Below are 72089 nucleotides of genomic sequence, written 5' to 3' on the forward strand. Positions count from 1 at the left end.
GATTTATTTTTATATTCATATCTACCATTCCCCCATACAATATATGATCAAATTGAATGACAAGAAAGAACATGGGGTGTAATCTACTAGGATACTTTCTTCGGATTAGCTGCGCTTGTGTTTTATTAGATTAGAGTATGAATTGTTAACATTCAATACGTTGACTGTTTATATGTAAGTACCAATAATACATGAACATTTTAAATAATTTAGTTTTTAAGAATTAGTTAAAGAATTATTTTTATTTGCAGGAAATGGAAAATCTTCGCAACAAGTTTGCTTATCAATATATTATTTTGTTTCTTTATTTTTTTCATCATTTCACCTCAGTGAACTAACAACGCACGTAAGATGTATTGAGAACAAAATTATTTTGAAAATTATGTTTTTTTCATATTTTTGTTTTCTTTCTAAATTTTAGCCCACAAGAATCTACAAAGATCTGCATTTCTATATAAGGCACTTTGTGTTTTTTTTTCAGTTTTAGATGAACTTGAAAAAACACTATCAGAATCCTGAAGGAACCTGAACGGGTATTCTGCGTGGGCGGATGAAATATGTATGAAAGGCGAATCGAGGGCGGGCCAAGGCGGTTGGGGCTTTTTGGGCGGATGAACTTTATATAGGGGGCGGATCGGGGGCGAGCCGCTGGCGGACCAACCTATAGGGGCGGCTGAACCGTATATGAGAGGCGCAACAAGGGCGAGCCAAGGTGGTTGGGGCTTTTTGGGCGGATGAACTTTATATGGGGAGCGTATCAAGGGCGGCTGAACCGTATATGAAAGGCGCAACAAGGGCGAGCCAAGGCGGTTGGGGCTTTTTGGGCGGATGAACTTTATATGGGGAGCGTATCAAGGGCGACCCGCTGGCGAACCAACCTACAGGGGCGGCTGAACCGTATATGAGAGGCGCAACAAGGGCGAGCCAAGGTGGTTGGGGCTTTTTGGGCGGATGAACTTTATATGGGGAGCGTATCAAGGGCGACCCGCTGGCGAACCAACCTACAGGGGCGGCTGAACCGTATATGAGAGGCGCATCAAGGGCGAGCCAAGGCGGTTGGGGCTTTTTGGGCGGATGAACTTTATATGGGAGGCGTATCATGGGCGACCCGCTGGCGAACCAACCTACAGGGGCGGCTGAACCGTATATGAGAGGCGCATCAAGGGCGAGCCAAGGCGGTTGGGGCTTTTTGGGCGGATGAATTTTATATGGGGGGCGTATCAAGGGCGACCCGCTGGCGGACCATCTTACAGGGGCGGACGAACCGTATATGAAAGGCGGGTCGAGGGCGAGCCACGGCGGTTGGGGCTTTTTAGGCGGATGAACTTTCTATGGGAGGCGTATCGAGGGCGTCCCAATGTGGGACGATAAAAGGGCAGATAAGCATTTTGACAGCATGAACAATTTTGCAAATTCCGAGCCAACAGGTAACTTTTTCACAAAAATCGAAATGTAAATCAATAGCTGGCCTTCCCAGCTACCATTTAACACGGCGAGTTTTGTTAAATAGTTTACTTTTGGCTCAGAATTAGCAAAATAGTGCTGGCTGTCAAATTGCTTATGCGCCCTTTTCAAATGTTGCTCCAGATTTATTATTTTTCACAAATCCCACCTTACGTTACGAACTGTGATATTGCATCAAACAATGAAAAGCAACAATTTGAACTAACCAATTGAATTTATTTCCGAGTGGGCTTTCCTGTTTTCCGTTGCTTCTAGCAGCTGTTGAAACAAAGCCGGACTGTTTTTGTTTTCCTGTTCCAAGTTTGTTTCAAAAAACCTGTTTGCGCCACTCTTTAGAAAATGCTTTTCAAGCATAAAGTGTGGACAATTCATAGCTGTGAAAAAGTAGCTGGTCCGTCGTCGATGGCGCTCACAAAATCTGCATCACAGCTCTCCCGTTCGGACACGGTCCAACCTGTGGAACGCAACATCCGGAAGATTTTTTTTTCTTTCTTGTCGACAATGAGTTTTGGTATTCAACACGTTTTTTTTTTGTTCTTTTGTTAAACCGTTGTTTTGATCAATGTTTCAATGCTTTTTTTCTCTGTACATAATCGAACAATGCTTGTGTGTGTATAAATGTATAATTTTAATTGCTTTTAAAAATAATCATATCATACAGTAATGATACAAGCAAGCTCCTCAATAAATAGAAATAATATCAAATTATTTATAACAATAATGATCGATAGGACAATATAAACAATGGTATATGTTTACAACTTAATCGTTTAAAAATTCTCTGCAATAATAAGTTGCTTTCATCATTTAGTGTTCTGCCTATACCTTTCCTGCAAATCTAACTCTACAGTTCTAATTAAATATTTTTCGTTTTTGTTTTTTACGTTGATTAGTATTTTTATCATTATATTGCATGCTACTCTAGTTTTGTTGTTGCTTGTTTGTTCTTTACGTTATTATTCAACTTACTTTTGTTAATGCTGCAAAGGATTCAAAACCCACAGTAACAAAGTGAAAAGTAACAGTAACGCTTACAAATGGGTCAAGGGAAAAATTCTAGTTTCGCTTGGTTAAGTTTACGCTTATCGATTATTCTGTGTACTGCACGGTTATGTTTCTGGTTTCTTAATTGTTTTTTTTTTGTGTTTGTTTGTTTTTTAGTGTTTAACATCTAGTGTTGCTTACCCTTCTAGAGTTTGTAAACTTTTAATTCTTAATTGTTTTGTATGCTTTTGTTACACAATCATGTTTGTTTTGGTGTGCCCTTGTCTAAATGTGTATGTTTATGCAATTTCTCTTTATCTATAGATCAATGTTCTTCTTCTTTCTGGCTTAGAGTAAGGTATTAAATTATGAAGCCCGCGCTTCAAACAGAGCGCGCCCGCGCAGGAGATGCAAATTCACTTTAGCTATGAGATATTGATACTGATTGTTTGCTGTCGTCGTCATCGCCGGCTGCGCGCCGGTGCGCGCCTTAATCCGGCGGAAGGTACGAAAACAGCCTAAACTTTTCGCGAATGTGCGGCCGCACGTCCTCTCTCTATGAAAAGAAAAATTGAAATTGATTTAGTTTTACGTCCAAATGTGATGCAGCGTCGGGGACATTCTTACCATTTCCGCTAATCGCTCCAAGAATGGCAATATCTTCATCAGCTCGGAATCGTTCTGATCCATGAACCAGCTCTCGATGGGAATTCCATTTTCCAGCTGATATCTGTTGAGCAAAGCGATTGTTACAAATAGTTTCATGCTCATACCTAGTTCAAACTTACCCAAATGCTTGCGGCGAGTTGTCAATGATGATGGTTTTGGACAAATCTCGCCCCAGAATGGTCAAATCTTTGATATAATTGCCATTGACTAGCACACAATGCTCGCGAAAGAGACGATACCTGCAAATGTTACATTCACGGTTAGCGTTTGAACTCCAATCAGCGTCCCAACTCAACAACTTACTTTATTAGCCGCCGCTCGGGATCGAGCAGGTTGAGCAGCTTGTCCGCGTACACCCGCTTGGAGGCGGTAAACAGAATCACCTCGAAGATTTGCGAAACCTTTTCGAGAAACTCGCGGAAGAAGGGCCGCGTGCGCACAAACACCGTATACTGACACTCCTGGAATAGCACCGGAAACTTGAAGCTCGCATCGGACAGCTCCTGCAGGCTGCAGTGCACGAGCGTTTCGTCCAGGTCGAGCACGAGGCTAAACTCCGGACTGGAGCGCGTCTTGAGCGGCAGCGCCGGACACTTGGACCGCATCTCGCACGTCAGCGGCGGCAGGTGCTTGATGAACACGTACGGATCGAACGTTTCCCACGCGACGTGCTCGTGCTGGGCGTCGTTCGATTCCTCAATCTCCATGCACTCGTCCGACTCCAAATGCATCGCGCCGCCGGCGTCCCCCTCGTCAGCCCTGCCGCACAGCGCAATCGTTTCGGTGCACTCAATGTTGTGGATCAACGATTCCGACTCCGTCCCGACCAGCTCCTGGCCCAAATACGCCCCGCTCGAGCTTGGCCCGGCCATCGTTTCTTCCAGGGTGGCGGCGGCCGCAGTCGCTGCCACCGTTTGAAAATTCGTCAACGCCTTCAAGTTCTCAATGGCCGTCGGATTGATCGAGGAAAGAAAGCCACCCGAATCGTTCCCGGTCCCCGTCGCCATGTTGTCGCAGTTGAGATTGAGGCTAGAGACGTCGCCACAGCTGAGCAGCGCCTGCGTGAGTAGCGTGTTGTACGGCAGAAAGTCCGTGTACTGAAAATCCCCCGCGTTCTTGTAGTGCTCATCGTCGAACATCGAAATCAGATCCGCCGTCGCCGAAGTCGCATTTGGGGAGTAGCTGCTCGAGGCGGGTTGTTCTTCCGGACCGGTCACCGACGAGCAGCTGCTGTAGCTGGCCGGTTGAAAAGTGGAGGACAACGATGACGACGAAGAAGACGTTGACGATGACGACGAGGACGAGGCCGAAGCCGGATGAAACGAGGGAACTATGCTGGTGACTGGTTCCAGCTCGTTCGTCGTGTCCGGAATCGTATCGGTAGTGGAATCAACCTCCGGAACCACCACATCCAACGGCGGTGGCGACGGTAACAAAGGACGTCGATTGCAGAACCCGGACGTCGAGGGATAGCTAACGTCGCAGTCAATCTCCGTCGTGCTGTCACACTCGGTGACACATTTCGATTTAAGTGGTTCAACCGGCTGCTGAGAGATCGAAGTTTTACTCCCCCCATCGAACGAGATCACCCCAAACTGGTTCAGACAATCGTCCGGCGAACCAATCTCATCCGTCGCCTTCCTCGCATACAAACTGGTCGCACCCTCGTACGAGCTCTTCACCCCTACGCCCGAGTCAAACAGCGTGAGATCGTTGCTGTCCTGCCAGCAGTTTTCCTTGCATTCCTCCGGAATCTCATTCTCTCCTCCCCCACCACCACCATCACCACCAACTCCGTCGTCCGACGGCGGCTTATCGCTTCTTCGCCCACCGCCTCCCGACCGTCGCGGACTGGTTCGGACCACCGGACGACTGCGGCCACCGGGCGTCGTCACCGTTGGAAGTGGGCCCCGTTTGGTCGCGGGTTTTGAGGGGTGAAATTTTGCGTGCTTTTTATTCTTGACCGTGACGCGGGAACTGCTCGAGCGCAGCCGCCGGTCGCGCGTTTCGCTCCGTAACCACATGGTTGCTGGAATGAGAGGAAAGAAATTTGTCAGATGGGCTTTGAAAAGGCGTGCGCAATGTTCGCACCTTCTTCCTATTTCTACACCGGAGGTGGGAATCGCCGGGCAAATTAACCATAAGTACCGTAAACTGGGGTGAATCGGGACACATGGGGCGAATTGGGACAGCATTTTTAACCATGTTGGAGCACAATATTTTGATTTTTCTGGTTGGATTCGGTTAGAACAGACTCAGGCCAACAAAATGTGTACATCCATTTCCAAATTTAAAAGCTTTAAGTGCTCTAAAAACTGCTGTCCCTTTTCAGACTGTAGTCCCGATTCACCCCAGATTACGGTACTGATTTCCATTCATACGTGTCAAGTCAGTTGGACTTGGAGATAACCCCGGCTCGATTCAAAAATAAGTGGGGCAAGAGGAAAATGGCACGGGCAATTCTAGCACCAGGGGCAAGGAAAGGGATTCGGAAGACGGGAAGTGTTGATGCTCCACTTTTTTTATGGAGACAAGGGAAAATCTCCACGGTGTCTCCAGGTTCATTTCGCTTGGGGTTGGAGGGTTTTTGGAAGGTGAAAAAACAATAGTTTATAGGACCTTTTAAGAAACTCAAGAATTGTTCCTCTTGTCCCTTATGGTAGTCTTGTCCCACTTTACCTCAACTGTGTCAATTTTGAGCAAAATCAGTTAACCTTTTGGAAGTCGCGTATTTCAGCGATTCTTACAAGTATCCTTACAAAGTTTGTACACGTACGCGACATCCGGTGGGTTAAGGTTTAGGTGGTCGCCAGGCCCGTAGCCAGGGGGGCGGGCTTCGGGCTCAAGCTCCCCCACCCCGAATTTTTTGGAAGACATATGAGAGGGAGAGGGAAAAAGAAGAAAATATCTTCTTCCAGCCCCCGAACCAAAATTCTGGCTACACTCCTGGTGGTCGCTATTGATCGTAGAAGCACAGACAAACATACGTAAATCTCTATTTTAATTCCATCAATCACAAATATAACGACTGGTTTGAATTGAAATTAAGTTCTCGGCTCTTCCACCAGAAATGATGGCACCACAGCAGGGATGCCACATGATTTTTTAAAATGTCTGTGAAAAAGTCTGTGTATGTCTGTGTCTTTGTCTAAAATTCAAATAAATCAATTTACAGTCATAGAAATCTATCAAAAATTGTGTTTTTAAGCATTTGAAGACTAACGAAATAAGTTTCAATTGTTATTTTAACAAAATAACAATTTAATGAAGTTTTTAAAAAGTCTGTTTACCTAAAAAAATGTCTGACACGAGCTCAAATGTCTGTGAACACAGACAAATCTGTGTATCTGGCATCCCTGCACCACAGTCAAGGCCCATTTCACATCGACATTTAAGCTAGCGCGCCGAAATATTTTTTTTATTCATAACTTATTTTTATTAGGTCCTTTTAGGTGCTACGACCAGGTTGGGACCGAGGATCGGTTTATAATCTAATATGTAATATTCGCAATTCGCCATTTTCAGTGTAAGAACGGGCCTTGGCCGATCTTATGCACTAGGTTCCCGACGAACACGCACTGCCCTTACACCTACATCTCACCTTTGCTCTGAGTCAGTACGAGCAACACGCTAGAACACGCTTTGAGTGTTCGTGCCAGGCATGCACACTAGAGATCCTAAAAAGGGAGACTGGACGAAGTGAATTGGACGTACCCAAACAGACGCGAGTTTGACGTGTTTGAAAAAAGGGTGAAGATTGAAAACAAAAAACAACAAAAAATGAGAAGCGAGATGTATTAGATGTAAAATTAGACAATAGTTAATAAATAGAGATGGGTAATTCTCTACCAACTCACACGAAATCGGGAAGAGTTGCCCCGACCCCTCTTCGATTTGCGTGAAACTTTGTCCTAAGGGGTAACTTTTGTCCCTGATCACGAATCCGAGGTCCGTTTTTTGATATCTCGTGACGGAGGGGCGGTACGACCCCTTCCATTTTTGAACATGCGAAAAAAGAGGTGTTTTTCAATAATTTGCAGCCTGAAACGGTGATGAGATAGAAATTTGGTGTCAAAGGGACTTTTATGTAAAATTAGACGCCCGATTTGATGGCGTACTCAGAATTCCGAAAAAACGTATTTTTCATCGAAAAAAGCACTAAAAAAGTTTTAAAAATTCTCCCATTTTCCGTTACTCGACTGTAAAAAATTTTGGAACATGTCATTTTATGGGAAATTTAATGTACTTTTCGAATCTACATTGTCCCAGAAGGGTCATTTTTTCATTTAGAACAAAATTTTTCATTTTAAAATTTCGTGTTTTTTCTAACTTTGCAGGGTTATTTTTTAGAGTGTAACAATGTTCTACAAAGTTGTAGAACAGACAATTACAAAAATTTTGATATATAGACATAAGGGGTTTGCTTATAAACATCACAAGTTATCGCGATTTTACGAAAAAAAGTTTTGAAAAAGTTACTTTTTGCGTTTCTCTTTGTTTCGTCGTCCGTGTCTGTCGCGGGTGACCATGAACGGCCATGATCGATGACGACCAACTTTTTTAAAACTTTTTTTCGTAAAATCGTGATAACTTGTGATGTTTATAAGCAAACCCCTTATGTATATATATCAAAATTTTTGTAATTGTCTGCTCTACAACTTTGTAGAACACTGTTACACTCTAAAAAATAACCCTGCAAAGTTAGAAAAAACACGAAATTTTAAAATGAAAAATTTTGTTCTAAATGAAAAAATGACCCTTCTGGGACAATGTAGATTCGAAAAGTACATTAAATTTCCCATAAAATGACATGTTCCAAAAATTTTTACAGTCGAGTAACGGAAAATGGGAGAATTTTTAACACTTTTTTAGTGTTTTTTTCGATGAAAAATACGTTTTTTCGGAATTCTGAGTACGCCATCAAATCGGGCGTCTAATTTTACATAAAAGTTCCTTTGACACCAAATTTCTATCTCATCACCGTTTCAGGCTGCAAATTATTGAAAAACACCTCTTTTTTCGCATGTGCAAAAATGGAAGGGGTCGTACCGCCCCTCCGTCACGAGATATCAAAAAATGGACCTCGGATTCGTGATCAGGGACAAAAGTTACCCCTTAGGACAAAGTTTCACGCAAATCGAAGAGGGGTCGGGGCAACTGCTGTGTGAGTTGGCGGAGAATTACCCAGATACAAAACAAGCTTAGATTATAGTAATGATAATTTATAGGACAGATAAAGAATTATTCAAATAAATAAATTCGCAATAAAATCAAAAAAGATTAGGCGAATGATAAATAGACTTGATATTACTAGTACATTAAGGAAAAGTATATTTTTAAGGAAAAAGAAAAACAAAACAAAGTTTGTTACAGCAGTATCAATTGATAGAAAAGAGTGGAAAAGGTTTGAGAGATAAGAGAATTAAAAGTAAGTAAAATTAACCCTCTAACGCCCAGAGCTGTTTGCTTATCGTAAAAATAGTAAATGGCTTAATTTTGGTACAATAATGCAGGAAATACTTTACTTTGACCCACACACATCGAATTGGGGCAAAAAAGAAGAATTTGAAGTGGTGCACCAGAGCACCATCAGGAAGATGAGCAACTTTTTTTTAAACCACAAAATCTAGTTTTCTTCAAATCTATTGGTTCATTTGTTTGAAAACGCTTCGAAATGTGTTAAAAACTACTTATTCTTTGCTGTAAAACCATATTTTTGAAGCATTAACTACAAATTCTAAAATCTCTGCATTTTCAGGTTTCTCATTCAAAACCCACGAACAACCCTTTTCATGAAAAATGAGGAAAATAATAAAACTATCGGTCTAATAACAATGTTTTGTCTTGTTTATGAATAGTCAAAACGATTATAAACTTTTGTTTTGATAAAAATAAGCTTTTTCTGTAATTTAGAAAAATGTGCTCCTGAATATTTAGTTGCTCATATGCCTAGGTGGTGCTCTGGTGCACCAATTGAAAAAGGTTGAAAAACACTTAAAACCGGTCCAAACTCACAATGTTATTCACAGGGGTTCTTGTCCAAGGTTCAAATGATAGCAAAACATTTTTTGTTTCATAAAATTTTGTGTTTGGTAATTTTTACGGGCTTTCGAAAACAGGTCTTATTTATTTCCCTAAAATTGGCCCATTTTTGTTTACATTTTACACTGTAACTTTGCTTGTACTTAATCAAATTTGATGAAATCTGGGGAGATGTTAGTATACATCCTACATGAACACCTGCAACTTAAAGCACCATGAAAAGTTGTGTCAGTTCCGAGATATTTGAGTTCAAAGTTTTGGTGCTCTGGAGTAACCATGGGCGGGAGAGGGTTAAAATCAAATGTTGGATATTAAATAAAAGAATCAGTGAAGAATTGGGAATCAGAAGAGCAAAATAAAAATAGGAGATAGATGGTAGCTGAGAAAGATGAGAAGAGAAACCCCGTTGTGCGATGTTTCAGGTACATCCACAGTAGTTGACTCAACATACTGCGAATCAAAACAATACCGTCTACAATCAAACATCACTTCCCTTTCCCACATTGTCGCGCCCCTTTCATTCAGCCGTCTCGACTCTGACCCGCGGTTGTCAAAGGTTTACGATCTGTTTCCACAGGCCACCAGCTAGGTCATCATGAAAACCAAGCCAACGTGGAGGTAAGAAAATAGGACATTTGCAAGGAACCAGAGCTATACTGTTCTGATCAAGATAATTCAGATGATCTAACAGAACTACGGATGTAGTTAGTTGCGCTCCTTCCAGGATGTTCCTTACCTGGACGTCAACCGAAGAGCAAGCAACAAGATCAGTACCATTGCATGCTCTTAGGTATCAATCCTTGCCCTGTCAAAACATGTCTGTAAAGGCGTCCCACATATTCGAAACACCCACAAATTCAGAACACTTTTGTGATAATTTGTAAATAGCACGCCAAATGCATCTTTTCTGTCGACCCTACTATTTTTAGAATCTTTATTTGGGCACTCTCTTGCTATGGGGCGTGGGTTCGATTCCCGCCTTATCCTCCTGGCCTTCTATCGGATGGGGAAGTAAAATGGTCGGTCCATTTGCGTAAAGAGGTTTTGGGTGACTCACCACCAAGGGGTTGGAAACTCTTAGAGCTTTAATTATTATTTTAACCAGTATATCAAAATATATGTTAGTATACTTATTATTTCCTTTACATATCGCCAGTATACTTACCAATATACTGAGAATATCTTAATATACTAAAAGTTTATTGCTTTTCGGTTAGTATACTAACAAGTATACTGGAATACTAACGGTACTCAGTATTCCTAAGTAATATTAGAGTTTCCATTTCGTAATTGAAAGACGCAACTTTTGGTACCCAGACATGTATACCAAAGACTGTCTGTGTGTATACTGTCGTTCAACGCATAATTGTCCCATGTTCAAAAAAGTGCAACTGAGCAAAAAGCCCTTGAAACTTTTCGACCGTTTTTTGTGTTTCTACGCATAATTGTCCCGTGGGTCAGAAGGGAGCGGTCGTGGCTGAATGGTTACGATGTTCGCTTTATAAGCGAATGATTCTGGGTTCGACACCCATCTGCTCCCAACGAGAAAGTTCTGGACTCATGGAATTTGGAATTTCTGGAATTTGGAATTAATGAAAAAAACTTCAAGCTCACGGCGGGGTTCGATCCCCTGTCCTTAGGATTGGCAAGCAAAATGCCTTTCCACTTAACCGTAGAGCCATTGGTAGCTTGATGAGGAATTAGACTGGTATATACTTGAATCCAAGAATCGGACAAAGAATTGAATGCAAGCTGAACATCAGAACTCAAAACAAGATTGCATGCAAGATTGCAAGCGCAGTTGAAATTGAATTTTAAAATACCTCGCTATAAATAGCCTGGGCGACTGATACAATTCATCCAATAAGAGATGAGAAGAATTGAAAGCATTCCCATTAGAAATGAGAACACACGAAGAATTCGAACAACAATGCCAGAGGTCGTTACCACTCGCCTAGGGTGGCTCCTCAGACCATTCACCTTCCCAAAAACCGTCCAACTCCAAGCGAAACTTACTTGAGGATACCGTGGAGATTTTCCCTTAATACTCTTGAAAAAGTGGAGCATCAACACTTCCCGTCTTCCAATTCCCTTTCCTTGTCCCTGGTGCGCGGTGGAGATGGGAGCGGCCGGCAATGGACGGCTGCCATGGTGGTGAGAATCTGGTTCAGGTGGAATTGGTTCTATTCCCAATTATCGATTCCTAGGCAACTTGGGCTTAGACAATCATCACATCACATGGCGAAAATCCAGTCTGCAATCCGCTAAAATCACCGTCTCCTAGCGAAGCGAAGCGATAATTGTCCCGTGGGTTCCTATTCACCCCATATGTCCAATTATAAGTCCCTGATAGCCCCAGTTAGCAGTTTATTACTCTTACTTGTTATTCTCTTGCTTTACAAAAGGTAAACAAGACACAATGCTTTGTAAAACTAATGATTCAGCGAAGGAAAATACTTCGTGGGACAATTATGCGTAGAAGTACAACGATGGGACAAACAGACTTGGTGTTGTTTCTGATGAGTTTTCTAACAAAGTACAAGATTTTATGTGATTTTCGAGAAGAAAACGTCAAACTAAACCTAAAAATTACAAAGGTCAGAATCGACCAAAAATTACATGGGACAATTATGCGTAGAACGGCAGTATAGGTCATCGGCCAAATTTTAAAGTTATCGCAGTTTTAGTGGAAACAGTTGTTTTTTTTTTTGCCGACTTTGCCGAATATGTGGGATGACTGTACTGTTCTATCCGGGAATACACGCAGGGCGATATTATTTGCGGAAGACAACTTGAAATCTCGTAAACAGAGTTCAACCAATTTTTGAAGGAACACAAAGTTTTGATTCATGCCATAATTTGAGATCATGTCGGTATTTAACAGTTGGTAGCCCTAATCTATGTCAAACATTGACCAGTTAAAACGTTAAAACAAATTAGACAAACTAAACGGGATGACATCACTACTTGATAAGAGCTATTGAAAATGTAGGTAAATAGGTTTTCATTACTCAACTAAACAGCATAGCTCAAACAAACTATTTTGTCAAGTATTTTATTTTGAAAATAAAAAGGGTGTGTCTGCAATCTTTAGTTCAAAATACTTTTTATTCAATGTATTTCATATTATCATTTCTTTGGCGAGAAACGCAAACAAAATCACGTAGGCGAAAGTAAGAAGAGAAAATGGTGCAAAAGAGAGATACACAACACTGTTTTTATCACAAAATGCTTTTGCGGCGGCATCACGCCAGAAGAAAAGTATGTAGACGACAAACAACAAACAAAATGTGTTTAATTATAAACCAAGCCATCCCCAAAAAGAAACAAAAAATAAACATTCAAAATCAGCACTGGCCCAAGCCATCTTTTTCCCGAAGAAAAAAGAATTTCACGAACAACCCTGAATCTGTGCGGTGCAGGATGATGACTCAATCCGACCGGAGGATCCTCGCTCACCTGTGACGGAGGTGCTTTTCGTCGTTCGGACGGCCTGCTGAAGCATATCGCAAGGTAGCAAAAGGAGAGAAAAAAAAATCTCACGCCAGACGCCTCCGACCGAAACTGTTCCGTCCGAAAACGGTCCCAAATCGAACCCCACCGCGGTCCATTCCGTACTCACCTGCACAAGCGGTCGAATCCCATCCGATTAGAACATTTTCCAGCTACTTTCACGCTTGATTCACGCACGAAAAAGTCACTTTCCGCACTCGCGCTCTTATGCACCGAAATTTTCAATCTGTTTTGATTTTCTAAAATGGCTACGCTTTTTGACATCAACACAAACACCAGCACGCAGCGCATTTTTTTGCATCTTGCCCACGCGCGCCCCACCATGCGGTCGAACCGAGAACCAAAATGGTTGGTGTGACGGTTGTGACGTTGGCCTTTGCAGAGGGGTTTATAATATATTTGGAAGGTGTGGTTGAAGGTTTAAGGCCAATACGCACCATGGTCATGGATTCGCAATTTAAAAAAAAAATCTTGCAAAACAACAGGTCTACAGTCATCCCCCGGTGGTTGGTCACTTTTTCGTTTGACACACTTTTAGTTTGTATACCCCGTTTGTTGGTCAAAGTCAAGCTAAAAATTTACCCCGTTCGTTTGACAACAGTACCGCAGAATTGGGTACTAAAGCCCTATGTCAATTTTTATGTACAACGGTAAAAAACACGATCAAAAACCATTTCTGATTACAGATTGTCGAGGGAGACAGATTGGCCGATGCAAAATAAATCGGCACTGGCAACGTATGTTTTGCGCTTGCAACACTGCCAGTTTTGCTGGGCGTAAAGGGCGGTTGGTGTCCAGCACGTTTGGTGTCCAGAAACATTGGCCAATCTGTATTTCTGATCACTTTTAATGCAAAAAAATATTGACAAGACAACATTTTTTCAATGGATCAACTATGGTTCCCTTGGAACGAGCTGTCAAGTAGGAGCTTTTCTGTCAAGAAGGACCGCGAGGTTAATTTTTCAAAATTGATTTAAAAATCCATTTTAAGCTCTTTATGGTCGTACAAAGGGTCATTGTACTCAGAAAAATAAGCTTTATCGCTGTGAACAATAATATCAGCAATCTAAGCTTCATTTTAGGACCCAATTTGACAGCGATGTCAATTTTGTGCCTTTCTTTAATTATCTATTTGAATAATTTCTCATCTTTCCTGTAAGTTGCCCTCAATACAATCTAAGCTTGTTTGTTACCTCTATTTATTCACTATTGTTAATTTCTTTATCTACTTTATAAATCACTATCTTTATTTTATTATTGATTCTTTACATAGTATATTTCCTTCACTGTCCATTATTTTGAAACATCACCTTTTTCTTAGGTAAGTGAGATTCGAGCCCTTACGCAATTTATGGAATGATTAAAGGATTAACACAAATATTACTATTGTGACCGTGAGGTTACGTTTTTACTTAGTTTTTGTGTGTGTGCGCGCTGGAGTGAAGAGTAGCTCCCGACCGTTCCGCCGGAATTCGTCGAAAAACCCGCGGTGCCGTAGTGTCCCACGTCGCGAAGTGGCCGTATTTACCGTCGGAACACTGAGTGATCCAGACGCCGGTGAAATCCGTGCTCGCCGGTCGTTAATTTGGCTGCAATTAGTGCGCGAATTTGTGATCGGCCACGGGCCAAAGCAAGGGCCAAAGCCAACAGCAGAAGAAAAAAAAAACAATACACGCAGCCGGGCGCCTTTGAAAGAACGTCGTCGTCGTCGTCCCTCGACCACGTTGATCGTGGTGTACGGCAGTAGTGTAGTGTAGTAGAAAACGAACACAAGTGCGCGGCACGGAAAACGCGGAGTGTGCAAAATTTGTTTTTGAAAACGGAGAAAAGTTTTAAAATTTTTTTTTGAGTTTTATTTTGAATTAAAAAGTGAAGTGCCCCCCCCCCCTCCTCCGCCGCAACCAAGAACCCCCCCCCCTCCAAGAGCGTCTGTTCCCCAGGTTAGGGGCGGCTCGAATCAAGAGGAGTTCGAGTGTTCGCAAGCTGTTAGCGTCTGTATCCCAGGTCAGGGGCGGCTGACAGCAGCGGGTGTTGGACCCCCCCCCCCTCTTCGAGCGTCTGTTCCCCAGGTTAGGGGCGGCTCAAGGAAACCGGTGTCCTACTCCATCGTCGAGGTAAGCGTCTGTTCTCCAGGTTAGGGGCGGCTTACAACAGGTAGAGTTAGGACCCCCCCCCCCCCTCGAGCGTCTGTTTCCCAGGTTAGGGGCGGCTCGAAACAGCGTCTGTTCCCCAGGTTAGGGGCGGCTGATTGAAAGTCCCTGTGTCGGCGTGGGACTCTAAACAGTACCGGCACGACGGTCCTCCGGCGAGACAGGGGGTTGGTGATGGCTACACGCACCCGCCGTAAAACCGTAGTGCAGAGAGCTCCAGATGCGAGCCGATCCAATCGCCGACCCGATTTTCGGGGATCCAGGGATTGGAAACTCGGGACGTGGAACTGCAGGTCTCTCAACTTCGATGGGAGCGACCGCATTCTTCACAACGAATTGCGGGTCCGCGGTCTCGAAGTCGTGGCGCTGCAGGAGGTGTGCTGGACGGGGAAGGACCACCGAGAATTCGGTGGGTATACTATGTATTGGAGCGGCGGCGATTCACACGAGCTGGGGACAGCTTTTATCGTGCTGGGCGAAATGGCGAAGCGCGTGATTGGGTGGTGGCCAGTCAACGACAGAATGTGCCGGTTGAGAATCAAGGGCCGATTCTTCAACCTGAGCATTATCAACGTGCACAGCCCGCACATGGGAAGCGACGCCGATGACAAGGACGCTTTCTACGAGCTTCTTGACCGCGAGTACAGGAAGTGTCCAAAACACGACGTCAAGATTGTCATCGGCGACTTAAACGCTCAAGTCGGCCAGGAGGAGGAGTTTAGACCGGTTATTGGGAGGTTTAGCGCCCACCAGCAGACGAACAAGAACGGCCTACGAATCTTCGATTTCGCTAAATCCCGAAACATGGCTATAAGTATTACTTTTTTCCAGTACAGCCTCCTCTACAAGTAAACCTGGAGATCACCAAACGACACGGAGACGCAAATCGACCATGTTCTCATCGATGGTCGGCACTTCTCGGACATAATCGACGTCAGAACCTACCGTGGCGCGGACATCGACTCGGACCACTACCTGGTGGTGGCAAAGCTGCGCCAACGCCTGTCTGAGGTCAACAAGATCCGGTACCGTCGCCCGCAGCGGTATAATCTGGAGCGGCTCAAGGATCCTGAGGTCGCTACCCAGTACGCGCGGGAACTCGAAGCTGCGTTGCCTGACGAGGGTGAGCTTGCCGAAGCCCCTCTGGAGGCCTGCTGGAGCCATATGGAAGCAGCCATCAACGCAGCGGCATCGAGCGCCATCGGGTACGTGGACCGAGTTCGACGGAACGGCTGGTTCGACGAGGAATGTCAGGCGATTTGGGACGAGAAGAAAGCAGCGCGGGACAAGTGGCTGCTGCACAACACCCGTGGGAACAAGGAGTCGTACAAACAGTTGCGAAGACAGCAAACCCATCTCTTTCGGGACAAGAAGCGCCGCCTGGAAGAGTTGGAGTGCCAGGACATGGAACAGCTGTATCGCTCCAACGAAACGCGTAAGTTCTACAAGAAACTCAGTCAATCCCGGACTGGCTTCATGCCGCGAGCCGAAATGTGCCGGGACAAGGACGGAGGCATCTTGACGGACGAGCGTGAGGTGATCGAAAGGTGGAAGCAGCACTTCGACGAGCACCTGAACGGCCCAGAGACGGAGTACCAGGGCGACGGGGGAAACGACGTCAGCGCTATGGTGGACGGCGAGGACGAGCCAGCACCCACGATGAGGGAAGTTAAGGATGCCATCAAGAAGCTGAAGAACAACAAAGCAGCGGGTAAGGATGGTATCGGTGCTGAACTCATCAAGATGGGCCCGGACAAGCTGGCGGCCTGTCTACACCGGCTGATAGTCAAGGTCTGGGACACAGAACAGCTACCGGAGGAGTGGAAAGAGGGAGTAATATGCCCGATCTACAAGAAGGGGGACAAGTTGGAATGTGAGAACTATCGAGCCATCACTATTCTCAACGCGGCCTACAAAGTGCTGTCTCAGATCATCTTCTGTCGTCTGTCGGAGCGAGCAAAGGATTTCGTTGGGACGTACCAAGCCGGTTTCGTGGAGGGGAAATCGACGACGGACCAAATCTTTTTGCTACGCCAAATCCTCCAAAAATGTCGCGAGTACCAGATCCCAACGCACCACCTGTTCATCGATTTCAAAGCCGCGTACGACTCGGTCGATCGCGAAGAGCTATGGAAGATCATGTACGAGAACGGCTTTCCCGGGAAGCTGATCAGACTGGTGAAATCGACGATGGACGGGGCACGGTGCAGCGTGAAGATTTCGGGAGCGATGTCCGACCCGATCGAATCGCGCAAGGGACTGCGACAAGGCGACGGTATCTCCGGCCTCTGTTTCAACATTGGGCTTGAAGGTGTAATGAGGCGGGCGGGCTTCAACATGCGGGGCACGATCATCAACCGGTCCAACCAGTTCATCTGCTACGCCGACGACATGGACATTGTCGGCAGAACGTTCGAGGATGTGGCCAGGCGGTACACCGAATTGAAGCGGGAAGCGGATAAGGTTGGATTGAAGGTGAATGTGGCGAAGACGAAATATCTGCTGGCAGGAGGAACCGAGTCCCTTAGGACTCGCATAGGACCGAGCGTGACGATCGACGGCGACGAGTTCGAGGTTGTGGAGGAGTTTGTGTACCTCGGATCGTTTGTGACGTCGGACAACAACTGCAGCAGAGAAATTCGGAGGCGTATCATCACCGGTAGTCGTGCCTACTACGGACTCCACAAGACCTTACGGTCTGGTCACCTTTCCCGGCGTACAAAGTGTACCATGTACGAAACGCTGATAAGACCCGTCGTCCTCTACGGGCACGAGACGTGGACGATGCTCGAGGAGGACCTGCAAGCGCTTGAAGTTTTCGAACGGCGAGTGCTTAGGACGATCTTTGGCGGCGTGCGTGTGAACACTGTATGGAGGAGAAGGATGAACCACGAGCTGGCGCAACTCTACGGCAAGCCAAGTATTCGGAAGGTCGCCAAGGCTGGCCGAATCCGGTGGGCCGGACACGTCGCAAGAATGCCGGACGCGCTGGATGCGCGCCAACCGAACCAGACTATCAATCCGGTGAAGTTGGTGTTTAATTCGGAGCCGGTTGGAACGCGGCGGAGGGGGGCGCAACGTGCGAGGTGGTTAGACCAAGTGGAGGAAGATCTGAGAAGTGTGGGAGTTCCGAGTCGGAATTGGAGAGTAGCAGCCCAAGACCGAGTTCAGTGGCAGCGCATCTGGAGACAGCTCATGACCCGGAGGTTGTACGAGCAGTAAAAGTAAAGTAAGTAAGGACCAAAATATTGTAACAAAACACCGCGACAAAAGAAATAGCAACAGATAAACACGACTCAACACTAGGAAAGATTTCAGGAGAAAACAAAACACAGTAAAAAAAACAACTAGTTTTTAAATTCAAACTAAAAATAAAACATTTTTTGCTTTAATGAAAGTTGATAGGCACACTATAGATGGTTAGGCGCTTATACTTACATCAAACCCTACGTAATGTACCACCCCCGGCCGAGTTAAAATGCGTAACCGGAAAAGAAGGTGTGCATGCCTGGCACGAACATCAGGGTAGGTAAACCATCACCATCGCACTATCATTGATGCATATTTCGGTGCGTTCCTCGTCTCTTAAAACTTCTCTTCTCTTTCGCAGCCGAGTGATGGTCGGCTTGCTATCGCGAATATCGAAAGCCCATCACATCGACGAGAAATACCCTATCGCTGGCTCCGATGGAACTATCGTTCCAACCGGAGAGACACGCACACGAAATTGCTGTATACATACACTGGAGCTCACGCACACAAATGAACTCATTTCTACAGGGCTTACGGGCGAGAGAATTTCACGATTGCTCTTTCTCTTGCTTTTTGAGCGAGGGGACTGGCTGTGTGAGAGATTTTTTTCCGTCTTACGCATCGGTATGTTCGTTGCTCGCTATTTCATCGGCGTCGTTTTCGCTTCGCTCTCTTGATGCAGTTTTGGGAGAACGACGTAAATTTGAAGATTTGAGCGAGGGACGATATCTAAAAGCCCTCGACCATCGGCGAGGAAATGAGAAAATACCATCCCTGACGAACATTCAAAGCGTGTTGCTCGTACTGACTCAGAGCAAGGGTGAGATGTAGGTGTAAGGGCAGTGCGTGTTCGTCGGGAACATGGTGCATAAGATCGGTCAAGGCCCGTTCTTACACTGAAAATTGCGAATTACCGTGACCGTGAGGTTACGTGTTTCACATTATAAACGGAACGTGATGGACATGGGTTCGATTCCTGTCTGGTTCGGCAAAGTCAGAATCCCATGCATCAAAGAGTCGAAATTCTCACTGGGAATCCTGACCTGTAGGGGATGGGTATCGACTTGCGACGTTCTGGGGTTTCAAATCCAGAAGTCGTGGGGTCGATTCAAGTCCCATTAAGAGGCAGTATTTGTAGATTCTGCTCGGTTTGTTCTAGAGGTCGTATCGAGTTGCTCCGATTTGGATGAAACTTTCAGCGTTTGTTTGTCTATGCATGAGATGAACTCATGCCAAATATGAGCCCTCTATGACAAAGGGAAGTGGGGTAAAACGGGCATTGAAGTTTGAGGTCCAAAACACATGAAAATTCTTAAAATTGCTCGCATTTCCGTAAAACTTCATCAATTCCAACTCTCTTAGATGCATTCGAAAGGTCTTTTAAAGCCCTTCAAAATGTGCTATAGACATCTAGGATTGGTTTGACTTTTTCTCATAGCTTTTGCAAATTACTGTTAAAAATTGATTTTTTTAAAACCTTAATAACTTTTGGAAACAGCCTCCAACACCCATTCTCCCATAGGAGCAATTCTCTACGAAATCGGTCTTTTTTCTTCAATTTTAATTTTTGTATTTTTTAATCCGGCTGAAACTTTTTTGGTGCCTTCGGTATGCCCAAAGAAGCCATTTTGCATCATTAGTTTGTCCATATAATTTTCCATACAAATTCGGCAGCTGTCCATACAAAAATGATGTATGAAAATTCAAAAATCTGTATCTTTTGAAGGAATTTTTTGATCGATTTGGTGTCTTCGGCAAAGTTGTAGGTATGGATACGGACTACACTGGAAAAAATAATACACGGTAAAAAAAAATTTGGTGATTTTTTTATTTAACTTTTTATCACTAAAACTTGATTTACAAAAAAACACTATTTTTAATTTTTTTTATTTTTTGATATGTTTTAGAAGACATAAAATGCCAACTTTTCAGAAATTTCCAGGTTGTGCAAAAAATCACTGACCGAGTTATGAATTTTTTAATCAATACTGATTTTTTCAAAAAATCGAAATTTTGGTCGTAAAAATTTTTCAACTTCATTTTTCGATGTAAAATCAAATTTGCAATCAAAAAGTACTTTACTGAAATTTTGATAAAGTGCACCGTTTTCAAGTTATAGCCATATTTAAGTGACTTTTTTGAAAATAGTCGCAGTTTTTCATTTTTTTAAATTAGTGCACATGTTTGCCCAGTTTTGAAAAAAATATTTTTGAAAAGCTGAGAAAATTCTCTATATTTTGCTTATTCGGACTATGTTGATACGACCTTTAGTTGCTGAGATATTGCAATGCAAAGGTTTAAAAACAGGAAAATTGATGTTTTCTAAGTTTCACCCAAACAACCCACCATTTTCTATCGTCAATATCTCAGCAACTAATGGTCCGATTTTCAATGTTAATATATGAAACAATTGTGAAATTTTCCGATCTTTTCGAAAAAAATATTTTTGGAATTTTCAAATCAAGACAAACATTTTAAAAGGGCGTAATATTGAATGTTTGGCCTTTGTGAAATGTTAGTCTTGATTTGAAAATTCCAAAAATATTTTTTTCGAAGAGATCGGAAAATTTCACAAATGTTTCATATATTAACATTGAAAATCGGACCATTAGTTGCTGAGATATTGACGATAGAAAATGGTGGGTTGTTTGGGTGAAACTTAGAAAACATCAATTTTCCTGTTTTTAAACCTTTGCATTGCAATATCTCAGCAACTAAAGGTCGTATCAACAAAGTCCAAATAAGCAAAATATAGAGAATTTTCTCAGCTTTTCAAAAATATTTTTTTCAAAACTGGGCAAACATGTGCACTAATTTAAAAAAATGAAAAACTGCGACTATTTTCAAAAAAGTCACTTAAATATGGCTATAACTTGAAAACGGTGCACTTTATCAAAATTTCAGTAAAGTACTTTTTGATTGCAAATTTGATTTTACATCGAAAAATGAAGTTGAAAAATTTTTACGACCAAAATTTCGATTTTTTGAAAAAATCAGTATTGATTAAAAAATTCATAACTCGGTCAGTGATTTTTTGCACAACCTGGAAATTTCTGAAAAGTTGGCATTTTATGCCTTCTAAAACATATCAAAAAATAAAAAAAATTAAAAATAGTGTTTTTTTGTAAATCAAGTTTTAGTGATAAAAAGTTAAATAAAAAAATCACCAAATTTTTTTTACCGTGTATTTTTTTTTCCAGTGTAGTCCGTATCCATACCTACAACTTTGCCGAAGACACCAAATCGATCAAAAAATTCCTTCAAAAGATACAGATTTTTGAATTTTCATACATCATTTTTGTATGGACAGCTGCCGAATTTGTATGGAAAATTATATGGACAAACTAATGATGCAAAATGGCTTCTTTGGGCATACCGAAGGCACCAAAAAAGTTTCAGTCGGATTAAAAAATACAAAAAAAATCGAATGACCGAAATCCTAGAGAACTGCTCATAGGTCAAAAGTTAGGGAATTTCATGGACTATAAGCCTACGGTATTAACTTTTTGGCCAATCGCAGTTTTTCTCATAGTTTTTCGATTTTTCTAGAACAAACATTTTACAACGTTAGTTTTTGCTCTGTAGGCCTCCATAGCGGCACTTTTTGGTCTCAATTTTGACATACTCGGAATCCTCAGAAAATTTTACATTAGATTGAGGTGTTGGAATTTTGAATTTGATTGGAAAAAATGCCATTTAGAATTAATTAAAATATTATTTAGAATTTTGTCGGATTAGGGGTAAACAAGTTTTCGCCTACTTGATACAACATTTGACGTATTGATTATAGGGTAAATAAGATCTATTTCTTTTTTCAAAAATGTTTTATTTAATTATTTTTTAAATCAAAATTACAACTCCAATACTTCTAACTTACGTGAAATTGACCGAGGATTCCGAATATGACAAAATTGAGACCAAAAAGTGCCGTCTTCTTGGCCTACAGGGCAAAAACTAACGTTGTAAAATGTTTGTTCTAGAAAAATCGAAAAACTATGAGAAAAACTGCGATTGGCCAAAAAGTTAATACCGTAGGCTTATAGTCCATGAAATTCCCTAACTTTTGACCTATGGGAGAATGGGTGTTGGAGGCTGTTTCCAAAAGTTATTAAGGTTTTAAAAAAATCAATTTTTAACAGTAATTTGCAAAAGCTATGAGAAAAAGTCAAACCAATCCTGGATGTCTATGGCACATTTTGAAGGGCTTCAAAAGACCTTTCGAATGCATCTAAGAGAGTTGGAATTGATGAAGTTTTACGGAAATGCGAGCAATTTTAAGATTTTTCATGTGTTTTGGACCTCAAACTTCAATGCCCGTTTTACCCCACTTCCCTTTGTCGTAGAGGGCTCATATTTGGCATGAGTTCATCTCATGCATAGACAAACAAACGCTGAAAGTTTCATCCAAATCGGAGCACCTCGATACGACCTGTTTCACATCGGTGAAAAACTCGCTCTTAAATTGTAAATCCCAATTAAACATTTTAACGGAATTTTCTCACAACACTTTAAAACCCATTGGTGAAACTAAATATTTTAATAACTAGCGTCTTACAAGATTTAAAATTAAATTCAGGTCTTTGATAACGATACTACAACGACAATCTTCGGCATCCGTGACAATCACACGTTCATCATTCCCTCGAGAAACATGAGCGTATCGACGGATTCGATCGTCATGTCGACGTCCCGCTTTGCGATCGTTTTCTTCTTGCCGGCCGCCGTATGCGTGTACGCTTCCTTGGCCAAATTCTGCACAAAAAGTTCGGCGGCCCGGGTCACCAGGAAGATGGCTTCCGCCGACACGATGTTCACGTCCGGGTCGAGCTTCATGATCTGCTTGATTTTGCTGAGCGGCAACTGGACTAGACGCGGCTCGGTCGGTTCTACAAATTTGATCGTCAGCAAATGTGAAATTATTAGTTTAAATTTATTAGGTTTGAAGTTACCTTTCCTAGCGGATGTTGCCTCTTTTGTAGGCTGGTCATCTGGTTGCTCGGCTGAGTCCGCTTCTAGTTCCGTATCTTCGATTAACTCTTCTTCGGGTGCTTCTTCCGTTTCAACGTCGTTCTCTCCTTCAGCTTCCGTTTCCCCTTGATCGGGTTGGATTTCATCGCTCTCTTTCTCCTGTTCCGTTACCGTCTGAACTGGGAATGTGTCATCGCCGAAATCGATCTCCTCGGACTCGGGTATAACAGGATTTTCAACGATTGTTTCCGGCTGATTTCCTGAAGTGGTGCCTTCCGATTCCATGATTAGTTTGTTTTTAGGAGAATTTGGCGCAAATTTTCATAAACATCACACGCGTTACGCGTTACGTTTTTGTTGTGTTATTGCTGTCAAACGTCAAATACCGGAAAGTAAATAAAACAGAAAAGTTCCAAAATAAAAACAAACATTGTGCAAGATTAAAATTTAAATCTGGAAAAAGATCACTAATTTAAAGAGTTTAGCAGTTGATATGTCTCAAATTATCTTTCTACAATCATTGTCCAAACTGCGCCACACGTAAGTACCAATCTAGTTCAAGAAAAAAGTTTTTCTCAAGATTGTGCAATGCTCATAGAATTTAACCCTCGCAGTACCAGATACTGAAATATTTTTTTATGGTATTCTTTGCACAGAACCCGGCTTTTGTCACGACAAACGATTTCACGATGCTTGGCCACACAAACCCCAAAGGTCAACCCAAATGAACCAAAACCCGTAAACGACAAACCGTTGCAGTACTTCAACAGCCCGGCCTCTCGGTGGAGGGCCGAGCACACCCGAAGTGGCCAGGACAACGAGGACATGCCTTGGTACCAGCCGTACGTGGTGATCGCCAGCATGGCCGTGTTTATGCTTTACTTTTGCGTGCTGCGTGAGGAGAACGATATCGACCGGAGCCTGGAAAAGTCCCTGTACGAGCACATACCCGGTCTGGAGGAGAAACAGCTGGTGGTGAGCTACCACTACAACAAGGAGCACGGTCTGCCGACGATCGAAATCGAGCAGCGAATGAAGGCACTTGGGCTGGAGTACTAGGCGCAAGCTGTGATGTAAGCAAATAAAGTTAGAACAAATGCAGCGACAGTTGGTGTTAAACATTTTGTTGATGACTGCTTAAAGATTTTTGCTCGGGAATAACATGTAAGAAACCAAACGGCATTTTCCACCGTTCTTGTCGATGCTTTCAAAACACTTTGAACTTGCAAGCAAAATGTGCACTTCCCTAGCGCCAACGTGAACTTCAAGGGCTTAAAATGCATTATGTTCTTCACTTAAAAAACACTTCCCAAACCCAACATGACCCAAAGAAATCCTCCTTTTTTTTTAAATTAAATATTCTATATTGAATCTTTGTTATAATAATTACATTTGATTTACATAATAAGTGGTCAGCTGTAACTCTTCAGCTTTAGTTTGCTATTCGTGATTTAAACACTGTTCATTCTTATAATTTTAAAAGTATATGATTTATCAATTTTGTAACACTATCACTGAAAATACGCCACCCTTTTTTTCCAAGTGCCCAAACACTTGAATGATTCAATTAAACCGCATCTTAGATCTAATTTGTTTGTGTTTCAATTTCAATCCAATCCATTATTAAATTCAAGTGTTTTGGCGATTGACTTTTTGGTATTTTTTGACACCTTATTTTCATTCGTGTGGCTCAAAAATTTCAAGTGTTTTGCTCATGAATTTGCCCCACTGTGTTGAACTATTCAAAGTGATGAGGAAAACACTTGAAATTGATCTTGTTTTGATTTGAAATGCAGTTTAGCGACAGCTTCATGAGACTTTGCTTTGTTTCCTCATTTGAAAGTTTTGGCCGTCCGGTGTGTTCGTTTTTCGCAGACCGCGGGAATTCGCTGCCGCCATGTTCCAGTTCAGTAAATTGCCTGCCCGGTTTGTAACCGCGAAGATGAGCATCGCCACAAGACTGCGTCCTCGGGCTCGAGCTCCGTATGGCCAGCGGAAGGGCTTGGTCTCCCGGATTCCCGGATAGAAGCCAACTTTTGTGATAAAGTTCCTTTCCGGACCCATTTGGTGAGTGGGGAGAGAATTTTTGTTGTGGGGTTTTGTTTTGATTTTTGGATGTATTTTGTATGATTCACAGGAAGGATGCGAAAGAGCTGCAGATGCCGAACCAGGAAGCGGTGCCAGTGAGAAGCAAGATTCGGATGCAGGGGCCAAGCTATGCGTCATTCGGATGGTCAAGGCACAGTTTGAGTCGATGGAACCACCGCGGTTCCACCAAAGAGAATTCCGCATCAACAAGAAGATTCTCCAGTGGCCTCTATCTCCGCCGGCACCGGTGTTTCACTCGCCGACGCTGAGGAACCTCCCAGGAAGCAGGCACGAAAAAAATTACAGAATTTTTACACACCAAGTTGTTTTTGAAGTTGTTAGAAAATAAAAGCAGCCAAAAAAATTAATTGCGCAACATCTTCTTTATTTAAAAAAAAATCGAAATCCATTTCTTTTACATGCAAACATGCATTGATTATAGAAAGAAAAGCTATTTAAAATCAATAAATATAATATAGTATTTCATGTGACGCAACACGTCAAATTCAAGTGTTTTGCTATTGAAATGACAGTATATTTTGGTGCCCAAAATTCAAGTGTTTTGCGATTGATATTTGAGTGCTCTGTACAGCAGGGTCAGATCATGTGTAGAACACTTCGATAAGCCGTGGGATTTTTGCTCAGTGTAGGTACAATGAGAATTTTTTTTAAGGAGACATAACCTAACCTAAAACTAACATAAACTTACCATAAACTAAACCAATCCTTAGGTCTATTCCCGTACCTGCAGAATTGCAGAATTTCTGCAGCTTCTGCAGAATTCTGCAGCCAGCATAAGTCACTTTTTTGCAGCACGTTCCCGTACTTTTCAGTTCACTCTCTTCATCTCTCTCTTTTGCAGAAGTTCTGCAAGGAGAGAAACCGCAAAACTTTTGCCTGGGTAGCGCGTTCCAGTACTTTTTCTGCAATATTGTACACAGTTGAGCGGATTTACTTAAATTGGGTATTAAAGTTTTTTTTCAACATATTAAAAAAATGGTTCACAGAAAAGTAATTGAAAGAAATTTACCTCTATAACGTGAATTTTATTTTTTATGCAGTACAACGTTTTATTTAAAAATCAAGGATGTATTATTTTTTTAGTAACTGAAATAATTATTTTACAAATTAGGTTTTATATAGAAGGGAACAAAACCACATGTTTTAATTGCAGAATGTTTGAAAGATTATTCATAATAACGTAAATAATTATGACTGGATGTCACATGAAAGAACAACGCAGCAAAATTGACAAATTTGAAAAAATGAATCAATAACTCAAATTTTTTGAAAAACTTAAATTAGGAAACCTGGAAATTAAGAAATCCATAATTAAAAATATAAAAAAAAAACTAATATTTTCAAATTGAGAAACTTTCAAAAAACATAAATCAGATATTTGAGAAATTTAAAAATGCAATTAATTTTATCAGAAAAATATAAAAAAGAGTAATAAATCACAAATTCAAAGCTTAAAAATTCAAACAATTGTAAACTAAATATTTCAAAATGTTTAAAATTTCAAAAGAATCTTAATTTTGAAATTTCAAAATAAAAAAATAAAGGTTGAAAAAAAAATCGAAATAAAAAAACAAAAGTTTGAATATTTATGAGTTCAGAATACCAAAAATTCAAAAGCAACAGTTAAAAATAATAAGAATGAAAATTAAAGAAATAATAATTTCAAAAATAAGTAAAACTAAAAAATTCTGTTAACCAAAAATTTTAAAACTCAAACATAAATAAAATAGATACAGTCCAAATTTCCAATCTGTAAATTGCCAATTGGCAAAATGTAATTTGTCAATTAAATTTACCTATTATTTTAACACTACTAAATATATACTGAATTCAAAATCAATTTAAGATCAATAGTTATTCCTAAACAAATATTTATTTGAAATTATTAAACTCAAAAGAAATATGTCTTTTAAAAGTTTTTAAAACAATTTGTTTTTATAGTACATTTTGTTTTGTTGAAGTACTAGCCGTTTTTATCAGGTAAAAAAACACTAAAAAATCGCTTTATCATTTACATGAATGAACTAAGCCTGAAATCGTTTTCAATAAAACCAGACATAAAAAAAAACTACCCCAAAATCATTTATTATTACAACTAATAATAAAATGCTTGATTTCACCCAACTTGCAAATTTTATGTAAGCGTGTACTCAACATCCATCACACCAAATTGCAGTAACTTTTCAACAAGAAAGAGAAGAGAGAGCTTGCAGAAAAGTACGGGAACGGTTTCGCTGCAACTTCTACCTCTCTCACTGCAGAAGTTCTACCTGAGAGAAAAGTTACTTTTGTTGCAGAAAAGTACGGGAACGTTCTGCTGCCGTTTTTGTGCAGAATTGCAGAATTCTGCAGTACGGGAATAGACCTCTTGAATCAAGGGGTATTCAGAAATAGCACATTTTTCCCTGAATTTCAAACATTTTTCTTGAATCTTCTGATCCAACATATCGACGTCGTCGTGCTATCTTGTCGCACCCGCCATTTTGACGTTCCGAGAAAAACGCGTTTTAATGTTTGACCTTGAATATTCAAAAACGAGAGCACGCAATGTAAACAATAACAAACAAGTTTTGTTTGGCTGACCATTCTGTGCATTGTTCCAAAGTTTGGTTGAAGTTGGTTGCTGGAGTCCCGAGTTATAATTACAAATGTTTACGGTAGTCTAACTTGTACGTGCGTCAAACGCATCCTGACTTTCCTGGCCTGAAATCCCTTTGGCCTTTTGTCGCACTTACATAAATTTTCATGGAGTGACAAGATAGCACGACAAGATTGAAACTACTTTCATATGTAAAGTGACAAAAATGCACGGAGTTTTTTCGGTTTTTGTTGAATATCTCAGGATTGAAATCGAATTTTGGCGATCTGTGAAGGTCAAAAGGTGAGGCATTGTGAGCTGCACAAAATGGCGTTCTTAACTCAATTTGGCCCAAAATGTACGTACGACAAGTTAGCACGATGGCGACGATATCTCGCGTGAGTTTTCAAAATGCTGTAAGAACCACCGTGACCTCTGACACTAATTTTCGTTTTTCTCGAAAATGAAACAAAATTTCATTTATTTTAAGTTTGGGGCACTTGAAGGACGTGTAGATGAACAATCTCGAACATTTTTGATATTGGTTTTTCGTAAGTAGGTCGAATACCGATGCAAAAAGGACTTTGTTTACCAATGGCTCTTACGGTTTTTTGAAAACTAATCCGAGATATGAGTCATGGGTTTCCTATGCAGATAAGACCTTTTGAAAATTTAATCTAGAAATCAAGTATTCAGAGAAAAACACTTTTTTTGTGTTCATCACCAATTCTTCTCCACGGCAGTTTCAAATGGGAATGGGACATTAGGCGTTTGGTTACTCACGATGTCCGATTCATTTATTTATTTCATACGTGAAAATAGCTCTTTGAGAAAAAAAAGATTTTTCCCATATAAAGCATGGGAGGAGGCGCATGGTGACTCAGGCCCAAAAGGTATCAATAAACATTGTTTTGGTTTGACCTGATGACGGTATACAAAGGTTTCAAAAGATTCAGTATTTGTGCAATTCGAGTGCAGGGACCCCATATTAGTCAAATAGGAGTGATTGATTGCATTACCAAATGCATTTCCTAAATTTTTCATCATTTTCGCCTTTTTTATTACGAATTCCCAGATCAATTTGGAACATTTGAGCTGATCGACATAGAAAATGTGAATGGATGGTGATATCTTTTGTGAATTGAGGAACCCTCCAGTATGCTCGCATACAAAAATAATCTTTTATTTTCATTCATCAGTTTTAGAACTCTTACCATCTATGCGGGGTTCAAGTAATAGTCTCGTGCACTACCCTATGACGTGTGAATGATTTTGTTCTGTTCTGCTTTCCTCTCAAATAACATCTACTAATTACAGGAGCTATCTTCTTCATTATCAGCATCATTTCTTCCTTTCAGTTCAGTTTTCAGCTGTGCTGTTTATTTGACCTTTTGTGTGTTGTTTTTTTATTTATTCATGAATATCCTCGCATCAAATGTAACATGTATTCACGGGTTTTGTGAAAGTTCCTCGCGCCACCAGGTCAACTTTATGCAACGAAAGCAATCAACTTCTAAACATCGTTAACGCAACCCCGTTGGTCTCCAGCAGTTTGAACAAAACGGTGTTCGTCTCTTTTGCTATGCTCTGCTCGTGGTTAAACAATGTAATAATGCTGCTACCATTATCTGATTTCACGGTTAAAGGAAAACGTCATTACTCTATAAATTATTGTTAATAAGAATTGATTTAGGAAAAAGAAAAGCAACTGCCGTTTTTGCTGTTTGCTTTCTTCTAGACTTTCAAAGGTGCTTCTTATTATAATAAATAAAATGTTTTGAAAAGTGATTTTAAATCTGCCCTTTTCTTTGTTTTGTGATTTGTGAAACATAAAGAAAGCGGTTGCAAATTCTCAAATTCACGCTTTCTGTCTTCCATCAGATGGTGTCGATGAGTTTGCAATGGATAGTTTTTTGAAGACAAAAAATCTCAACTCGATCCTTTAAACAACCGTTCCCTGACTCAAATGTAATAGAATATATCTCCGTTTTTCTTTTTGATAGACTGTCCTTACCCTACCGAATTTGTTTGTTTTTCATAAAAATAGCAAAATATAACAGCTTGATTTTTTTCTTCTTATAGAAATCGAATGAAACAAAACAAGTTTTTATCACGAGGTTTCAAAGTGTGATGATTTCGTGACACGTCCCTCAGATCAACCGAATGACCCTCGGGCAGTGGCCTGGCCAGAAGTTTCCGTCCATCCATCCAATGAGGCCCGATGTCTCCACCAAACACGTGGCACGCGCCGTGGAATACGCGCAGTGCGAATCCGCCGAAAACGAAAAGAAAGGGTGTGGGCCAAGAATACATTCCCATTTTTGCTGCTGGCGGGCTCTTGACCCATTCGTTTTCGATTGCTCCTCACTGCGGGCGCGGCTTCCCTCCGCGAAGGTGGTTGTGATGGTGGGCGAAGATAATCGATTAAAATTACTTCAGCTTCATTGTCTGGAATGAGAGAGAAAGGGAGAGGAAAACGGAGAAATTAGTTAAAATTCTTTAGCATTTAATTGAGGTTGTTTTTATAGCTCGCAATGAATTTTATTAAAAGCCAAAACAGCAATGCTCTACGAAATCGGCCGATTTTCGTTCATTTTTTTTTTGTATTTTCTATTTAGCTCATAACTTTGAGCAAACCAACTTCGAAAATTCTTTTGAAACATGAAGTCTATTTGAATGACACAGAGAATAACCAAGTTTTATCAATTTCATTCTCTGTAATGCTGTATCTCAGTAATTTTCCGCAAGTGCAATTGTTCGACTTTGAAGTTCGTTAGCGAATTTTCTCAGCTAAAAATATCGAATTATTTTAAGGAATACATACAGATGCAGATGGATACATTTTTAAAGAATCATGAATATTCCTATAACATGAAAATGATGCATTTCAAAAAATCGGGAGTTCTTTTTAATAGCAAATTTCATTTTTCAGCTATACTCGCAAGCAATGCTTGAAAAGGGATCTGTCACTGAATGGGGCTGTTCGATATTTGAAAGAATTTTCTGTCAGCGATCATTTCCGAAAACAAAATTTGATCACTGCCATACAGCGCCTATCATCATCGTCATTGCTTGACGTCGGTTGCTCAAGCAGCCGACCGAACGAGACATCGTGCTCTCTCTTTTTCTCTTGTTTCTTTCTCTCTCTTCCTTGTGTTTGCTGCGTGGTGACAGGAGTCATTTGAATGCGATCATGAGAGAGATGATCGGAATCTCGGTAGATATCAAACGGCTGTTCTCTGAGGAGCAATTCCCTACGAAATCGGTCTTTTTTTATTTTAATTTTTGTATTTTTTAATCCGGCTGAAACTGTTGTGGTGCTTTCGATATGCCTAAAGAAGCCATTTTGCATTAGTTTGTCCATATAATTTTCCTTACAAATTTGGCAGCTGTCCATACAAAAATGATGTATGAAAGTTCAAAAATCTGAATCTTTTGAAGGAATTTTTTGATCGATTTGGTGTCTTCGGCAAAGTTGTAGGTATGGATAAGGACTACACTGAATAAAATGACACACGGTAAAAAAATGGTGATTTTTTATTTGACTTTTTGTCACTTAAACTTGATTTGCAAAAAAAACACAATTTTAATTTTTTTTTAAATTTTGATATGTTTTAGGGGACATCAAATGCTAACTTTTCAGAAATTTCCATCCAAAATTGCAATCAAAAAGAACGCAAGTTAGGCAGCTGTGCATACAAAAATGATATATGAAAGTTCAAAAATCTGTATCTTTTGAAGGATTTTTTTCATCGATTTGGTGTCTTCGGCAATGTTGTAGGTATGGTTAGGGACTACACTGAAAAAAATGACACACGGTAAAAAAAATGGTGATTTTTTATTTGAATTTTTGTCACTTAAACTTGATTTGCAAAAAAAACACCATTTTAATTTTTTTTTTTAATTTTTTGATATGTTTTAGGAGACATCAAATGCTAACTTTTCCGAAATTTCCATCCAAAATTGCAATCAAAAAGTACGCAAGTTAGGCAGCTGTGCATACAAAAATGATATATGAAAGTTCAAAAATCTGTATCTTTTGAAGGATTTTTTTCATCGATTTGTTGTCTTCGGCAAAGTTGTAGGTATGGATAAGGACTACACTGAAAAAAATGACACACGGTAAAAAAATTGGTGATTTTTTATTTGAATTTTTGTCTCTTAAACTTGATTTGCAAAAAAAAACAACATTTTAATTTTTTTAAAAAATTTTGATATGTTTTAGGGGACATCAAATGCTAACTTTTCAGAAATTTCCATCCAAAATTGCAATCAAAAAGTACGCAAGTGAATTTTGATAAAGGGCACCGTTTTCAAGTTATAGCCATTTTAGGTAACTTTTTGGAAAATAGTCGCAGTTTTGTTTTTTTAAGTACTGCACATGTTTGGCCACCTTTGAAAAAATTCTCTATATTTTGATTTTTTCAACTTTGTACATACGACCCCTAGTTGCTGAGATATTGCCATGCAAGTGATTAAAAACATGAAAATTGATGTTTTCTAAGTCTCACCCAAACAAACCGCAGTTTTCTAATGTCGATATCTCGGCATCTAATGGTTCGATTTTCAATTTTAAAATGTGAATCATTTGTGAAATTATCCAATCTTTTTGAATACAAAATTAAAAAAAAAAAAACAAATAAATCAAGACTTACATTTCAAAAGTGCCAAAAATTCAATAATACGCCCTTTTAAAATGTTAGTCCTGGTTTAAATTTCTTTTTAAATATTTTTTCGAATGGATCGGAAAATTTCACGAATGTTTCATATTTTAACATTATAAATCAGACCATTAGTTGCTGAGATACCGACATTTGAAAATGGTGGTTTGTTTGGGTGAGACTTAAAAACATCAATTTTCCTGTTTTTAAACACTTGCATGGAAATATCTCAGCAATGGGGGTTGTTTCATCAAAGTTCAAAAAAGCAAAATATAGAGAATTTTCTCAGCTTTTCAATTTTCTTTTTCAAAAATGGGCAAACATATGCACTAATTAAAAAAATCAAAAACTTCGACTATTTTTCAAAAAGTGGCTATAACTTGAAAACAGTGCCCTTTATCAAAATTTCACTACAGTACTTTTAATTGCAAATTTGATTTTACATCAAAAAATGAAGTTGAAAAATTTTTGCGACCAATATTCCGATTTTTTGAAAAAAAAAATAGTAGTGATTAAAAAATTCATAATTTGGTCAAAGATTTTTTGCACAACCTGGAAATTTCTAAAAATTTGGCATTTGATGTCCCCTAAAACATTTAAGAAAAAAACAAAAATAGTGCAAATCAAGTTTTAGTGACAAAAAGTTAATTAAAAAATCACCAATTTTTTACCCTGTATCATTTTTTTTCAGTGTAGTCCTTATCCTTATACCTACAACTTTGCCGAAGACACCAAATCGATCAAAAAAATCCTTCAAAAGATACAGATTTTTCATAGATCATTTTTGTATGGACAGCTGCCAAATTTATATGGAAAATTATATGGACAAACTATTGATGCAAAATGGCTTCTTTGGGCATACCGAAGGCACCAAAAAAGTTTCCGTCGAATTGAAATATACAAAAAAACGAATGACCGAAATCTGAGAGAACTGCTCTGAGCGAACATTTTTTTCCTTCCTCACCTTTCATTTGTACATATCGACTCAGAATCACAAGCTGAGCAAATGTCTGTGTGTTTGGCGTTTAAACGTTTAAAAGTTTACGAAATGTCAAGTTTGCTTATCGTTCTAAGTGTTTTCACGAACACTTTTCCAGAGTTTTTTTTATTGAAAAGGTCCTATAATATGTGAACACAACAGTTTATAGGAATGTATATTTGGTAAGGAATTTCTAATAAGAACAATTCTAGAGTTTTTTTATGATCCTATCAACATATGAAAGACAATAGTACACAAACTCTAGAATTATTGATAATCAAGTTTGAATTGAGGAAACCCCCGAAAACTCTCCCTTTTTAAATCAAACTCACAGAAAAATAAAAATTTCTTGTTAACAAAAGCTTCGACCAAATCAAAAAAGCAATTCAATGATTAAAAAGTTGTTAAAATTCCGTACAAATCCGTATTATGCGTAAAATTCCCTACAAAAATTCCGGCCTGTTAAAAATCCGCGAAGAGGTTCAAAAATCCGTATGATAGAAAAAATCCGTACAGTTGGTAGCCTTAGTATTGGCCTCATTCAATTCGTCTTGGGGTCCCATAAATCCCTTTTGAAATTTATACGATTTGGAAAAGCACATCAAAAGTTATGTTAAAAATAACTGCTGCATATAAATTTCATAATTTGCAAAAAGGGTGGTTTTTGCAAGAAAACCTGCCGTATTATATATTTTCAGAAAGGTTCAGAAAGGTTCTGAAATAACCTTTCTTGTAGATTGAGAATTTTCCAGATCTGACTAACCTATCTAAAATTACGAGCAGTTCAAAAAATGGTCTGAATTGACATAACCTCAATCTTTTTCCCAACAGGTTTTTTAATTGGGGTTTGTTTGCTTAAATTCGATTGTAAAGGGTGATTCAGTTCAATATACGAAAAATTCCTGTCGATGGTCGACGAATCTGGCTGTACCGTTTGGTTCAATCCAAGCATAACATTATAGACGGGTCAAAAACGTAGTACACTCAAACCCCGATGGTTTGACACCAACTGTTGTCAAACGAACGGGGTCACTTTTTAGTTTGACACCCCTTTTACACGAAGTTCACACACACTACCAAACGTTTGTTTTGATAGTGTGCGTGAGCGCCGTGTAAAAAATGACAGTTCGTCACATTTTAGTTTGACTTTGACCAACCAACGGGGTACAAACTAAAAAAGTTTCAAACGAACAAGTGACCAACCACCGGGGGTTGAGTGTACAAGCAAGCACTGCTTCCTGTTTATTCTAAATCATTCCTAATGGAAGCTTAAACTGACGTAAACAGGATAAACTGTTAGTTATCATTTCAAGAATCGATGTTATTGTTGACATGATATCGAATTGGGTCCTGGTGAAAAAACATTTCTGATCCCGAGTCCCGGTTATTTATACTACCTATAAATGAGAGGAAGGCACCAACCACCTAAAGGTGGATTAAGTAACGTTTTTCTAGAGTGAGGGCTTTGCGTAGCACTCATTCGTTTGTGTGCACACCAATTTCTCATTACTGAATTCAGTTAAATTTACTGAAATCTGCACTACTGAACTGTTCAGTAAATGAAAACATGCTGAAATTTCAGCAAACTTTGACAGCTCCATACAAATTTTAACTGAAGTTCAGCGAAAAACTAACTGAAAATTTCAGTAGTGCAGTTTTCAGTAAATATTAACTGAAAACGAACATCAGAATTTGCTGTGTGTGTAACGAACGAAAGTAGATTGTCAAATGTAAGGTATGCACTTCGGAAGGAACCGGTCAAGGAAAATTTCAATTGGGCAGCAGCGGTAGCGAAAGCAAGCCAGAGAGGGTGAAGAAAGCCCCAAGAAAACGTTCCCTCTTTTTTGTTCTGCCGTTCATAAAGCTGTTTCTTGACCCCTTTCCTTCCGATCTGCGTACTAGCCTAAAATCAGGATGTCGTGGTGAAGATTGGATTGGTCACCAATCACAAACTAAGTCGAAATTTCGTAAGCACTGCCCGCAAGCAAAAAAATATGCAACTAGATTAACCAAAAGGGGCAATAATGACTAAATGGGGTGTTTTGATATTAAAGGCTTACATTTTGTAACGTTAACGTCAGATCAAAGAGGACCTAATAAAACTAAGTTGTGAAGAAAAAAAAATCAAATGAAATTATATGTAGAACGTAGGGGAGAGTGGGGAGACTTGATCCCCGGGGACACTTGATCCCAAGCCTGTATCTCGTCATCATGTGGGTAAAACAATTAGCTTTGTTCTAGAAAGTTGTGCGAAATTGACTAAACCTCATTGTAGAAAACAAAGAAAAAAATCAAAAAATGTTTAGATTGAGTTACACACATTTTTCTAAAAAGTGCTGCAAAAAACTTCCAAGAGGTCTTTTTTTTTTGTTTTGATGTGTATAGAAAACACTCAAAAATTATTCGAAAAAATATTTTTAATACATGAATTGTTTAATTAACTTATAAACTACGAAACCCTTATGCATTTGACGTAAATTTATCGTCATACTATTTTTACAATCAATTGATTAAAAAAGTGCGTTTAGGGAGACTTGATCCCTGCAATTTTACAGTCACTGGAATCAGCCTCAAGTTTAAATAATTGGGCTGGGTTTTCATACATAGTTTCCGTTAGTATAGTAGTACATAACTTACTGCAGCTTGAACCATTTGTCAAAAGTTTTGTAAACAAAAATTACTAGCTTTTGTAAACATGCTCAATTTTGGTCTAAAAAAGAAAATTTTAAGTTTTTAAATATTGTGCATGCTAAACTTCCTATATTTTGAACACAAACGTACAGGTTTAATGTGAAATTGCTGTAACTTATAGAAAATTAAAATTTGGGATGAATAAAAAACATTTTGCGTAAGATTTCTTCAAAATGTTGAAAGGGGGATCAAAGCACCCCCAAAATTTTGAAAATGCCGGTTTAAAATATTTTTTTAAAACGCTTGGCATGATTCGAAGAGTTTATCTGATGAAATACCCTTATCAGCCAAACATAGATGAATGTTTAAGCTTTCAATTCATGCAAAAAGTTTATAGTTTTGTGATAAATTGACAGAGTTATATGTGATACAAAAAAAGGGGATCAAGTCTCCCCACTCTCCCCTACAATTAACAATGATTATTTCAACTAGTCATCAATCAAGTAAAGTTTCTGTTAATTAAACTTAAAAATAATGCCATGCAAAATTCACCCGAAGCCTAACGATCATTTCCACAATTCACACGAATCCCGACCTGCTTTGAATACTGTCTGACGGTCGCGTTAGTTCTCGAGACATGCACATCTTTTTGCTCGAAGAAAGCTCATTCTCGTGTCTGAGCCGCAGCCTGCCCGGGACCTGTCCGTAAACAGCCATTGGCTAAACGGGCACGAAGAGCTGCATTATTGGCCGGGGCATTAATTACAGCTAAAAACCATATCTTTTATGATAAACGTTCGCTAATTTCGCCCAAGTTTCCTCTGGCACGAATCGAAACGCTCCGGCTGGATGATGCATCAAGTGAGAACGAGAAATAATAACCGCCAAACATAATTTGCGATCATCGTTGCGGTCACAACTTGAATTAAAAAAAATCACCACTCTCGGACGCGCAAGGGCCCCACTCGAGAAAGAGCCTTATTTTATGCGCTGAGCTATATGCAAGTAAGCAAAGAAAAAAAAAATCAAACCGAAGCAGAGCACAAAATTCACGCACGAGTTTCTTTTAAATTGAAAAATAATTTAGCTTCAGCCAGAAAATTAATGAGTTTTTTCTCCCCACACTGGCCTTATTAAAGTCTCTCGGCTGTGTGTGTGTGTGAAAATAAGCCTCCTTTTGGAGCAGGGCATCACCAGGGCCACGAGAGCTGCTAAAATTCTTCTTTAATTTATGCTCCAGGGCACTACTCCGGCCACCCCCGGACCCCGGTGAGGTCCTGGCCATCATGAGTTATGGAGTGTGTTTGTGCAGTACTTGTGTGTGGAAGTGTATCGGGGCCCTTTCGTTCGTTCGGCGGTTATTCAAAATATGACAGAAATCGATATAGCTCAGCTCACGTTTAGGGGACATTGGGGACAGCTGGGCCATCAACGCATGATTGTCTTCTCAGCACTAGCAGATACTAGTTGATTTTATTCTTAATATTTACCAGGCAATACCGCTGAGCAAAACCCTTAGAACCACCAGTGCTAAAGGTTCTAAACCAAATTGGTCCCTAATTCACCACCATCGACGACGACGATCCCGTTGAAGACGCAACACGCCGGAGTGCAGGCGCGCGCCCGGGACTTGCATAATGTGCATCCGGAGGATACGAGGTGGAAGAGTAATAAGCGAAAATCAAAGAGTCCAAAGGTCACGTCACGTTGGACGGGGCGAGGCGAGGAAACGGATTAAATTATCCCCCCGGAAGGGATAAAATAAGGCTCGGCATTTTTTTTGTGGGATTATGCATAATTATCAAAATAATTGTTATTAACGAAGAGTTATAGAACGGTATTGGCAGAAAGGGAGGGTACAAAAAACAGGTCGACACGAGGTGTGGTTCGCGGTGATGCTTATTGCTTGCCCCGGACTTAAGGTATTGAGCCGAGCTGAGCTGAGGAATAATTGGTTATTGGGGTTCGCTCCCTGCGGCTTCGAGAGTTGAAGTCGATCACACGGACTCGGTCGAACGGGTCGAACAAAAGAGCTGCATCTTTTGAATAGTGTTCTGTTGCAGGAATGCAATTACCTTGGGAGGATTTAAATATTCGCTGATATTCTGAACTCTTATAAAGTTGAATAAATTTAATTTCAATTGATAGCAATCATGAAATGATTGTTTATTTAAAAAGATCATTGCGCAATTCTCGACCAAAAACGGAAATGGATTTTATTTGTATATTTTATTGGCTCAAACTGTGTGGGAAGCTATTTTGTGTCATTGGTTCACCCATACAAGTCTCCATACAATTTTGGCAGTTGTCCATACAAAAATGGTACGTACAGTATGTAAAAAAAGTATTTACACCCCTTGGGCATTATGCACATTTTGTGATGAAACATGTAAACAATTTAATGTTGACATAAACCTAGTACTACGTTTTGTTCAGAAACTCATGCCAAACATTTTGCTGCAAAAAGCTCATGAAAAGATGTTTTCTATAAAAAGTTATATAACAAATACTATAACAAAAATAAAAAAGGTGCAAAAAAAGTTTGTACACCTTTCGAAAAATTAACATAAATAAAGTTATTTATTGACAAATCACCATAAATCCAGTCTCTCAACTCCAAATAGGCATCCTTGACTGATTAAAAAAATAATTTGGATTGAATATAAAGTTTACTAATTACTTAGTATAAATGTTTATATAACTCTGGAAATTCTATATAAAACTTATCTAAACTTAATTATGCAAACTTTAAATTTAACTAAATGTCAATATATTACCATAGAATTGCTAAATAAACATTCTGGAGTGGGTATAACACCGTTTTGGGGGTCTTTGTATCGCTAGAATAGATTTTTCGTTGGAATTTCGTACCAACCCGGAATTACGTCGTCGGTAAATCCCCCGGCATCCGAATCGGTCCACAATTCACAAGTTAACCTATGTGGCATCGGAAAGAGCATAAAATTTCCGATCTTTTGATACCCAGACATCTAGGTTTTCTATAAAACCCACGTTTTTAAATACCTGGGCAAAAAGTAAGTTTGATCCACGAGAACAAAAATTACGAAATTCCAAAATTCCATATATTTTTGGCAGGTTGCTCAAACGAAACCATAACAACGTTTTTGCCTAGGTATTTAAAAACGTGGGTTTTATAGAAAACCTAGATGTCTGGGTATCAAAAGATCGGAAATTGTATGCTCTTTTCGATGCCACATAGGTTAACTTGTGAATTGTGGACCGGTTCGGATGCCGGCGGATTTACCGACGACGTATTTCCGGGTTGGTACGAAATTCCAACGAAAAATCTATTCTAGCGATACAAAGACCCCCAAAACGGTGTTAAACCCACTCCACAATGTTTATTTAGCAATTCTATGGTAATATATTGACATTTAGTTAAATTTAAAATGTGCAAAATTAAGTTTAGATAAGTTTTATATAGAATTTCCAGAGTTTTATAAACTTTTATACTAAGTAATAAGTAAACTTTATATTCAATCCAAATTATTTTTTTAATCAGTCAAGGATGCCTATTTGGAGTTGAGAAACTGGATTTATGGTGATTTGTCAATAAATAACTTTATTTATGTTAATTTTTCGAAAGGTGTACAAACTTTTTTTGCACCTTTTTTATTTTTGTTATAGTATTTGTTATATAACTTTTTATAGAAAACATCTTTTCATGAGCTTTTTGCAGCAAAATGTTCGGCATTAGTTTCTGAACAAAACGTAGTACTAGGTTTCTGTCAACATTAAATTGTTTACATGTTTCATCACAAAATGTGCATAGTGCCTGAGGGGTGTAAATACTTTTTTTACATACTGTAAATATTCGAAAATCTGTAACTTTTCAAGGAATTTTGTAATCAAAGTTTGGTAAAGTTTCAGAAAAAATAGGTACGCGAAAAAAATCAAAATACATATTTTTGGATTTTTAACATTTTTTGATATGTTTTAGGGCTCAGAAACCCGCAACATTTGAGCCATAGAAATTAATGGTAAAAAATTCTGCCGTCGAGTTATGAATAATTTTGAATGTTTGGCCCCTTTGAAATATTAGTCTTGATTTAAAAAAATAAAAAATAAAAAAATAAAACCGCCTTGAGTCAGGGGTATTAAAAAACACCCAAAATGCAAAAACTGGAAATTTGGTTTATTGGACCTTTTCAAAAAAAACTCCAGAATTGTTTTCCAAGAGATCGGAAAATTTTACGAATGTTCCATTTTTAACATAAAATTTTTTAACATACACAAAATTTTCAGTCTACCTATTTTAAACTGAATATTCCTCAACAATACTTGCAACTTTGCCGAAGAAACCACATTGATCAGAAAATTTAAAGTAATAGATTTTCGAAAATTTACATTCCGTAAACTGGGGTTTCAAATATTATTCGAACAGTCAGACTGTTCTCATGGTTTATGTTTTTAAAACATGTACTGGGGTAGGGCACACAATGTCCATGTACTTTTTACAAACAAAAGTTTTTTGCATGGTGCTTTAAAAAATATGGTGTCTTTGATAGTCACTGTGTTTCTCACTAATTTCAGCCTACAAATGTACATATTGAATTCATTGCGCCAAATTAACCATTTATCACTTTACTTTACTTTACTTTACGTACGTTACTTTGAATGTTTAACTCTATAAAAAAACTATTAAATGTAGTATAATAAGTATATACATTTTTGATCAGGGACCATCCATAAACCACGTGGACACTTTGTTGAGAATCTGTTACCTCTGCACCTCCTTGTTCATACAAAAAATAACTGTTTTTGTATAGATCGTGGACAATCGCCGAAAATACCCCCCCCCCCCCCCTAAAGAATCCACGTGGTTTATGGACGGTCCCATAAGTGAATGAAATGTTCCAAATTTTTATCTAAATTCATTAGAAATTACCAAATTTTATGAGAAACATCAAATTTTGTTATCACCAAAACCAATTTTGTAGCAAGAATCAACAATTTTCCAAATTTGCTATACAAATTGTTCTATTGAGAAAGCCTATAAATCTGAAGATATTTTGGAATTATATTTCAATAACATTTAAAACTTGTAACTTAAAAATTCAAACTGCTTTTAGTGCAGAATTGTCCCAAGAATCCAATTATGCAGCCCATTTTCCGATTTGAGTTCATTTATATTGAGGAAAACATGACAATCTGAGCGTATTGAAATGTTGCTATTTATCAATGTTTTCTTAAATTTTGTTAACTGACTTTTAGAACTTTTCATAAGTTGTTAAAAACTACTTCAAGAGGTACTTTGAACAGTTCCGTACCATTCTGTTTGAATTTAATTCGTATTTTTCATTATGCAGACCAATCATAAACCTATCAAAGTCAACCCGGTTATCAAAGTCACCTCGTTTTACGGTACCATTTTTATATGGACAGCTGCCAAAACTGTATGGAGACTTGTATCGGTAAACCAATGACGCATTTATTTACGATAATCAACCTAAAGCCGATGCAAATATTGGTCAAAGTTTAGCAGAAATAAATTTTCCAGCATGAAAAATCATATTTAGTATGTTTGGACTTGATTGAAAATATGTACCGCAAAGAGGTTTATTCGCGAAAAAATAAATGTTCTTCAAATTTATATATGTCTGCCTGTGTGGATCAATCGGACCGCGCACTGGACTCACAATCCAGAGGTTGCCGGTTCGAATCCCGGGGCGGACGCAAAAAATTCTAAGTGTAAATATAGGTATTCGGTGCCCTCTCCCCGTGCCCATACCTTCACACTTAGGAGACCCGGGAGGCGGAGTCTTGTCGCAAAAAGAACGATACACGCCTGTGGATCCGGTGGATCCGTTGACGAAACCGCAAGGTTTAAGAGGGCCACATTATAAGGTGTTACGTCGATTCCGTTTTTTTTTTTTTTTTTTTTTTTCAAATTTATATATTTTATTAGATACAACATTGTTGAGCGTTGAATTTCACATTAGAATCTCACTCTTGACAAAGTTAATCTTCCGAGGAAAAAATCGAAAAAATGCATTTCACAATTCATTTAAAAATCAAGCTTTAGTTCATTCGTTAAATGTTTAAATTAAAACTTTATGAAAAAGAATATTTAAAAATATCAATGGAAAGATTTACTTCGCTTCGCTAGGAGACGGTGATTTTAGCGGATTGCAGACTGGATTGGCCGCTCCCATCTCCACCACGCACCAGGGACAAGGAAAGGGATTTGGAAGAAAAAACGGAATCGACGTAACACCTTATAATGTGGCCCTCTTAAACCTTGCGGTTTCGTCAACGGATCCACAGGCGTGTATCGTTCTTTTTGCGACAAGACTCCGCCTCCCGGGTCTTCTAAGTGTGAAGGTATGGGCACGGGGAGAGGGCACCGAATACCTATATTTACACTTAGAATTTTTTGCGTCCGCCCCGGGATTCGAACCGGCGACCTCTGGATTGTGAGTCCAGTGCGCGGTCCGATTGATCCACACAGGCTGGGATTTGGAAGAAGGGAAGTGTTAATGCTCCACTTGTTTAAGGGGTCAAGGGCAATTCACCTCGGTGTCCCCAAGTAACTTTCACTTTGAGTTGGACGGTTTTTGGGATGGTGAAAGGTCTAAGGAACCGTTTGCATTGTTGTTCGAATTCTCCGTGTGTTCTCATTTCTAATCGGAAAGCTTTTCAATTCTTCTCATCTCTTATTGGATGTGTCGCCCTGGCTATTTTTAGCGAGGTTCATTTCAAATGCACCTGCATGCATGCAATGCATTCTTGTATAGTTCTGATATTCAACTTGCATTCAACTTTATTTTCGTCCGTTTCTTGGATTCAACTATATCTGTCCAAGTCCTCTTCAAGCTATCAATGCTCCACGGTCAAGTGGAAAGCATGTTTGCTTGCTAATCCAAAGGGCAGGGGATCGAACCCCGGCGTGAATATCCATGTTTTTTTTTTCATTAATTCCAATTCAATGAGTCTAAAACTTTCTCGTTGGAAGCAGATGGGAATCAAACCCAGGACCATAGGGACGTGGCGTTACATCGTGCTGCCACCTGGTTTTTTTAAGCGCAAGAGTGTAAAAGTGCTGAGTCATCGTCTAAAAATAGACGGCGTCCTATCTCGCCCAGCAAAATGAAGTCGATAAAGTAGTCGGTTTCGATGAGAAAAAGTGGAAAATGTGGTCTAAAAATAGCGACGCCATCCCCCTATTCACTTACAAAGCGAACAAGTGTATTAAGTACAGTATGTAAAAAAAGTATTTACACCCCTTGGGCACTATGCACATTTTGTGATGAAACATGTAAACAATTTAATGTTGACATAAACCTAGTACTACGTTTTGTTCAGAAACTCAAGCCGATCATTTTGCTGCAAAAAGCTCACGAAAAGATGATTTCCATAAAAAGTTATATAACAAATACTGTTACAAAAATCAAAAAAGGTGCAAAAAAAGTTTGTACACCTTTCGAAAAATTAACATGAATAAAGTTATTTGTTGACAAATCACCATAAATCCAGTCTCCCAACTCCAAATAGGCATCTTTGACTGATTAAAAAAATAATTTGGATTGAATATAAAGTTTACTAATTACTTAGTATAAAAGTTAGTATAACTCTGGAAATTCTTTATAAAACTTATCTTAACTTAATTTTGCAAACTTTCAATTTAACTAAATGTCAATATATTACCATAGAATTGCTAAATAAACATTCTGGAGTGGGTATAACACCGTTTTGGGGGTCTTTGTATCGCTAGAATAGATTTTTCGTTGGAATTTCGTACCAACCCGGAATTACGTCGTCGGAAAATCCGCCGGCATCCGAACCGGTCCACAATTAACAAGTCAACCTATGTGGAATCGGAAAGGGCATACAATTTCCGATCTTTTGATACCTATACATCTAGGTTTTCTATAAAACCCACGTTTTTGAATGCCTATTTGGAGTTGGGGACTGGATTTATGGTGATTTGTCAACAAATAACATTATTTATGTTAATTTTTCGAAAGGTGTACAAACTTTTTTTGCACCTTTTTTATTTTTGTAATAGTATTTGTTATATAACTTTTTATAGAAAACATCTTTTCATGAGTTTTTTGCAGCAAAATTTTCGGTATGAGTTTCTGAACAAAACGTAGTACTAGGTTTATGTCAACATTAAATTGTTTACATGTTTCATCGCAAAATGTGCATAGTGCCCAAGGGGTGTAAATACTTTTTTTACATACTGTATAACACACAGCAAACTTGCATCATTTGTCGGTCCCAAATCGATGTACTAAACAAAAAAAAATCGTTTACGACAGTCTAAATAGCGACAGCCATTTTTATAGAATTTTGAAAAGTTAACAAAAATGCTTTAAATGTGTAAATTGTTGCAATGATGTTGTTGCTCTGTATCTTTTCTTGCCGAAACCCCTAAAAAAATCCAAATATTGTGCAAAACTATGGCTTAAATAGTGCCCCGATTTGCTCCAGATGACGGTATCCAAATTGAGATTGAAAAAGGACTGTTTGATTGGTTTAGGTTCGAATAGATTCATAACTAAATAGAAAATTTGTACAAAATAACTTGCTCGCATTTGCTTTTTCCAATTTAGGATTCGAACTCACAACTTATGGACTGCGGGACCAAGCACTACCGGCGCAATGTGTGCAATGCGTTTCATCTTAATTAGTTCGTCAGAGGAGTGTCCGCCGTGGCCACCATTGCTGTTCGCTCACTCACTCACTCATATCACTTTCATAAAGTAGCAGCCCATTAGCACATTCGGGTCCCACCCATAAGACACCTCCCATTCAGTGGCCGCCGAATGCTGAATGAAGTGCCAGGCCCCGCGCACAATGTGTGTGTGTGTGTAAAACCAACAGCAACAAAAACGCAAAACAAAAAGCCCAAGGGAGGGCTCCACGTTTGTTCGCACGTTCGTCCTCCTTCTGGTCGTGTTTGGGGTCTCAAAAGTCTCTCAACGCGAACGCGAAACCACCAAAGAGACGAAAAATGGAGGAAAATGAGCAGAAACGTGCAATCTGGGAAAAAAAACCAAAACACACACAAACACACAAAAGGAAGTCACAGTCCGAGAAACAAAGAATTAAAAGAAGCGAAATTAAATTTTTAATATAATAAATGCGGTTCTTTTCGCGGGAGAAACAATCAGCGAGAGAGAGAGATGAAACGGTGACGAGTAGAGTAGTGAATTGAAGGGGATGAACGAGAGAAAAAAAGCGGAATAAAATAATTCGATTATTTAAAATTATTCAATCAGAGCCCGAGTCTCATCTCATCAGGTCCCCGAGAAGAGGTGAGTCCGGATCCCGGTTTTCACGTCAGGACGACGGGAGGTTACAGTCACTCAGGGGATTTACCTTTTCTACTTAGTAATGGCATTGAAATCACAAACAATGATCATCAAATGGTCAAACAAAAATTACCTTTTTTTAAACAAAACAATCAGTTTATTCAGAAAGTAACACTTTGAAAAAAACTATTCATATTTCACTTTCTATCATTTTAAAATTCAACTACTTCATTTTTTAACCGGACGGTTTTTAGACATCCAGAAGAATTAACGTGAATTATACAACTAGTGATAAATAGTATTTTTTGTATAAATAACGAGTAAAAAGTCAAGTTTTCTAAAAAAATATGTGAAAAATAAGAGGTAAAAAAAATATTGCCATATTCTGTACAATTGTTTGTTTTTTTATTCATTGTGTAACTTTTTAGGCTATATACATTAAGTTGCAAATCGACTTTTCTTTGTATGTTTTAAATTGGATGAAACTTCCATGCATTCCATATGTAAAAAAAGTAATTGGCGTAATATTTTTTCCATATAAGTCTCCATACAATTTTGGGGCTGGTCATACAAAATGAGTATGTAAATGTTTGAAATTAGTGTCTGATCGATTAAGTGTCTTCGGCAAAGTTGTAAATCTCTACAACATATCTTTAAAAAACTGAGGAAATTTCCTGCATTTTTTTTCCCTGGAATTTGAAAATTAGCAAATTGTTTTTGAGAATTCGAATTGATAAAATTTAATTTCTCTAAACTGCCGCTCTACGCATAATTGTCCCATGTCATTTTTGACGATTCTGACATTTTATCATTTTTAAGTTTAGTTTTACGTATACTTTCAGAAAAACACATAAAATAAAGTGCCTTGTTCAGAAAACCATTGAAAGAAACACCAATTCTGTTTGTCCCATCGTTGAACCTCTACGCATAATTGTCCCACCAAGTATTTTCCATCACGAAATCATAAGCTTTACGAAGCATTTTATTTTGTTTACCTGTTCACCAGGAAGAGGATTACAAATAAGGGTGATAAAATGATAGCTGGGGTGATTAGGGACATATATGGCGAATAGGGACCCACGGGACAATTATGCGTAGAAACACAGAAATCAGTCGAAAAATTTCAATCACGTTTTCCTCAGTTGCACTTTTTTGAACATGGGTCAATTATGCGTAGAACGACAGTAAATGTCACCTAATTAGCTGGGTGCTGAATAGTGGTTCGCAAAACGGCCTCAATTTTGAACTGTCAAAGTGGAACCAATTTACTGTTCGCCAAAAGTAGAGAGTATTGTGATCGATCATTAAAAATTGTTTATTTTTTTGCAAGAATGAAAAATGTGTGGCTTTTGAGGACCTGGGGTTGAAGTCAAGAAACCTTAAGAAAGTTGAAGACGAGATCGTATTTTTTATAATTATGAATGGAAGTTGTTTATGGAGTCGATGCGATTGTATCCATCCAGATGCTGTCTTTGTTTGATTTCGTTTGAAAACCTGGTTTAGTGAAAATCCATTCTGATTGTTGGATCAGCTTCGCAAGAATTAGCCATGTTTTTTCGCTGGATCAGGAAGAGCTGCAGGATTCCAAAATCAGACAAGGAATTTATCTGTGACATCGTAGAATTGCACTCTCGCTGCATTTCTTCGTCGATCGAAACGCGACAATTTTCCAGCAAAACATGACAAAAAACGCATACTACTGATTATAAAACAGTTCATTTACAAGTAAGAAAAAGTCATGCTTGTGCTTGAACATCCTCCTACTTTGTAGATGTAAACAAAGTGGGATCATTCGAAAATCACGTTACGCATTTTCTCTATTCAACACCCAGCTAATTAGCATGTAATTTTCAACTGACGATTTCTCGAAAACTATTGGTTCAATTTTAAATGATAAAAACTGAAACATTTGTGAAATGTGTTGTTCTTTTCAATAACAATATTCAAAAAATAAGAATTTTGTCTAAAATACGAAACAAGACAAATTAATTATCTTTGGACCATTTCAAAAGTTAAGGTTGATTATAAAAATTGGATTTTTTTGAAAATATCCGAAAATTTAACAGAAGTTTTAATTTTAACATTGAAAATATAATTAAATTTTGAATTCTTTGTGAGGCTGTATGTCAGAAAATAATCGCCCAATTTTCAAAGTTCCAGAGAGAAAATTATAAATAATTTCAATTTTTTAGGGTGCTTTTTATTTAAGAAGTATTTAAAAAATGTTTTATTGAATCTGTTTGAAATGAGATTTATTCATATCGATGTGTTTGAACATTGTTTGCCTTATATTTCAAAGTGTGAGAAAAGGCAGATCTACCGAAAGGGTGAATTGACATTTTTTTTACTTTGTCTTTCCCTCGGTAAACTCATTGTCCAATAGGGCCGACCCCGTTCGGATCAAGACAGGAAGTGGAGTGGGTGGGCAGGTGGGCACAACACAATCGATGAGTGGCAGTGGTTTACAATAATTTTGAAGTAAGTAAGAAGTTGATGGATTCCACCATATATACCTACTGTGTGCGCAGCACATCACGTAAGTCCGCGCCGGGGTTGATCCGACACTGCAGAATAAGGAAATAGTCGATAATAAAGGTTTCTTATGGCAGTGGCCAGTTCCCGGTGCTCCGAATACGTTTATGGTTTTGGAATAATTTATTTCTGTTGCCGCGGTCGTCCGGATTGCCCCGCGGAGGAAGCCCGGGGGCTCCGGGAATAAGATTAATGCAAAATTAAAGGATTAACTTCGTTTTTTGTGCTGCTTCGCTGGATGTCTCTCCTCGTGAGGCATTCCTTCGCACCAAAGTCCCAGTGCCAAAGCCCAAGATTGGTGCAAAGTGATGATGCTGCAATTACTGCAGCGCAGCTTGGCGCGAATGGCAGCTCTGGTGATGGAAGGATGCTGAAGGGGGGACATCGCCACGCCGCACTGATTGACAGGGGGCCCTTCGGAGAGTCATTTAAATTGGTACCGGATTTTCAACGGCTGAGATGCCATGTGGAAATTTTGCTCGTGGAAGAAAAACTTTATGATAATTAATTAAATGTTAAAACCGCGTCAGCAGCAGTGTTGATTGTGGAAGTTGTTTTTCTACGTATCAATCAGAAGTTGATTGTTCTTTACCCCAGAATAAATAAACAAAAATTACTTGGATCAACTAAAATTTTTAAACTACTGAAAATTACAGTTTTAAAAAGCCAGAAACCTCCCTCAAATACTTCATTTTTTTACAGATGCTAAGGAAATAGTAACTTGTAAAGGTAATTATAACATTTACCTACTAAAAAAATATTGATAAATCGTCGCTGTCGTGCTAACATGTCGTACGTGCATTTTGGGTCAAATTGAGTTAAGAACTCCATTTTATGCAGCTATAAATTGGATTCCCAAAAATTATATTTCAATCTTGAGATATTCACTAAACCCGAAAAAACTCCGTGTATTGTTGTCGCTCTGCATGTGAAAGAAGTTTCAATATTTTCATGCTCACTTGACACAGCTTGAAAAATGATGTAAGTGCGAAAACTAGCCAAAGATATTTCAGGCCAGAACGCGTTTTACAAGCTCGACTGCCGTAAACATTTATAATTATAACACGAGGTCCCGAGGCAAACAAATTCAACCAAACTTCGCATGCTGCATGCTCTTGTTTTTGACTATTGAAGGTCAAACGTGTTTTCTCGAAACGTCAAAAAGTAACAAACGACAAGATAGCACGACAGCGTCGAAATTATGATTTGCTGTAACAGTCCAAAATCGATTATCCAAAAAACCTCGGAAAAATTAGACTTCGAATAATCGATTCACTGATTTTTTCTTCTTTGTATTATTTTTGGTTGGTGAGCTTTAGTACGACCCAAGTAACTTTTATTACTTGGGTTTAGTGATTCAGAATTGGCGGAGATGAAATACTGAAAAACTGCATTTTGGTAATCAACGATTCAAACTTGATGACCCAAACTCAAATTTGATGTTGAAAAAAAAATAAATTTGGTCGTGATTTCATTACCCGAATTACCATACAACCTTTCGGATAATCGAGACTGGACTGCATGGTTTTGTTCAATTATAGCTTGATAATTATTAGAATCAGTGATTTTTCACGCTCAATAATAGTTATTTTCACGGGGACCATAATTCCAAAATACCAAATATCACGGAACGTTGAAAATGCTTAAGTAATTTTGAAAATCGAAATTCCGTACTCATTTTACAAAATTTTAAGTTTTTAGTAATCAACTACAAATTTCCTTCACTAACGCCGATAGAAAGTAATTTTTAATTCTTTCTAATCACGTACCAATACACCGAATTAATATAAAGCAAATATTTAGGGAAAAATATGTATAACCGACTTTTAATATGGTTTACGAAACAATATTGATCTTGTTTAATGATAGTGAAAAAGTAGCCTAAATACATGTTTGAAAAAAACGGCATGTCCTCACTTCTTCTTCTTCCCCTGATAATTCCATGAAATGTGGGTTCCGTTCATAGAATCTGTCTCTTCCGGTTAATGCAACGCAGTAGGCCGGGCCGCTTTAGTGAGTGTAATACACTTCGGGGGTTCTCGAAAGTACTGCAATCATTAATAATGACAAGAAAGAACTTGAGGCGTAATCTAACCATTAGTTTTTCCCGGATGCTTTCTTCGGACTGGCTGCGCTTGTGTTCGATTAGATTAGAATAAATTCATGTTTGAAAAAAAAACTTGACATTTTAAAATCTAAATAAAAATATTCTTAAAACTTCACACCTCTTTTTTAAAAGTTGTATTGAAAAAATCAAGAAGCAAAACTATAATCTGAAACAAAGACTGAAACAAATATTTAAAAAGAAAACCTTTCAAATTTCCAATTTTCACGTGGACCATCAAACCAAACCATAAAATTTTGCGAAAATTTAACGCGACAAAAATAATATTATGGAGCAAAATTCAAAAAGATAAAAATGTTACTACAGGGAAGCAAAATAAGATTTATTTTTTAAGCATTTGAAGAAAAGATGATAAGATACTATCGATGCTTTACATAGCGGTAATTTATCAACATTTTCTCGTCTCCAACGGAGTTATTCAGTCCCTTAGGCTTAGGGACCATTCGTAAACCACGTTAAGCATTGATTTTTGAATATTGTTAATTTTTTAGCCGGGACCGTGGTGTAGGGGTAAGCGTGGTTGCCTCTTACCCAGTCGGGTTTGATCCCAGAAGGTCCCGGTGGCAAATTTTGAGACGAGATTTGTCAGACCACGCCTTCCATCGGACGGGAAGTAAATGTTGGCCCCAGACGAACCTAAAAAGGTTAGGTCGTTAGCTCAGTCCAGGTGTAGGAGTCGTCTCCCTGGGTCCTGCCTCGGTGGAGTCGCTGGTAGGCAGTTGGACTAACAATCCAAAGGTCGTCAGTTCGAATCCTGGGGTGGATGGAAGCTTAGGTGTAAAAAAAGGTTTGCAATTGCCTCAACAATCAAGCCTTCGGACACCTAGTTTCGAGTAGGAATCTCGTAATCGAGAACGTCAAGGCAATGCTGTAGAGCGAATAATTTTGATTTTAAATTTCACGGGTTTCCACGGAAATTTTCATATTTCTCGAATTTTACGAATTCTGTGAAATCGTGAAAATTCAATAACCCTAATAATATTTAAAATTATGCTGATTCAATGCAAGATGGACGGCAGCGAAAGACCAAGAAGGTTAAAGCTACCATAAATAAATGAATCAACAACAACAATGCAAGACTGCTTTGTACTACAGAAATAAATTTAAGACTATTTTGACACTGCCAAAACACATACTAAGTCGCATCTTTACCAGGCTTTGTTTGATATCAACAATTGATTTTCGCCAGCATTTCTCAAAGAAAGCAGTTCTTTCTACAGCATTTTTTCGCTATCGGAACACAACAGTCATTCCATTTAATTCTATTTTGCACTGCACAAACTCCACACTCACGCGGCCCTTAAACCAACCAACTATGGCATCATCGCATCGGGACCGTGCTAGCTTACAAAGGCCATTAAATTTCATCTCACTCCAATAGATCATGCATCGAGCCCCATACATACCGGTTTCGGATCTACTCATTTTCTCAAACCACAGAGATAAACTGCCCCAAAGGGCCCTGGCGTAGATTCTACACTTTAATTTCCTATCGGTATTTCCTCTATTCTTTGCAGAAGAGATGTCCAGCGCGCGAACCAGAGTCCATCGCTCGGCAGGCAAGGGGTGAGCTTCTCAATCATGGAAATGATATGCAAGCGCAGCTTCAAGACCCCTTCGTACGCCTCCCCCCCACCCCCACTCATGGGGCGGACAAAGATCTGATGGACATCGGGGTGGAAAGCTGCGCGCCGTTTTCCAGGAACAGAACAAAACACACGAACCGCGCCCGGCATCTCCTACACGTTGGTTGGCTTATGGGCCCGCGTGGTGCTCGCTCAGTACGCGTGGAATAAGCCTCAAATGCATAAATCTTGGCCGGGCGCGAACCGGCGTCGTTGTCGTCCTGAAGCTTGTTGGTGTGTATGTTAGCAGGGCGATTATATTGTGACTTTGGCGGAGGATATCTGTACCGGGTTGAATCACACTTTACGATGATCGAAACATCAAATTTCGAAGAAATTCCTCAATCTTTGTACTAATTTTCAAACACTTTAGTTTTAAATTCAAAATCTGTTCAATCAAGACCGTCTTATCGTTCTATTTAGGGACCATCCATAAACCACGTGGACACTTTAGGAAGGGGGGGGGGGTATGGGGATTGTCCACGACCCATACAAAAAAGTTTTTTTTGTATGGACAATTGTCCACGAGGGGGGGGGGGGGGGTAACAGATTCCCAAAAAAGTGTCCACGTGGTTTGTGGATGGTCCCTTAAGAGTAAATTAAAAACCATCAAAATATGTCAAAAAAACAAAACTTTTTGTTTGGTTGATCTTTCGTTCGAGTAGTAACTACAAATGTCACGAGAGTTGAGCGCGTACGTGTGTCAAACGAGTTCTGACCTTAAATCCCTTTGGCCAGTTGTCGCACTTGACGCAATTTTCAGGGTGGGTCAAGATAGCACAACAAGATTGAAACTTCTTTCATATGAAGACGTCCCGAAAACCCTGCTGATCCTAGCAAGACGCATCATCTCGCACGTATCATAATGGACATAACTCCACACTGTCTGGCCCGAAACAGTGTGCAACGAAGTCAGTCCCATTAGCCAGAGTTGACCACTCCGGCCGAGACCCTTCTTCTACGCTACAGTTCTTGATGTACTGCTGCGCGTTGGTTGCGGTGATCCCGACCAGGCTCGATATGTAAAATAGCTATGCGCGCAGACACAAAATAACCACTGATTATTTATATTTTCATACATTATTTTTTATATGCTTTATTGAATTATTTAATTCCTATTGTATTCGAGTCTTCTTCCCACCTTCCTCTTTTCGTTGAGTTTCTTACGGCTTGTTCGTTCCTCTCGTTCTCTCGAAAAAAACGATCTCGTGGTCCAGAGTTTATCCTTGTATCATTTTCTTAATAAAATAAAGAAAATATTTTTCATCGACGCGGAGCTCCCCTTCGTGGCCACATTGTCGGCTGTGGTTCGTGGTCCGTCGTGGCCAGTGCAGATTGTGGGGGTGCCAAAGCCCCGAAAGGCGAAAAAGTCATCGCGCCCCGGTCGAAGAAGGAAAATCACATGGCCGCGGTTGAACTTATTTCGATAATTATTGAATAATAAATTACACCTACAGGGTTGTATTATTTCGATCCGATTCGAAGGATTAAGGTTCGAGGCGGCGGCCGCGGCGTGTCCAATCTGCCAGGGCACATAAATATACACACACACACATGCACTCACACGTGTAAGCCAGCTGGCTTTGTACGTACATCCAGACCACAAAGATGAAAGATCCAGAGATAGGACTTTTTGCTCATTTAATTTATACTTTGCGGCGATGTGGGATCGTGTTTGTGTGTTTATTCTTCGCGATTTTCCATTATTATAAGAAATTATCCAACTGTCTGGGCCCGAGCAAGTGCGTGATGTAAATGAATTAGCATTCCCCGTTTGCAAGAATCCGAGCCGGGCTCTGTCGGGAACGATATGGCAATTAGACCGGATCGGAGTTCGGAGCCCCGTTTTATGGACCGCGTGCGCCCTCCGGGGACAATTTTGCATCCTATGCGAAATAAATCTCTGCTGACTGCATAGTTTATCGGTTAATTGTGTTCGCACTTATATTGATCAACTGCGTGCCGACGGGTTTCTACTCGTGGCAGGAAAATAGTGTAAAATGGAATGTCAGAGTGCAATTTTATGTTTAAAAAAGTGTTTTACCTGAAAATCTAAAGAGATTGAAACATCTCATTTGATAATCTTTTCCTTTGAGAGCTTATATTTGGACATTTTCGACTATAGGTTTTTGTACAAACTCTTTGAAATAATTCGTCATTATTTTGAAACTTAAGCTCTTAAATAAGAAAAAAATTGCAGCTCTACAAGGCACTATAACTTCTTGTAGTATATTTTCAAATGTCGCTAACCTCCCTCAAAGTTACGTGTATTACGGTTCCTTCTTGAAAATCTATTTTAAGTTTTTGGCGCAAATTCAATTTATAATTGATTCAAAACGTTCTCTGCAGCATTGTTATCAATTTCTTTCACAATCAGTAATTAGATTCCAATTAGATTGCTTGATATATTGATATAGACAAGTTTTCAACCTCACCACCATCTTGAGGTCGTATAATTCACAACAACATAAATATTTTGATTATTTCATCACAACCATGTTGGCTGCTACAGTGTAATACACATTTCGTTACTAACTTCGATGCTTCAAAGCTATTGCAGAATAAACTTGACAAATTTAAAGTTGGTTTTCAAAAGTGTTGATCCTCTGACCCTAGAGGGCATCGGTCCTCAACCTTCTTCAGAGGCGGTATCCGCTGAAGTGCAACCTTATTAGTAGGCTTAGTGATTTTTCACGCTCAAAAATTGCAAATTTCACGGGGACCTCAATTTCAAAACACCAAATTTCACGCAAATTTCGCGGAACGATAAAAATGTTAAAATCACAGAAACTACTTTTTATGCATCATTATATATTATTCTTCAATACACTTAAAAAATCTTTAATAAATTTGAATGTGACACAAAAAAATTGTCCTAATTTTCAAAAAAGATTCCACCTAGTTTATGGATGGGCTCTATATATATTTTGAAACAAAATGTAGGGCATGCGTATTCTCATTTATTGAACTGCTTTTTTCAATAATCGACTAATAAAATTAAAAAAAGTTTTCGCTGATTTCCTTTATTTTATTGAATTTCATATTAATGCAAAATTTAACAATCTTGTCCAGCAAAAAATAAGTAAAATAATTTGATTTTTTTGCGACATTTTGCACATAAACATTTTTTAGAGTGTTTATCACCCTTAATAAAATTTAAATTTTAAATCAAAAGGCAAAAATAATATAATTTGTAACGAAATCGACATTTTAATTCAAAATAAAAACAAAACCAAAAGTAGTATTTTATCTTTCACGGGAATCGTCTACCCAAATAATCAAATATCGTTAAAATTTAAAGGGACTCAGAAAAAACTGCAATGTTTTCAAAAGTCGATTTCAAAGCTTTCATTGATTTTGAATAAAACAAAGCTTGATTCTTTTAATTTCTTTTAAAACTATACCTTTCAAATAAAATAGCAGTAAAATTTTAATAACAGCGAATGAAAATATTACTAAACATAGTTTAAAAGAAAAAACTGAAAATTTTAACAATTCTTTAAATGGTTCATATTAAGCTTTTCAATTGAAAACTGATAAAATTTACTTGAATAGTCTGTATGGATGAAATATTGTTATTTAAAAAAAATATTTGAGAAAATTGATAAATTTTACGAATTTTAAGTCATCATCGTCAAAAATCACTAACACTATGTTCGTAATTAAACAAGGGTATTCATTCGCTTAATTCGAAAGTAGTTCATAAGATTATGTTTATTCCTATTTGAGCTTGATAAATCATTTTGAGAAAAATCGTTAAAAATCCTAGAAAAAGCGAAAAAATACAAATTTCACGGATTTCACGCTGTCCGCAAAATCGTGAAATTTCACTAACCCTACTCATTAGGCTCATACCACTCTTCCAATTCAGGATATCAAATTTAGATATTTTTCTGTTTTTAAAGTATTTTCCACAATTCTCCGGAATAAGAGAAACACGATGAGATTTTGTTTCTCTTCTAGAGTGTAAAACTAATCGTATAAACTAGGGTGGTCCAATTCCGGGATAACTCGGGGCTACCCCTTAACATCAAAGATTGACCCATCACTAGGGCAAATTTCAAATTTGAGCTTATTTTGTCCACGGGATCGCCTCCCTCTAAGAACATGAAATTTGTATGAGAAAAATCATCAAAATGTAAAGAGAAAAGCAACTGTTTCTGATTTTTACCTGTGGAGTGCGCAATTACTATCCAATTCTTACCAATTGTATAAGGCGTCATCCATAAAGTATGTCACGCAAAAATCGGCCAACGGCGTGACGTCAATGATTAGTTTCCAAAAATGTAAGTATCAACTTTTTTTTTTTGCAAGAAAAAACATTTTTCAAAAATTTATTAAAATTTAAAATATTTTTGAATTAAATTGATTTCAGCAGCAACTGTAATAGTTTTAAAAAAAAGATTTATACGAAATTTAACCCTCTAACGCCCATGGCTGCACTAGAACACCACTAATTTTTCACTTCAAATTGAAATTCCTCGAATACAAATAAATGAAATGATTTCATTTCCCTGCACAGTGTTATTTAAGATATTTACTGCCTACAATTCAAATTCCATCCAATTTGGTCAATTCTGTAGAAAATGGCAAGGAAAACCTTTAAAAAAATCTCGATTTTGCTCTGGGCGGGAAGGGGTTAATTACACTCGAGTCATCGGCAATTTTAATGTCAGGAACTCAATGTTGAAGAAATCTTTATTTAATTGCTACGGAATCATTTGTTTTGAATGTTGCAAAATTTTGAGCCAGCGGAACCACATGGTTAAACAAAAATTCTGAAAGTATGATGTTTTACCAATGAGATGTTTTCACCTTCTTCTCTCACTCGGGTGAGTTTTTTTTTATCAAAACCACAATAAAAGAGAAGAGACATAATGCGTATCTTTCACCTCCTTTTTACGTCTTTTTACGCTTTCATTGATGATCGTCGTCGTCGTCTTCGGTTTTCGTCAGCGTCTTTGGCATGGTCCGTCTTCCACCCACCAGTCCTTCTCCCTCTCCACCATCCATTCTCTGTGACGATCGGCAGAGCTTCGGGTCGCTGGTTGGTATATTTTAGCTGTGATTTGTTTCAGCATTTATTTTTGATAATTGATGTCCGAAGCGAAAAAAAGGAGTGGGGAATGGGAAAGAGATAACGGCACATTCATACGAATTTATAGGAGCCAGTGATCCCCACCAACCACCACCCAGCAAGGTGAGCCACATCACACAAACACGCTCGTCGACGAGATCAATGAGTATGTATGTGCGAAAGGAAAATGAACAAAATTATAATTGGATTTCTTTTGTTGAAAATTATTTCTGCCCCAGTCACCCTGCGATCCCACTCCCAAACCCTTTCCCCTTTTCCCACCTTCATTCGCTGACCATGGCTAAGCTGCAATTCTTGATCCAACTCCCTTTCCTCTCATCCTCCTTTCCCTTCAACATATCGCATCGTTAATTCGTCTACTTAAAAAGGTGCACCGCATTTGGCTTAAGATGACGATGATGAGGATGCTGCGGCGAGGGGGTCGTCCACGCACACACACATCCATGAATACATTCGAAGGGACGACCCCAACCATTCTTGTCTGCTTCTGCGAACACCGAGTGGCGTGGTGGCGCGTTCGATTGTGTGACGATGGAATTATTGATTTAGTTCTGTCCCTTAGCCACTTATCACCTTCCACCATGGTTCTTCTTTTGTTGTGGTGATGCACATTTACACAGGACAGTCAGGGGGAACCAGCAAGAATGCCTTGAGGTCTGAACGATGTTGTGGACCCTTCGCTTCCGTTTGTCAAACGAGGGGTTGTCCAATGATATACAAAACTTTTTGAACTAAGTTTTATGCTCTGGTTTTGGCATTTTTATTGGGATTAGTATTTTATTGAGACATTTCCTATTTTAATATTTTTATCTTGTTACTTATCCCGGGCATCTTCTGTAATATTAACAAGAGTATACAAATCACAACATCTTTGTTTACCGGAGAATCTGATAAACTTCAAATTTTCTTGGGGGATTTAGAGAAATTACCGTGTATCAAGTGTGGAACCCATTTCCCAACTGTATTAAGGACTCATTGGACAACCCCTCGTCACCGGATTTTCCTTTGTCTTGGTATCCTCACGGTGCTCAAAATACCGTTATTATGAAAAAAAATATGCACTCCGAGATTTTGGGGTCTATCGATTCCTTACACCATAGCGCATCTCTGTGCAAAAAATAAAAACATTCGCTGATGTAATTTTCGAGATACAGCCATTTTAAGATGTTACATCCGATTTTTAATAAGAAAACCAAAACAATCAATACAATTTCAGCACTTTAAAGAATATGCATTTCGAGATAATGATGTTTTTTGCTTCATATGACTGTCAAGTATCTCTGGGCCAAGTTTCAGAAGGTTTGCTGATGTAGTTCTCGAGATACAGCCATTTTAAAATGTTATTTCCGATTTTTTAAAGAAAATCCATAAAATCAATACAATTTCAGCACTTTAAAGAATATGCATTTCGAGATAATGATGTTTTTTGCTTCATATGACTGTCAAGTATCTCTGGGCCAAGTTTCAGAAGGTTTGCTGATGTAGTTCTCGAGATACAGCCATTTTAAAATGTTATTTCCGATTTTTTCAAAGAAAATCCATGAAATCAATACAATTTCAGCACTTTAAAGAATATGCATTTCGAGATAATAATGTTTTTTGCTTCATATGACTGTCAAGTATCTCTGGGCCAAGTTTCAGAAGGTTTGCTGATGTAGTTCTCGAGATACAGCCATTTTAAAATGTTATTTCCGATTTTTTCAAAGAAAATCCATGAAATCAATTTAATTTCAGCATTTTAAAGAATATGCATTTCGAGATAATGATGTTTTTTGCTTCATTTGACTGTCAAGTATCTCTGGGCCAAGTTTCAGAAGGTTTGCTGATGTAGTTCTCAAGATATAGCCATTTTAAAATGTTATTTCCGACTTTTTCAAAGAAAATCCATAAAATCAATACAATTTCAGCACTTTAAAGAATATGCATTTCGAGATAATGATGTTTTTTGCTTCATTTGACTGTCAAGTATCTCTGGGCCAAGTTTCAGAAGGTTTGCTGATGTAGTTCTCAAGATACAGCCATTTTAAAATGTTATTTCCGATTTTTTGAAAGAAAATCCATGAAATCAATTTAATTTCAGCATTTTAAAGAATATGCATTTGGAGATAATGATGTTTTTTGCTTCATTTGACTGTCAAGTATCTCTGGGCCAAGTTCCAGAAGGTTTGCTGATGTAGTTCTCAAGATACAGCCATTTTAAAATGTTATTTCCGACTTTTTCAAAGAAAATCCATAAAATCAATACAATTTCAGCACTTTAAAGAATATGCATTTCGAGAAAAAGGTGTTTTTTGCTTTTTATGACTTTTAGAGTTACTTTACAGTCATATGAAGCAAAAAACATCATTATCATTAATTGATTTCATGGTTTTTCTTTGAAAAAATCGGAAATAACATTTTAAAATGGCTGTATCTCGAGAACTACATCAGCAAACCTTCTGAAACTTGGCCCAGAGATACTTGACAGTCATATGAAGCAAAAAACACCTTTATCTCGAAATGCATATTCTTTAAAGTGCTGAAATTGTATTGATTTTTTGGATTTTCTTTGAAAAAATCGGAAATAACATTATAAAATGGCTGTATCTCGAGAACTACATCAGCAAACCTTCTGGAACTTGGCCCAGAGATACTTGACAGTCAAATGAAGCAAAAAACATCATTATCTCGAAATGCATATTCTTTAAAATGCTGAAATTAAATTGATTTCATGGATTTTCTTTGAAAAAATCGGAAATAACATTTTAAAATGGCTGTATCTTGAGAACTACATCAGCAAACCTTCTGAAACTTGGCCCAGAGATACTTGACAGTCAAATGAAGCAAAAAACATCATTATCTCGAAATGCATATTCTTTAAAGTGCTGAAATTGTATTGACTTTATGGATTTTCTTTGAAAAAGTCGGAAATAACATTTTAAAATGGCTGTATCTCGAGAACTACATCAGCAAACCTTCTGGAACTTGGCCCAGAGATACTTGACAGTCAAATGAAACAAAAAACATCATTATCTCGAAATGCATATTCTTTAAAATGCTGAAATTAAATTGATTTCATGGATTTTCTTTGAAAAAATCGGAAATAACATTTTAAAATGGCTGTATCTTGAGAACTACATCAGCAAACCTTCTGAAACTTGGCCCAGAGATACTTGACAGTCATATGAAGCAAAAAACATCATTATCTCGAAATGCATATTCTTTAAAGTGCTGAAATTGTATTGATTTTATGGATTTTCTTTAAAAAATCGGAAATAACATTTTAAAATGGCTGTATCTCGAGAACTACATCAGCAAACCTTCTGAAACTTGGCCCAGAGATACTTGACAGTCATATGAAGCAAAAAACATCATTATCTCGAAATGCATATTCTTTAAAGTGCTGAAATTGTATTGATTGTTTTGGTTTTCTTATTAAAAATCGGATGTAACATCTTAAAATGGCTGTATCTCGAAAACTACATCAGCGAATGTTTTTATTTTTTGCACAGAGATGCGCTATGGTGTAAGGAATCGATAGACCCCAAAATCTCGGAGTGCATATTTTTTTTCATAATAACGGTATTTTGAGCACCGTGATCCTCTTAATCCCGAGTCCTCGTCTCATTTTCCAACCCATGAAAGTGAGGAGCTCATGCCAGTGATCCGTTGTTCTCATTCGCTCTCTCTCTTTATCCTCTCTCAATTAGCATAAATCCTAACGCAAGATCGGACAACGCATCAACATTTTTTCGACATTGCCGTGGTACGTATTTCATTTCGTCTTTCCTCTCCCACCCGCCCAATCCCGATTTGCCCGATTTGCCCTTAAAAATCTAGCCTCCATTGTATTCGCGTTTTTTTTTATCTGTTGTTGACAGTGAAACCTTTTATTTACTACACACAATTAACATATTGACGAACATCTCTCAGATCATCGGACGACCGCATCTCATCTGCATTCCTCTCGTCGCTGCTGTCTGTGGTCCCCTAGGGGGAAGGGTGGGGGCACTTTCCTCCGAGCAAAACAGGAGTCACATGGTTTTCGGTTATGGCCACGTCTTCGGCGTCGTCCAGAATACCGCGCATATCAATTAGCGTATATTGCGGGCCGATGGCGATCTTTCGTAAATGTAAATTAGACGAACGAGTTAGTTATCTTGGTTTGAGGTGGACCTGGCAACCGAAAAAAAAAGTTTGAGATTGATTTAAAAAGTAAATTTTCAACGATCCAAATTAGAGCGTCTTGCGTGCCCAGCAACTGGGTGTACTCAAAAAATTAACGGCAATCGAAATTGCGCCAATGAAGCAAACGAGCTTTAACACTTTTTGGGGGCACTAATGATGTTAATTAGGAACTCGTCTGGTGTCGAGTACCAGAAAATATTATTGATTTTTTTTTTATAAAATGTCATGTCTCTACAATTAAATAACGAGGAACTGTAGTGGCATTGATATTATCGTTTAAAAAACGCAATTTTGATCAACTGATACTTGTACACTGAAATCCCGATGGTTTGGTACCAACTGTTGTCAAACAAACGGGGTCATTTTTTAGTTGGCACCCTCTTTACACAGAACTCACACTTACTACCAAACATTTTGTTTGATATTTTGTATGAGTCCCGTGTAAAAAGTGACAGTTCGTCACTTTTAGTTTGACTTGGTCATACCAACGGGGTACAAATTAAAAAAGTGTCAAACGAAAAAGTGGATTTGTCAAAACAAAAAATTAAAATCAAAGACTTTCAACCACGTATGCACACACAATCCCTTTATAAGGTATGATACATTAGTCTGCCTCCAATTTAAGGTCATATCGAGGAATGGAACACCCGCAGTCGAGCAGTTTTTGACAGTTCGCTCCATAAGAAATACATTGTAGAAAAAAGCAAAAACTGTTCGAATGAAAGTGCTCCATTATAAGTGCTCACTAATTGAATGATTGTTTTTGATGTTAGGAACAATGTTTTCATAGATAAGAAAAATAACGAAATACTTTCTCGTACCCACTCTTCACAGCAAGTTGAAAAAATCGCATCAGCTTCGTGAAAAAAAAACACTTCATATTACGCACAGCACAGTAAAAAAATGTGTAAATTTAGAAGGTGTAATTGTGACTGTAAATAGAAAGCATAAGCATAAGCATAGGTGCCCACCCGCAGTTGCTACTCCGTTATTGACCAGGACCTCCAGAAGTTACATCCACGAACCGTGGAAGATGAGTGGGTGCTATCTTTCCTCGCTTCGCAACTTCTCAAAGGCCCCTATCATGCTGATCAATACCGGCGCCGGCCACGACCAGTGGTAGGGTCACGGGGAAGTGGATGGAAATGTTAGTCCGATACTTGAGTGATAGAGACCGCCCAATCGACTGCATCTCCGACAAAGTATCACATGAGTTTTGAGGGGGTTAGTAGATGGGTATGAGGTCAGGATTCACGAGTGGCAGTGATGTGACCATGAGCATTTTGTTTATCGGTTGAAATTTTAAATCTTAGGCAGCCGGCTGCGGAAAGATAAATAATTGATTATTTAAAAAGTTTGTTTTAATCGAACGCGTGCCAACCGAGCGGTAGTGCTATGGGCTGGACTTATCAGTATATTTTTACTGTTGGTACAATTAAGATAACTTGAGCAAATGTCATAAATAGTAGAGCTGCCAGTTGGAATAAATTATTACGATCAACGAATATAAACGAAAAGAAAACAGGACACCACGTAACCGATTGTAATGAAATTAAAACAATAACTTAAACGAACTTAACCGGCGGCGTGCCTTCCTATCAACGATGATAAAAGAAGGACTTATAAATTTAAAATATAAAAAGACTCCAAAAAACACGTTGCATAGTAACCGCGAAGTCCCGCTACTCACAATCGAATCCGAAAGATAGCTATCTAGAATTTTAAATATAGTATTAATTCGACCGCGATCCTCCAGAAATTCTTCGTCGGCGTGCCTTCCGATCAACGGTGATGTAAGAAGGGCTTTATTCATTAAAATGATTTTATATCATAAGCCTTAAAACATATTCGTCGGCGTGCCTTCCGATCATCGATGATATAGAAAGGACTTAATCCAGCAATACGACTTGCTTGTCTCGAAAAAAAAGAATTCGGATCGTTTCTATCGAAAACTATGTAAAGAGAACAAAAAAAAACTCATTGGCCAACGAACGCGCGAACTAAAAATAAAGAAAAAAAGAAGAAGAAGAAGACCAATCACCCCATGCACACAAACAGCGACACAAAAGAGATGAAAACAACACTAATCAGAAGAAATCCAATCACCCCATGTACACAAATAGCGACACAAAAGAGATGGAAAATAACACGAAAAAACAGGACTGCGCGTCCACACAGGCACCGCACTACTGATGCCATTGTTTAATTATAATGACCAATCACCCCATGCACTCGAACAGCGACACAAAAGAGACGGAAAATAACACGAAAAAACAGGACTGCGCGTCCACACAGGCACCGCACTACTGATGCCATTGTTTAATTATAATGACCAATCACCCCATGCACTCGAACAGCGACACAAAAGAGACGGAAAATAACACGAAAAAAACAGGACTGCGCGTCCACACAGGCACCGCACTACTGATGCCATTGTTTAATTATAATGACCAATCACCCCATGCACTCGAACAGCGACACAAAAGAGACGGAAAATAACACGAAAAAACAGGACTGCGCGTCCACACAGGCACCGCACTACTCAGTGTAATTGTGACTGTAAATAGACTGAAAAAGTGACTTTACACAGGGAAAGCGGTAAAAATAGACATTTTCAAAGGTAAAATTACACATTTTTTTTCTGACATAAAAGATGTACCTCTTCCCTGATGTAATATTGCAATTATATTTTTTACTGTGTGCATGTACAATTTTTGTAAAGACAAAAAAGTTCAATTGACGGGATTCAAACCCAGCACCAACAGTAATAAATGGCGCCTTAGCCCACTCGGCCATCAGGCCGACGAAGAATGGAAAGGATAAACGCATATATTCAGTAAAAATTTGTGTAAATTTGGAATTTGATGGAATTTTACTTCAAATTAGACTAAGTGACAATACACCAGAAAAGTGGTAAAATTACACATTTTCTGAGAGAAAATAGCACATTTTTGTGACATAAAATTGGGGAAATATACCCATTTTAAGCCTAATAAGCGGTCGTGTTTGATTGATGCTGGATAATCTGGAGTGTTCCTTGAAATTTACTAAAACCAAGTTCACCAACGAGTAGAGTAACTTTTTGTGAACCTTTCTATTTATTTTCACTTTTATTAAAAGATATGCTATTCCTTTTACAAGCATTTAAAAAAAATATTTCCCAAATGCATTCTAATCAGTCGAGTGCATTGGGCCACACCCATTTTCCAAATTTCAGCTTAGTTCATTTTTCTTCCAGCGCTCTTTTGGGTCTGCTTAGTGCTGCCAAAATTGATAAAATTTTAAGCGAACACTCACGAAAAGTAGAGAAAATTTCCTGGCATCACTGGCATCACTCCAACAGGCGTTGCTGGTGGTGTTGGTGGCCACCCTTTGTTCTTTATTTGCCTTCGCTTCTCGCTCGGTTTTCTTCAGCCTTCGATTGGACTGGGTCGTCAAAATTCAAAATTCTTTTGAGACTTGGCGCGTTAGTTTTTTTATGGCGCTTGGTAATTATTTACATGTTTTGGGATTATTTTTCAAGTGAGTGAATAACCAATGTGCAAAAGCATATTTTGCCGGTAGTTGGAAGCAATTTAATATCATAAGCGCTTTGAAAGCGTTAGTACAAGTGAAAAGATATTCATGGCGACTTTCGTTAAGCAGTTAAGCTCTCATCTTGCGTGTGGATGTGTGTGCCACCAAAATGATGAGAAATGGTCTCGCAAAATAGAAATTATGATCAAAAGTGCATTACATTTGATCTTTTTGGCCAGTTAGTGGCATAAATTTTTGTGCTTACTCGAGGCGGTGCTGTTGCTGGTAAGTTTATAGCCTAAATAGTATTTTTGGGGCTTTTAACGAGCATCAAACTCTCCATATGACGAAGATAGGTGCTTGATTGGAAAGGGTATTCCTTCTCAAATGTAATATTACCATGAATAAACGGTTTGGGTTTCCCATACTGATGGGCTACATCTTTCAGGTTGTAATATTACATAAAATTTAAATAAAATATTTTGCACCCAGACCTTTTACACGCATCTGGTTTACTACATTTTTGCTGTGTTCGATTTACTGAAAAAAGTCAATGTTTTATGTTTTTTAGAATTCACAAGCAAGGTCTACTTATTACACGACTTTGCAAAGATATTTCTTGAAGGTTAGGCTATGCTTTCTTAAGATAATTTTGGCCACTGAAACCTGTTCTGGTAACTAATTTTGCGAAAATAGTAAAGATTTGTAGCTTCGCCCATTTGGAATATTAATTTAAGCTGAATTTTAAATTGCAAGCAGATTTGGCCATAAATCAATTTTCACGATCTGATTGACTTAACAACATAAAAAAAAACTTAGAAAGTGAGCAGAATTCCTCTACACGACCTTTAAACGGAACAGACTATTCTACAGCCGAGAAATCGTAAGGATCTGACATCTATTTCGTCGTCTAGAGGACAAAACCGAAACAGTTGCTTTTCTGCATACATTTTGACGATTATTTCCCTACAAGCTCCGAGAACATTGGGGGAGGGGTTCCTGAGGTACGAAAAAAGCTCAAATATGGAATTCAGACTTGATTTCAGAGGGTACTCAGATTTGAATCTACCTAATGATTCCTTTTAATATTTTTTTGTATGAAAAGGTCCCAAAACTTTGTGCCGACTTGTAAGGATAAACAATTGCAATGATGCCAAATGCCGTCTTTAGACGTCCGGGACAAATTAACACAATTTTATTCATGTTATGAATAATGCAAAACCAAGAGAACTGCTCTTGTATTGAATCAATTAGAGTAAAAATTGATATTCTATCACATTGGTTTCCCCTCAACTATAGTGCAGCTCAATAGATCAACCAGCTCTGCTCTACACTAAACCAACCTGCTTGGACCAACATAGACTTCAAAAGGTAGCCTGTTATTCCGTTCTCGTCGCTCAGTTTGTTCAACTTCTCCGTTTTTTGCTGCTTTCCTACTCCAATGGCTGTGTGTACCTTGTTTAACGTTGTTAAGCTGGCTGTAATAATTTCATATTCTTCGCGCGAATTTCGCGATGTACCATTGTTGTGACTCCAGCATCCTACTCAGCGAGGCAGAGAGAGGTTTCTTATGATTTTATTGCCGTTCCTGGCGAAGAAGCCGCCAATGCAGTTATTACACGTGGTCGTCCATATGGACTCCACACTGCAGCAGCACTGGGATATTAAAATGAGGTGAGAAAGAATTAATGATCTTCACCGGGTTTGTGCACACCTCCGTGATGTGGTGCGGTGCATTCGTGGAACGTGGAAAAGTGCAATGAGCGCATATTTCTGGGTTTTGCCTCTTGCAGTTGCATCAACGATATTCATATGCAAGCGCAATCGGGTTCACACAATGAGTGGGATCAACGGGTCGCCCCGTGCCAATATGGGCAGTTTTCTGTTCGGCGGCGAGGGTGAAAATCGCGAAAAAAAAGGGGTTCATATATTTTCACACTTCCACGAACCTAACGAGGACATCGTGATCTTAACGGGATATGGCTTTGATCGACCAAACTGGATTCAGTTCAGAGCTTTTCCGTGTTTAGTGAAGATATTAATAAATAAAATTAAACTAGGTCAACCCGCATAAGTTCGGGTTTGTACAAACATGATTGATGTAAACAGTTAGAAGTGCAAAATACCACAATTACGAACAACAATCAACAATAATCATGACTATTCTGAAACAAGGAAATAAGCACTTGAACAGGGCCACTTGGGACTCCCTCGTATTTAGCTAAGGTTTGACCGCCATGCTTTCATTTACGCGCGCGGGGTCCAAAAGTGCTTATTTTCATATCTCGCGCACTCTCCTCATCAAGAGAGATGCTGGCTGGGGTATTGTGTGTTATTATTAGGGCATTCCAGGGTGGGGTCGGCAGGATTGGCGTGGCGGGGCTGGTCGATATGCGCGCGAGCACACAGACTGATTAATTATTATTGAAATCACAGCCGCGGCAGCCCAGAGCTCACCCGAGTGTTGTATGTCATTAACCTCCTCCCTCTCGTCGAAAGATTAATTGAATGACTTTTAATTTTATCTGACATCATTTACTTGTAAATTAATAAAAGCTCTCGAATGCCAGGCCGGCCGCGGCTCAGACCAAGAGACCAAGAAGAGATCAAGAGGAGAAACCGGAGAGGATGAAGCCCTGGCCAAACAATGATATTCCAACGCTGCGCGCGGTCCGGAGATGCGAGCCACAAAAGAGCAACGCGCGTCCAAGTCGTGATGGCGATTACAAACAGTCAGAGGTGTCGTTTGGTCCCGCGGGAGAGGGAGAGCACGGATGCTGGGCGGGTAGGCCTCTGGTTTTGCGGCTTGTAGGGATGATCCGGTAATCATTAGTTGGTCGCTTTGAGTGACACACATCCTAAACCATATATGTTTTAGAGTACAATTTCATTACCTTCTGTATGCCGTGGGTCTCTCATGTAGATAGGAACTGCAAAGTACGCTAGAGTTCCGAATTCCAGCAAAATATAAAATTTTCATTTTGTGACATAACTTTTCAACCATTCTGTATCCATTTTAATTCTATATTTTGGATCAAGACTAACATTTCAAAAGGGCCCAACATTAAATATTACGCCCTGAAATGTTAGTCTTGATTCAAAAAAATTCAAAATATTGTTTTTGTAAAAATCCGAAAATTTCATGAATTTTCATTTTTTAACATTGAAAATCTGACCATTAGTTGCTGAGACATCGACATAGAGAATGGAGGGTTGTTTGGGTGAGACTTCAAAAATATCAATTTTCCTATTGAACAATTCTCCACCAAACCCGGAAATGGATTTTGCCAATATTTTTGATTTGGCAAAGTTTTAGGTATTGATGAGGACTGTTCAGAATAAATTGGACCATGGAAAAATTAGTAATTTTTTAATAAACTTTTTTTCACAAAAACTCAATTTCCCAAAATCCGTATCTCTTAATTTTTTTAAATTTGGTTATATGTTTTAGCGGACAAAACCCCGCATCTTTGAAGCTTTTCAGAGGTATGGACCAAAATTTTGCCGACGAGTTATGATTTTTTTTTAAATAGTGTTTTTTGTAAAAAAAAAAAACAAAAAACAACAAAACATATTTTCAGGAATGGACAATCATGGACATTATTTTCAAAAGTAATGAAAAGGGAATTTATCTAACAAAATTGAATTTTGTATGGCTTTTTTAAAAAACGGTGCAATTAATCAAAAAAATTGAAAAGTACTTTTCGATTGCAACTTCGATTAACATTAAAAACTGAAGTCAAAAATTTAAAGTAAAAGAGTTCATTTTTTTTTTTCAAAAAAACACTTTATAAAAAAAATCATAACTCGTCAGCAAAATTTTGATCTTCCGATCATCATTTTTTCCGTATAAATAACAATTGTTAATTGTTAATTCAGTGCTCATTTGATAGGCTAGTCAGATCTTCAATGTTTTGGGCTCATTGGAAAGTTTATTTTAATACCTTCCTGAAAATGTATAACATGATAGGTTTTCTTGCAAAAAAACACCCTTTTTACAATCTTCCGGACATACGCCAAAATCGTTTTTTTTAGCATAACTTTTGAAGTACTTAACTAAACTTGTTGATTTTAAATAGAGACCTATGGGACTCCAAGACGGATCGAATGAGCCTAATACGGTCAAAATCCGTTCATCCAGTCCGGAGATAATCGAGTGACATTTTTTTTGTCCAACCACCTACACACATCCACATAGACATTTGCTCAGAACATGATTATGAGTCGATATGTATAAGTGAAGGAGGGTCTACGAGGTCAAATTAATAAGTTCATTTTTCGAGTGATTTATAGCCTTTCCTCAGTAAGGTGAGGAAGGCAAAAAATTGTAAAGTACTTCTCGATTGCAAATTCGATTTTACATTAAAAAAAATGTGGTCAAAAATTTAAAGTACAAGATTTCATTTTTTTTTCAATAAAACACCATTTAAAAAAACAGCATAACTCGTCGGCAAAATTTTGATCCACTACTCATCAATTTTTCCGTGTACCTAACAATCAAAAAAATCCTTGAAAAGTTACAGAATTTCGAATATTTACGTACCATTTTTGCACGAAAAGTTGCCAAAACGGTATGGAAATTTGTATGGGCAAACCAATAGGGTGGAATCGAAAATTGTTTTTTTTTTCAGCTACATTTTTTTCAGGTCTCTTTTAGGGCCATAAACAACCTCCCGAAATTTGGGAGCGATTGGTTAAGCCCACGATTGACGCAAAGCGAATGAAATTTGTATGAAAATTACCAAAGGGGAAACTTGCATTTTCTCATTTTTGAATTTTTAAAATTCATGTTTTATTTTTTTATGAAACTAACACCGTAGAAGTATATCCCTGGATGTCCTAACCCTAATAGGACTATTCAGAAAAAATAAGCACACGGATGTTTTTGGTCGATTTTTGAATTATTATTTTTCGCAAAAAAATCTATTTCACGCAAATCCACCGAAATATATTTTTTTAAATAGATATATTTGCCACGGCGTCTTTTTCAGGGGGGTAGTATTTTTTGAGAAATAGCAAGAAAACTATCATATACATATGAAAGTGTGGAACATCCCCGTTCAATTGCGGGCGAACGAAAATCTTTGGTCGGGAAAAATCAAAGTTATCCTTATTTGAAGTTTTTTTACTTTTTTCCTATGGGGTGAAATTTCGTCTATTTCAATTTAGCATTGTTATAAGTCTACATAGACATGATTTATGGTTCAGATCATATCATTTCTTATGGGAAATGATGCAAGGAACATTTTTCCTGAAGCACGCAAAGTGATTGAAAATAAGGGAAAAAAGTTATAAAGGTTTTATTGGAAATTTGGGAGATTTTCTGATGAAATTGCACACCCCTTTCCCAAAAACCGCAATGTTTTTGATATTCAGATCATTATTTTGATGAATTCTTTTTTGAGAAATGTTTCTGGGCCCATTGAGTATACAAATCATTACAGAAAAGTGTAATTGGTTGGGTTTATGCTCAACTGTAGGTCACATTTATGAATTTTGGATTTCAACCGAAACAACATATTTTTGTGTGTTTTTGTTATAAAATGTACCGTTTTCATTAGATTTTCACATTTGTATTAGTCTTATTAAAACTCACAAGAGATCTCGTACTTATTTTGAGGTCAGGTGATAATATTGTAAATCAAAATCAAATCAAACCATCCACATTAACGACCCCGGGTCTTTTGTGGTCTCTATTGCAAGTTTCTGCTCGAACCTAGGAGTCCGAAGGCTTGAATGGGGAGAGCACCCAAACCTCTTTCTACTCCAAGGAATCTTCCACCCCAGTGTTTGAACTGACGACCTATGGATTGCAAGTCCAACCGCCGCCAGCGATTCCACCGGAGTAGGCTTGGTTTGGTGTGTTGTTTGTACTTATGGCATGGAGACGACTCCTACACCTGGAATGACTTAACGGCCTAACAACCAAGGCCGGGACCGACATTTTACTTCCTCATCCGATGGAAGGTTGGAGCAGATGGGAATCGAACCCAGAATCATCCGCTTACAAAGCGGACAGCGTAACCATTCGGCCACGCACTGCCACTGTAAATAAAAAGATCAATTATTTGTGTGTTTTTTAGCAAAACAATTTAATTGTTGTATTGTTCGTTGTTTCAAATTTGGATGCCAGACTTGTTTAGTATGTTAAGCTCAATTATTTGAGATTAAATTAATAGATTTACATACATTTAAACTTTTTAATGATTTTTACGCAATATTTATGTTATTACCAATAATTGCAAGTTCAACTCTGTAGTTTCAATACAAATAATATAGCCCAAATGGAAAAACAAATTACCTAAGGGCATAGAAATAGAAACCCTGTGATTGTATTTACACTGCATGTCTCAATTAGATAAAAAAAAATATCATGTGGACCATGTACAAACAAAAAACTAACTTAATCCACCTATGTGGTTGATGCCTTCCTCACTTTTTACCAACATTTGGTGATATGATGGGTTTGGACACAAATTCCATCTATTTCTCAATAAAAAAAATTACACAAATGTCACTTAAGCGGTCAAAACTTGAAACTGAGCGTTGCCAGATCTTCAATGTTTTGGACTCATGGGAAAAACTCATTACCTAACCAACGATGAGTCGGATGATGGATCCGGACATAGCATAGGCATTAAAAAAAGTACATAAATATCACTTAAGTGGTCATATTTCGAGATAGGGTTGCCAGATCTTCAATGTTTTGGACTCATTGGAAAGGTCTTTCGATTACTTAAACAACGATGGGTCGGATGATGGATCCGGACATAGTTTACATACATTTAAGTGAGATCCGGCTTCAAAAAAGTTCATAATTATCACTTAAGTGGTCATAACTTGAGACAGGGTTGCCAAATCTTCAATGTTATGTACTCATTTAAAAGGTATTTTGATAACCTAACTAACGATGGGTTGGATGATGGATCCGGACATAGTTTACATACATTTAAGTGAGATCCGGCTTCAAAAAGGTACATAAATATCACTTAAGTGGTCATATCTCGAGACAGGGTTGCCAGATCTTCAATGTTTTGGACTCATTGGAAAGGTCTTTTGATTACCTAACTAACGATGGGTCGGATGATAGATCCGGACATAGTTTACATACATTTAAGTGAGATCCGGCTTTAAGAAAGTACATAAATATCACTTAAGTGGTCATATCTCGAGACAGGGTTGCCAGATCTTCAATGTTTTGAACTCATTGGAAAGGTCTTTTGATTACCTAACTAACGATGAGTTGGATGATGGATCCGGACATAGTTTACATATATTTAAGTGAGTTCCGGCTTCAAAAAAGTACATAAATATCACTTAAGTGGTCATAACTTGTGACAGGGTTGCCAGATCTTCAATGTCTTGGACTCATTGGAAAGGTCTTTTGATTACCTAACCAACGATGGGTCGGATGATAGATCCGGACATAGTTTACATACATTTAAGTGAGATCCGGCTTCAAAAAAGTACATAAATATCACTTAAGTGGTCATAACCTGAGACAGGGTTGCCAGATCTTCAATGTCTTGGACTCATTGGAAAGGTCTTTTGATTACCTAACCAACGATGGGTTGGATGATGGATCCGGACATAGTTTTCATATCGATAAGTGAGATCCGGCATCAAAATTCCAGCACCTGATTCGCAACTCTGACACTTTTTTATACGTAACTTTTGAACTACTTATCGGATCTTCAAACAATTCAATAGTGCACTATGGGGCACCAAAACGAATCGAATGCAAC

General features: G+C 38.5%; 3 protein-coding genes across 3 annotated transcripts; 1 reads left to right on the plus strand and 2 right to left on the minus strand.

Moving 5' to 3' along the window:
• Positions 1-2389: 2389 nt before the first annotated feature.
• Positions 2390-12941, minus strand: LOC120422687 (uncharacterized). The gene is made up of 5 exons (XM_039586196.2): positions 12782-12941; positions 3421-5146; positions 3237-3356; positions 3076-3178; positions 2390-3004 (listed from the first exon to the last, which is right to left on the minus strand). Exons 2-5 carry the CDS (start codon positions 5139-5141, stop codon positions 2939-2941), a joined length of 2010 nt encoding a protein of 669 aa, XP_039442130.1. The 5' UTR covers positions 5142-5146; positions 12782-12941; the 3' UTR covers positions 2390-2938.
• A 9692-nt stretch (positions 12942-22633) lies between these two features.
• Positions 22634-23428, minus strand: LOC120422684 (DNA polymerase epsilon subunit 4). Its single transcript, XM_039586194.2, has 2 exons — positions 23024-23428; positions 22634-22960 (listed from the first exon to the last, which is right to left on the minus strand). The coding sequence occupies exons 1-2, from the start codon at positions 23325-23327 to the stop codon at positions 22698-22700; spliced, it is 567 nt and encodes a 188-aa protein (XP_039442128.1). The 5' UTR covers positions 23328-23428; the 3' UTR covers positions 22634-22697.
• On the plus strand, positions 23427-24149 carry LOC120422685 (uncharacterized). The gene is made up of 2 exons (XM_039586195.2): positions 23427-23582; positions 23699-24149. The coding sequence occupies exons 1-2, from the start codon at positions 23536-23538 to the stop codon at positions 24099-24101; spliced, it is 450 nt and encodes a 149-aa protein (XP_039442129.1). The 5' UTR covers positions 23427-23535; the 3' UTR covers positions 24102-24149.
• Positions 24150-72089: the final 47940 nt, after the last annotated feature.

Source organism: Culex pipiens, chromosome 3 (genome assembly GCF_016801865.2).
Source record: "Culex pipiens pallens isolate TS chromosome 3, TS_CPP_V2, whole genome shotgun sequence".
Lineage (NCBI taxonomy): Eukaryota > Metazoa > Arthropoda > Insecta > Diptera > Culicidae > Culex > Culex pipiens.

What these genes read in the sequence shown, in the direction of transcription:
- LOC120422687 (XM_039586196.2), bottom strand. Translation starts at nt 5,141, where the DNA reads ATGTGGTTACGGAGCGAAACGCGCGACCGGCGGCTGCGCTCGAGCAGT. An exon ending in CCCGAGCGGCGGCTAATAAA is followed by an intron (nt 3,357 to 3,420) that starts GTAAGTTGTTGA and finishes TAACATTTGCAG; the next exon opens with GTATCGTCTCTTTCGCGAGC. An exon ending in AACTCGCCGCAAGCATTTGG is followed by an intron (nt 3,179 to 3,236) that starts GTAAGTTTGAAC and finishes TTTGCTCAACAG; the next exon opens with ATATCAGCTGGAAAATGGAA.
- LOC120422684 (XM_039586194.2), bottom strand. Translation starts at nt 23,327, where the DNA reads ATGGAATCGGAAGGCACCACTTCAGGAAATCAGCCGGAAACAATCGTT. An exon ending in GGCAACATCCGCTAGGAAAG is followed by an intron (nt 22,961 to 23,023) that starts GTAACTTCAAAC and finishes TCAAATTTGTAG; the next exon opens with AACCGACCGAGCCGCGTCTA.
- LOC120422685 (XM_039586195.2), top strand. Translation starts at nt 23,536, where the DNA reads ATGTCTCAAATTATCTTTCTACAATCATTGTCCAAACTGCGCCACAC. An exon ending in TTGTCCAAACTGCGCCACAC is followed by an intron (nt 23,583 to 23,698) that starts GTAAGTACCAAT and finishes TTCTTTGCACAG; the next exon opens with AACCCGGCTTTTGTCACGAC.